At 41.5% G+C, this 63472-nt stretch overlaps 5 protein-coding genes across 10 annotated transcripts; 3 read left to right on the forward strand and 2 right to left on the reverse strand.

Moving 5' to 3' along the window:
- Nucleotides 1-2841: 2841 nt before the first annotated feature.
- cpo (carboxypeptidase O) lies at nucleotides 2842-17027 on the forward strand. The gene is made up of 9 exons (XM_026159499.2): nucleotides 2842-2974; nucleotides 4298-4337; nucleotides 5064-5165; nucleotides 5246-5350; nucleotides 5803-5919; nucleotides 6243-6336; nucleotides 13062-13264; nucleotides 15810-15894; nucleotides 16011-17027. Exons 1-9 carry the CDS (start codon nucleotides 2907-2909, stop codon nucleotides 16274-16276), a joined length of 1080 nt encoding a protein of 359 aa, XP_026015284.2. The 5' UTR covers nucleotides 2842-2906; the 3' UTR covers nucleotides 16277-17027.
- nudt15 (nudix (nucleoside diphosphate linked moiety X)-type motif 15) lies at nucleotides 16741-18587 on the reverse strand. Its single transcript, XM_026159500.2, has 3 exons — nucleotides 18089-18587; nucleotides 17131-17324; nucleotides 16741-17026 (listed from the first exon to the last, which is right to left on the reverse strand). The coding sequence occupies exons 1-3, from the start codon at nucleotides 18235-18237 to the stop codon at nucleotides 16917-16919; spliced, it is 453 nt and encodes a 150-aa protein (XP_026015285.1). The 5' UTR covers nucleotides 18238-18587; the 3' UTR covers nucleotides 16741-16916.
- trim25l (tripartite motif containing 25, like) lies at nucleotides 17961-31099 on the forward strand. 5 transcript variants are annotated; one of them, XM_026159497.2, is made up of 17 exons: nucleotides 17961-18117; nucleotides 21427-22030; nucleotides 22428-22523; nucleotides 22657-22890; nucleotides 23301-23460; nucleotides 23541-23573; nucleotides 23693-23728; nucleotides 23821-23865; nucleotides 23985-24038; nucleotides 24120-24167; nucleotides 24280-24342; nucleotides 25776-26000; nucleotides 26137-26250; nucleotides 27154-27189; nucleotides 27313-27381; nucleotides 27516-27581; nucleotides 28340-31099. In XM_026159497.2, the coding sequence occupies exons 2-17, from the start codon at nucleotides 21431-21433 to the stop codon at nucleotides 28897-28899; spliced, it is 2439 nt and encodes an 812-aa protein (XP_026015282.2). In that variant the 5' UTR covers nucleotides 17961-18117; nucleotides 21427-21430; the 3' UTR covers nucleotides 28900-31099. The 5 variants fall into 5 exon arrangements, with proteins under 5 accessions (XP_026015282.2, XP_026015281.2, XP_026015279.2 ...); XM_026159496.2 differs by lacking the exon at nucleotides 17961-18117 and adding an exon at nucleotides 18141-18275; XM_026159494.2 differs by lacking the exon at nucleotides 17961-18117 and adding an exon at nucleotides 19884-20035.
- trak2 (trafficking protein, kinesin binding 2) lies at nucleotides 30608-51285 on the reverse strand. The gene is made up of 17 exons (XM_026158546.2): nucleotides 51146-51285; nucleotides 46093-46294; nucleotides 44786-44974; nucleotides 41963-42022; nucleotides 39779-39855; nucleotides 39564-39680; nucleotides 38499-38714; nucleotides 38332-38410; nucleotides 38094-38224; nucleotides 37929-38003; nucleotides 37367-37504; nucleotides 36622-36701; nucleotides 36328-36468; nucleotides 35959-36251; nucleotides 35230-35721; nucleotides 35044-35143; nucleotides 30608-34964 (listed from the first exon to the last, which is right to left on the reverse strand). Exons 2-17 carry the CDS (start codon nucleotides 46145-46147, stop codon nucleotides 34184-34186), a joined length of 3024 nt encoding a protein of 1007 aa, XP_026014331.2. The 5' UTR covers nucleotides 46148-46294; nucleotides 51146-51285; the 3' UTR covers nucleotides 30608-34183.
- A 15-nt stretch (nucleotides 51286-51300) lies between these two features.
- Nucleotides 51301-60697, forward strand: stradb (STE20 related adaptor beta). 2 transcript variants are annotated; one of them, XM_026158551.2, is made up of 13 exons: nucleotides 51301-51527; nucleotides 51913-52005; nucleotides 52165-52231; nucleotides 52836-52916; nucleotides 55906-56008; nucleotides 56100-56221; nucleotides 56314-56422; nucleotides 56575-56698; nucleotides 56819-56990; nucleotides 58130-58234; nucleotides 58326-58582; nucleotides 58697-58739; nucleotides 58872-60697. In XM_026158551.2, exons 3-13 carry the CDS (start codon nucleotides 52220-52222, stop codon nucleotides 59031-59033), a joined length of 1290 nt encoding a protein of 429 aa, XP_026014336.1. In that variant the 5' UTR covers nucleotides 51301-51527; nucleotides 51913-52005; nucleotides 52165-52219; the 3' UTR covers nucleotides 59034-60697. The 2 variants fall into 2 exon arrangements, with proteins under 2 accessions (XP_026014336.1, XP_080153422.1); XM_080297296.1 differs by lacking the exon at nucleotides 52836-52916.
- Nucleotides 60698-63472: the final 2775 nt, after the last annotated feature.

The raw sequence follows: 63472 nt of genomic DNA on the forward strand, positions 1-63472 counted from the left end.
AGGCCCCCAAACCTTGGAGGGCCTGAGATGTCCCCAGAGAGGTGGCGTCTGATACCCAACCTGACATATAGACACAGACATACAGGCACACACATATACAAACATCCATTCCCACCCTCATGCTCTCATATGCACTCACTCCACACTCAACCAACGTGGAGACAGACATGAAGAGACTCTGTACACACGATCACACTCCCCAAGCGTACTCTACGAACCGGCTCTAGGTACCCTTGCCCCTGGAGGGGGGGAACTGCACCCAGACCCACGTGGTGTTACCCTTTTCCCTGCGGTGGGGAGAGGCAGACCGCCCGGACTCCGTAGCAGCAGGGAGGCCCCACACTACAGACCGCAGTCGAACGGCCGACTCCTCCTCCTAGACCCCCGCTCCAGCAGGCCGCAGAGAATGGGGGTGAGAGAAGACTCCAAACCTATTATTTTCTTTTCTATTTCTTTTCCATATGGGTCTGTTCAACCTTTCCAGTTTGAACCAGAGCAAACCGAGAGAGAGAATGAAAATAGTCAATCAGTACTTAGTTTAGATGAAGATGAAAACAATCCGTCACACGAGGACGCGAGAGTGAGGGAAAACTATTCAATTCAATTCAATTTTATTTATATAAATCACAACATAAGTCGCCTCAAGGCGCTTCATAGATACAGAGAAAAACCCAACAATCATATGACCCCCTATGAGCAAGCACTTTGGCAACAGTGGGAAGGAAAAACTCCCTTTTAACAGGAAGAAACCTCCGGCAGAACCAGGCTCAGGGAGGGGCGGTTGGGGTGAGAGAAGGAAGACAGGATAAAAGACATGCTGTGGAAGAGAGACAGAGGTTAATAACAGATATGATTCAATGCAGAGAGGTCTGTTAATACATAGTGAGCGAGAAAGGTGACTGGAAAGGAAAAACTCAATGCATCATGGGAATCCCCCGGCAGCCTATGTCTATTGCAGCATAACTAAGGGAGGATTCAGGGTCACCTGGTCCAGCCCTAACTATATGCTTTAGCTACTGGTGTCTATGCGGCTGCTTGCCAATGGCAACGGCGACTGAGAGCGTTTGTTGTAAAGAGCTCAATTTTATGGCAGCAGCTATCCATGGTATCACATAACTGCATGATAAAAACATTACTAGAATTCTAAGTTTTATTATACAGTGAAATTACGATATCGTTATTTTTACAGATTCTCTATGCAACATAGTGCACCAAAACTTTGAAGCCGTCATGCCAAACTAGGTATCCCCGCCAGAATTTGTTTCCCCTGCATCGGGAGCATACACTGGCCTTTCGAAATCATGGACTATCAGTATCCCACGTTCGTGATTTTTAGTTCTTAAACACTTCTTATAATGACTAACTACTCCAGAAATTTGGGAGATGTTAGCTCTTTATACAGTAAAGTTACAGTGGGATACAAATAATATCAGGCTGATCATGCCACAAATTTGTTCCCCTGTTCAAAGACTTAACGCTCCTGAAATTTGGGAGGTTTTGGCTCAGTACAGTGTTGTACAGTTACAGAAAGATATAAATAATGATCAGTCAAAATGTCATTGGTTTATTTAAATAATCCCGTCCGATGTTATGCCAAAGTCCCAACGCAGGGGAAACAAATTCTGTCGGGGATTCAAAATTTGGCACGACACCTGTCGCCATTGACAAGCAGTAGCGGCATAGACACCAGTAGTTTTCCCTCACTCTCGCGTCATCGTGTGACGGATTGTTTTCATCTTCATCTAAACTAAGTACTGATTGACTATTTTCATCCTTTTTCTCAGATTGCTCTGGTTCAAACTGGAAATGTTGAACAGAAGCCATTTCCAGTCCGCTGCTAACTGTGAACTCGATGCGGTGGATTTCCAGCTCTTTTTACAGAACCAGCTCTTTCGGCTCGGCTCACTAAAAAGAGCCGGCTCTTTCGGCTCCGAACCGGCTCTTCAGGTTGTTTTGTTGCTTAATTAATTTATTATTAACAATAATATAAAATTATGCACAAAAGGAATTACTAATGTAAAAAAAAAGTGGTTTTATTTATTTCTGAAGACCTTTGCTCTGTTTTTTTATCAGTTTGTAGCGCCATTACAGTTTCCAGATTGTTATCATCAGTATAGTAAACCTTAACTCTCAAACTTCTTGATTACACAATGACATTCAAGCAGCTCTCTGCCAGACTGACACATTATAACCTGTTCTTAAAGAGACAGACACAAGGTAAATATATAAAACACCAGATACTAGTTTTACTTGTTTTCTGAATTATAACAGACGAGACACCTGCCAGGTGTGTGTAACACTGTGATCCCACTTTATACCTGAAAGAATGCTGACCTGATTCTTCATTCGGCCTCTACAAAGGGACTCGAGGGCAATCTAGCTGATAACTCACTCTGTTTCTTTTTCTGTAGGATTAAAAAGACTCTGCAGGAAGATAAACTTTGGAAGACAGACAGTTGACATCTAGTTATATACATGTATATGTCCTAGATATTTCTTTCTACATCTCATTATTACTTCTGCAGGGGGGTGAATTTCATTCAGTTCCATCGTGTTATATTTTTTCCACATAACTTCCACAAATGTGTCAGTTCTTGCAGAAAATATGCAGACAAAACATGACACTGGCCAAGATAGCAGCAGTCAAGAATGAAAAGTAAGAAGTTTGCATTTACAAAAGAGAGCGACTTTACATGTCAGCACAATCACCGAATTTTATGGCCATGATCATGGGCAGTTAATGATATAAATAGATGACGGATACATTACTTTCCATTGTAAAGTAATTCACTTAGTCATTTCAGATCAAATATTAACAAGTAGTAGAATGTATCTCTTTACTGGGCTTCCCTGGGATCAGTAAAGCAGACCAGTACAGACAAGGACTTTACTTTCACAAAGAGACAATGCTTGACTGTGTGGGAATGAGTTTTGTGTTGCTGCTCTCAGCAGTGGGAGCAGCAACAGTGGAGAGGTGAGTTTTGTTCATTAAATAGATCTGATCAGGGGTTGTTGTTTTTTTAAATAGATAATTACCTTCAAAATATTCTTAGCATACAAATCCTTGTGATGTTGGTATAAGTTGGACAAAGCTTTCACTTTTGTTACTTCCTTCATTTCTGCTACTCTTCACTATTTGCTGACTTTCATTGTTTAAAGTGGTACACTGAAGATTAACGGCTGGGAAGCGTTCAAGACATTAAGATGGTGTTGAGAATTTTAAAGTATTTTTAAAGAGTAAAAATGATCTACACATCGACACATCTGCACATCATCAGCTACAACCTGTTTAACTAAAAATAGCTTAAAGACAAATAAATATTAAAACTGAGATCATTTTGTATATTTATGTGTACACAAACAAGGAAGTTGTCTTGATGTAATTTTTTTATTATTATAAATACACATATATTCTAACTATATACAAAAGGGTTTTGAATTGGGGACAGGGGTCAATATGGGCTATTGTAAGACAGTTGAGCAGAGAGCAGGGCGTGGAGGGTTGTAAAGTATCCAATGGCCTAGTGAAAGAAACTTTATTGTGCTTTTAAATATATAATAATTTTTCATTTGGTGGTAGCAAGATTTTTTTTTAAGTTTAAACATGCTCATCTTCATCCTTCTTCTCTGTAATAATATGGAGGAGGCTGGCTGCTGTAGTCTATAGAGCAGGGGTCCCGGGAGCAACTTGCAGCCCACGTCACCCCTACTTGCGGCCCGTATATTGACATGAAGAAATATAATTCAGTTTGGCCCTTGAAGTTACTTTTTTTGTTAGGGAGGATTTGTTTGTTGTTGAGTGCAATGTTAAAATAAGTTTTTTCTTTTTTGTACTACTTGAACACTTAAGTCGCCCTCACATGAGACGTCAGCGCCGGCAGTGGCCCACAGCTCATTTAAGTTTGAGACCCAGGCTCTAGAGCAAAGCATTTTCCTATTATAGCACTTCAGCTGCTCAGTAGTTCATGGCACCTTTTCTCTAATTTTTTATTTCATAATGTGTCAAACATGGTTGAACAGATTCCTTTACTAAACACCTATGTTGCTGTAATTTGTGCAGAATGTGGTTTTGTGAAAAATTTGACAATGGACCCTTGTACCATCACCGATGCTGGCTTTTTAGCTTGTACTGACCAACAGCTGGATAGACTGCCTTTGAAGCAGTTAAAAATTGATTATTGCAGGCTTGTAATTTTAAAAACTATTAACTACAACCCAGATAAAAGAGCATACTATTATTGAGGTATGATTAACGTCAACTGCTTCTCAAGATTTTCGTGTATTTTTTGTGCAACAGAGCCCAGTATGACTACTATAAATACCACCCCATGTCAGAGGTGAGACACACATAACTCAGATGCCACATCTCTCTCACACACATGCACACACACACACATTTTCTAAAATATGCTGTTTATACAGAACTGTACAAAAGTCTTGAGCTAGCCCTCATTTTGTTAATGTTTTCCAAGAAAAACAGGAAACAGATGCAATAATTTACTGGAACATGCAACATTTATGGAAATGTGATAATTTTGCACCTCGCCCCTGACTCCTCCGTACAGATTGATCCCGATTTGAACCAAATCAACCTCATCACTCCATAAGACCAATTTTGGTTCAATTCAGTTTTATTTCTATAGCACCAAATCACAACAGTTGGCCAAAGGCACTTTCTTTGCTAAGTTGTCTATTATAGCGATGCAACACCGGTTTATCCCTTTAGATATGTGACTTTTTTAACTTCATATTTCCATAAGTTCATGGTGATTTAACAGTTGTTTAATGCACACACACACAAAAAAAACAATACTCTTCTTGAAATGGCCAGATACAAGAACTGGACTGAAAATGGGTGAAAAAGAAGCAAGTTACCGAAGAAAAACTTTGAAGGATATCCAGAAAATCTGCAGAACTATTGCTAAAGACCCTAAGTCTGGAAGCAAATTATCAAGAAATGAGGGGTTTGATACATGTTTGTGAGTGTGTGGATATTAGAGAAAGACAGCTAACCAGTCAAACGTTTGTAAGACTGCAGTATATGTTGGTACTCCATTTTACAGATCACTAGCTGGATGGAACAGATGGTAAAGGATCACCCTGATGTTGTAACCGTGGTGAAATATGGAAAGACCTATGAAAGCAGGGATATTAGCTTGCTCAAGGTAAACAAAGTTTCAGATCACAAGCTGTCATATGCCAAACGGATACTGATGCACACGGATGTTTGATATTTGTTCTCCAGATTGGCCTGAATACTGGAAAGGAAAAGAAAGCTATCTGGATGGACTGTGGAATACATGCCAGAGAATGGATCGCTCCAGCCTTCTGCCAGTACTTTGTTAGAGAGGTAAGAGAGCTGCTGCCAATATACCTCCACCAGGACTCGTGGGACCCTTCTAGGGGTAAAGTTAATGCTAGGGGATTTTGTTAGCCACTTTTATTCTAGAAACAAGAACATTTCATTTTAAATAACGTATTTGGTATTGTAGTATTTCTTTTTAACTATTTTAAGTTTGAATTTTCCAGAACACGCATAAATTCTATTAAAAAGGGTGGAGATTAACCTAACCCTACCCCTAGTTTGATTGCCAGTGACCTGACCTGAGTGTGATTGATGTTAAAAGGCAATAAATATATAAATAAAATTAAGATTTACAGCAAATCTTCTAATTTGTTGTCCTGATTGTTTTCTGTTGTGAGGAGAAAACATCCTGTCTGACAAAATGAATCTAATTTAATAACTAAATGTCCTCCAGTGTGTCAGCCTGCCCCTGATGTGTGTTCGTCTGTTCCAAACAGATTCTGCAGACATACAAAACAGATGCCAAAATGGAAGAGATGATGAAGAACGTGGACTTCTACGTCACTCCAGTGCTCAATATAGACGGCTACATCTACACGTGGGAAAATAAGACAGTCAGTCCTCGTATTTGATAGATATTTATCCAATTACATTTCTAGGGTTATGCACTCAGGATCTCAAACCACAGATGAACAGGATATAATAGGATGATTATCTGAGTAACTGAAGATGTAACTGATTAAATGAGCCATAATTCAATCTTTGAAGAAATTTATTTCTTGTGCTCAAAAACCTTCAAGTACAAAATAATTGAATGTTTTACAGTAAGACACATGGAATAATAATGAACAGCATCAATTGCAGGAAGCATTTAATATCTACAAAAATGTTGTGCTGCCATTTGTTTATGACTGACTGAACATTTTGCTCCACTCAGACTCGACTGTGGAGGAAGAACAGGTCACCAGGTCCTGAGGACTGCAGCTGCTATGGCACCGATCTCAACCGCAACTTTGATGCCAACTGGGGAAGTGAGTGATGTAGCTGTTCTTCAGTGAAAGCTGATCGTTGCAGTCTTTCCTTTTTATTTATTTTTTTATTGCTGTTTTTGAAATTATGGCCAAGCATGAAACTCTCCTCAGGTCTTTGGAGAACTTTTGGCATCTTTTACCTTATTTCTGTGACTCACTGGTTTTATTAATGAAACTCTTTTCCACCAATCTGTGCTTAAACCATATGCATCACAGTTTTATGTACAATTCTAAGATTCATCAGTGTCTTCTCAAAAGAACTGGTTCCTAGCTAAACTCAGACACTACATAAACATCAAAAATGAAAGACAGACTGCCTGAGATAACTTAAATACACATCGTAGTCTAAGGAGCTTAGAAAGAAAAGCGTCTGGACTTCTTTAAGCTGCTTGAAGACATTTCACCTCTCATCCGAGAAGCTTCTTCAGTTCTAAGAGCAACTGGTGGAGAGTCCCAGATTTAAGCCCTATGGGAGTGTCCCCAAGAGGGTCATGGACCCCCTATTGATCCTCTACCTAATCACATGAGTGAAGGTGTGAAAACGGGTGTAGGTCACAATCAGCCAAGGTTTCAGGTGTCCTATCATGTGATTTCCTGAGGTGAAAAGGCCCAGGGTGTGAGTGGGCGTTAAACCATCTGGGAAGGGATCACAAATCTGGATTATAGATGGCAGACAGTTGGTGTCGTAAACCACCTCCTCTGTTCAAAGATGGTCGTTCACAGTGCATATAAATGGCTTCTTTTACTCCTCTTTCAAACCGTCTGTCTTCTCTGTCCAAAATGTGAACATCGGCTTCCTCGAAAGGTCACTCTTGTTTGAGGATGCCAATGTTAATGCCCACTCACATCCTGGGCCTTTTGACCTCAGGAATTTATGATAAGGTGGGGCTAGGTTTCACAGCGGTTCCACCCAAAACCTTGGCTGATTTTGACCTGCCTACTGGTGGTGGTCAGAGGGCCCGGTGGCGCCAGTGTCCGGCAGCCTCGCCTCTGTCAGTGCGCCCCAGGGCAGCTGTGGCTACAATGTAGCTGCCATCACCAGTGTGTGAATGGGTGGATGACTGAATGTAGTGTGAAGCGCTTTGGGGTCCTTAGGGACTAGAAAAGCGCTATATAAATGCAGACCATTTACCAAAGAAGTCCAGATGCTTTTCTTTCCAAGCTCTTTAGACTACGATGACCTGGATGACTGAGAACCTTCACAGACTTAAACACACATCTTTAAGTGTGCATTACTCTTATTCCCTATATACATGACAATGAAGTGCACACATTTCATTAATCAGACAACACTGTCACAACACAGGAGTCATGGTAAAGTTCTAAGTTATTACATGTCAGATGAACAAAGCTGACTCAGTGACTGCCAGGTTCCCAGGTCCTGTGGCTGCCAAAGAAGCCCAAATCATCACCTCCCATTTTGTAATGAATTGGCTGGGATGTCCTGGGAAGATTGGCAACGGTCTTGAATGTTTTAACTTGTGAATAATCTCTCTCAGTGTGGAATGATGAGCTTCAAACTCTCTGGAAATGCTATTATAAGCTCTCCCAAATTAATGGACAGCAACTATTACTTCTCTAAGAAGACTGCTGATGTCTTTTGTTCTTGGCATTGTGGTAACACACACCTGAATTCTCCAAACCAGCAAACTGGCAACTTTTATAGAGGGGCTCAGACTTGCTGATGACCAATTAATGTAGTGAATCTGATTAGCAGGGCCTGGCTGCTACTTACTCTCTTAATTCTTATGTTACCAGGCAGGGTGTTCTAAATTTTTCAAACACTGCATCTGCATTTTGGCTTACGTTTTGTAAAATAAATAATGAAACAATGTAAAATGTCATGCATCGTTGTTCATCTAAGGGAGTATCTACCTAGTTTGAAGACCTGCTAAGTACCAGATTATATGTATTTTATTATACTTTGATATGCAAAAGTTAGAAAACCTTAAAAAAAGACTACTTCTGTCAAGCGAGGGTGTGTCGCAGGCAGCGAGAGGACCCAAAATGTAGGACTTGGCAGTCAGGCTTAATTGAACTCAAACAGCTTTAATGCTGCAGCTCGCAAACAAAATACAAAACAACAAGACACACGACTTAAACTGACAACAGGAATGATGACATGGCAAAGATCAAAGGGAAACTGAGGACTTAAATAGACATGAGGTTTATCAGGGAAAGAGACAAAGCTGGGGAAAACAAGGCACAGGTGAACAGAATCAATTAAAGAGCAAGGGGGAACACAAAACCTGAAGGACAAGAGACTATCAAAATAAAACAGGAAACTAACACTAAGATTAAAACACAAGAATTTAGCAGGCCAAAGTAAACACGAAGACAAAACTGACTAAACACAGACATATCAGAAACACAAGCTAGGCCTGGGGAACATAGGAGGGCTCAATACAAAATCAGAATGAAAACCTAAGGTAATGAAAACCTAAGCCTAAGGTAATATTTGAACTGAACACTACAACAAAGTCAAATGGGAAAAATCAAACAGAAAACGGAGTCCCAAACAGAAAACGCTGGGTATAAAATCAAATCAAATCAAATCACTTTTATTGTCACATCACATGTGCAGGTACATTGGTACAGCACATGTGAGTGAAATTCTTGTGTGCGAGCTTCAGAAGCAACAGAGTTGTGCAAAATACAAGAATGTAAACAAGCAAAATACAAGAATGGCTACATCTGAAACGAATAAATATATGTACAATATATAATAGTATATGCATTCCTGGATGTGTATACTAAATATTTTTCTGTGTGTGTGTGTGTGTGTGTGTGTGTGTGTGTGTGTGTGTACGTACACATATTTTACAAGTTAAATAGAGTAAACAATAAATAAAATATATAAAAATATACAGAGTTGAGACATGTGCAAAACAGTGGCATTACTGTACAGTATGGAGTGCATAATGTTAAAGTTCCAGTAGTGAAGCTGAGGTGTCTATGAAGTGTTCAGCAGTCTGATGGCCTGGTGGAAGAAGCTGTCTGTCAGTCTGCTGGTACGGGACCGGATGCTGCAGAACCTCCTTCCTGATGGAAGTAGTCTGAACAGTTTATGGCTGGGGTGACTGGAGTCCTTGATGATCCTCCCCGCTTTCCTCAGGCACCGCTTCCTGTAGATGTCTTGGAGGGAGGGAAGCTCACCTCCAATTATCCGTTCAGAGCACCGCACTACTCGCTGGAGAGCTTTGCAGTTGTAGGCGGTGCTGTTGCCATACCAGGTGGTGATGCATCCAGTGAGGATGCTCTCAATGTCACAGTGATAGAAGGTCCTGAGGATGCGGGGGCTCATGCCGAATCTTTTCAGTCTCCTGAGAAAGAAGAGGCGCTGCTGCGCCTTCTTCACTGTTTTGTTTGTGTGTACTGACCACGTAAGATCCTCAGCCAGATGTACACCAAGGAACCGGAAGCTGCTCACTCTCTCCACAGCAGCGCCGTTGATGGTGATGGGGGTGTGTACTTCTCTGCACCTCCGGAAGTCCACTATCAACTCCTTTGTCTTTGCGACGTTGAGGGTGAGATGGTTGTCTTGACACCAGTGGGTCAGGGCGCTGACCTCCTCCCTGTAGGCCGTCTCATCACCGTTGGTGATAAGACCCACCACTGTAGTGTCGTCCGCAAACTTCACAATGATGTTGGAGTTGTTAGTGGCTGTGCAGGTGTAGAGTGAGTACAGGAGAGGGCTCAGTACACACCCCTGTGGAGCACCAGTGTTCAGTGTGATGGGGGATGATGCTGCCCAGTCTGACCACTTGGCGTCTGTCAGACAGGAAGCTAAGGATCCAGCTGCAGAGGGAGCTGCTCAGTCCTAGATCCTGCAGTTTCCTGTCCAGCTTCGAGGGAACGATGGTATTGAATGCTGAGCTGTAATCTACAAACAGCATTCTCACATACGTGTCTCTCTTCTCCAGGTGTGACAGGGCAGTGTGTAGTGTCAGGGCTATGGCATCATCAGTGGACCTGTTGTGGCGGTATGCGAACTGTAGAGGGCTTCTCGAAGCATTTGCTCACGATGGGGGTCAGGGCTACAGGTCGCCAGTCGTTCAATGAGGAGATGGTGAAGGATTTGGGTACAGGGACGATGGTGGCCATTTTGAAGCAGGCTGGGACTACAGACAGAGAGAGGGAAAGGTTGAAGATGTGTGTGAACACTCCAGCCAGCTGAGCCGCACATGACTTGAGGACGCGGCCGGGAATCCCGTCCGGACCAGTAGCTTTGCGTGTGTTCACCTTCCTGAAGCACTTCCGCACATCCTCCTCAGACACAGTGTGCGCACTGACGTCATCCGCGGTGCGCACACTGTCCGGTCTCATGGTGTTCGCTGTGTCGAATCTGGCGTAGAATACATTTAGATCCTCACACAGAGAGGCCGTGGTCTGCGGTGTGCTGGTTTTCCCTCTAAAGTCTGCGATCGTGTTTAGTCCCTGCCACATACTCCGAGGGTTGTCAAACTGTTGCTCCACCCTGTCCCTGTACTCACGTTTGGCTGCTTTGATCGTCTTCCGGAGTTGGTAATGTGCGTGTTTGTAGTCCGATGTGTTCGCGGAGGCAAAGGCGGTGCTCCGTGCCGCGCGAACATCTCCGTTAATCCAGGGTTTTTGATTTGGGAAGGACTTAACTGTTCTGGATGGGACGACATCTTCCACGCATTTCCTGATAAATCCGCAGACTGAGTCTGTGTACTCATCAATGTCCCTAGCAGCCACGTGAAACATTTCCCAGTCCGCGTGATCAAAACAGTCCCGCAGCGCAGACTCCGATTGGTCCGTCCAACAGTGCACCGCCCTCCGGGTTGGAGCTTCCTGTTTCAGCTTCTGCCTGTAGGCGGGCAGGAGCAGGATGGAGCGGAGATCTGATTGGCCGAATGGGGCGCGGGGGAGGGCTTTGTACGCATCCCGGAAAGAGGTGTAGCAGTGGTCAAGTAGCCAGTCTCCACGAGTGTTGAAGTGGATGTGTTGGTGGAGTTTGGGTGAGACTTTCTTCAGGTTTCCCTTATTAAAGTCCCCGGTCGTGATAAACACTGCCTCTGGGTGTGCGGTTTCCTCGCTGCTGATCGCGCTATACAGTTCCCTGAGTGCTCGGTCAGTGTCGGCTTGTGGGGGAATGTAAACAGCCGTAATAATCACTGCTGTAAATTCCCTCGGTAGCCAGAATGGCCGGCACTTAACCATCAGGTACTCCAGGTCCGGTGAGCAGAAGGATTTGACCTGGTGCACGTTCGCATAATCACACCAGCTGTTGTTGATCATGAAACATACACCACCGCCTCTGCTTTTCCCAGTAAGATCCTGTGACCTGTCCGCGCGATGCACGTAGTTGTATTGCGGAGTCCGGTACCTTGTCCGATAGCCAGGTTTCTGTGAGGCAGATCACGCAGCAGTCCCGCATCTCTCGCTGGAATGAGATCCGTGCCCGAAGCTCGCACAGCTTGTTCTCCAGAGACTGCACATTAGCCAGTAATAAACTGGGTAACGGTGGTCTGTTAGTGCGCCGTCTCAGTCGAACCAGAACGCCAGATCTTCTCCCTCTGCGTCGGCGTTTGCGGCCTCCAGGGCCAGAGAACAAAGGCGTCTGAGGTGAGATGAATGGGGGGTCTGCAAACGGAGCGTCCATGTTGCAAAACTTGAACTCCGGAAAGTTATAAGAAAGACCGTATTTTATGTCCAGTAAGGTTTGTCGGTCGTACACAAGGAGACATGTGCTACTCGCGAAAAAATGAAGGAAAAGTAAAATTAAACACAGAAAAAAGCTGTTGCTTGGGGGAGCTCGCGACGAGGCTGCCATACTCGGCGCCATCTTGTTGAAGAGGGTACAAAACCCAGGATCATGACAACTTCCTTTTTACAGTGACTGTATCTACATACATGCTAGTATTGAAGTTTAGTGTTGCTTAGTGGAGAAAGACATGCTAAAAGTAAAGATGAAAGCAAAGAAAACACTAAACTTTGCTTCCTCCAATTTGCCAAAATCAAGATGCTAATGCTAATGTAGCTTTAGCTTATCACGCTATACAAAGACCATTAAACCTCATCCGTGAATAGGAAACAATGTTAACAGACTCATATTTTGTTTGATGTTTGAACCAAGTAGCCAAAAAACGTTTATAAGTTATAGATATATGCTCCAAAGGTCAAAGTGTATATCATGACATCACCTAGAGACTTTGGACTCCATTTTGAAGCCTCAGCATTTGGTCACTTCCATTTTGTTTTTTTTAGAGTCACAAGTATTTGAAGATGAGGGTAGAGTACAAAGTTATCTGCTAAAGCTATTGGCTTTATTAGCAAGCTCCATTAAGTATAGACACACATATCTGTCAATTATTACTAAGCAACAAAACTGATAAAATACCAGAACTTTAATCACCGCTCATCCACGTACCAGGCTACATTACCTGTTAGATAATTCCATTGCAAATATCACAACAGCAACAAACAGCAAAAACAATAGCGATATGCAGTTCAGTGACTTGAATTAGCGAGACACTGTTTAACTACTTGTCTATAAAAAAAAACAAAAAAACAATTAAAACAGGAGTCTATGAGGTTTGACTCACTTTGGGAAGCAGCCTAAAGAGGAACTGTAATTTGTATCCTAATTCTTCAGTCCAGGGGTTACTACTACTTCAAAAGGTAAACTTGTGTTAATAGAATGTGAAAATAATCATGTTAATATTATATGCAATTCATATTCTCCTTCTTTGCCTGCACAGCCGTTGGGGTATCATTTGACTGTTGCTCAAACACCTACCCTGGAACCAAACCAGCATCTGAGCCTGAGGCCAAGGCTGTAACTGACTTTGTAGGAAGCCGAAAGGACATCTTCCTGTGTTTCCTCACCATCCACTCCTACGGCCAGCTGATCCTGGTTCCCTATGGACACCCCAACTACACTGCCCCCAATTATAATGAGCTGGTATTTATATCAACAAATATAGTGATGCATTTTTTTACACTTTTCTGAGACACTCTTTATAGCTTGACAATGGTTATATCTGTGTGCATTTACATTAATAAAGAGGATAGCAAGTAAGGAAATGGGTAAATGCACTAGGACATTAAATTCATCCTCATGTGCCAAGAAAGAACAGTGCAGATGAGGTATTGGGTCAAAAATCTGGAGCCAAAATACCAAACTTTGGTTGGTCGTTTAGGGATTCAATTCTTCTAATCTTGTTAGGAATCCAAAACACTCAAAATAAATCACTGATAAAGACTCTCATCTTTCCCAAAGTAGTTCCCAGATTGACAACAAGATGCATGAGATCTTTTAAGTCCTGTAAGTTCCAAAGTGGGGCCTTCAAGAATTGGACTTGTTTGTCAAGCTCATCCCACAGATGCTTGATTGGATTGAGATCTTGGGAATTTGGAGGCAGAGCCCAAACCTCAAACTCATTGTTGTGTTCCTCAAGTAATTCCTGAACCAGTTTTCCATTGTTCTTCCTGAAAGAGGCCAGAGCCACCACGGAATACTGTAACCATAAAATGAAAGGGTGTACACGGCCTGCAACAATACTTAGGTAGGTAGGTAGATAGTACTGTCAGTCCTTCCATCCATGTGGTAGAACCCAAGGTTTCCCAGCAGGAAATTGCATCACACTGCCTCTGTCTGCCTCTGCATCCTGGTGCAACATGACTGGTCTACAGTTATGCCGCCCCATGCAAAAGAAACTGTGATGAACCGGGTATTCTGACACCTTTCTATCAGAATCAGCGTTACATTTGTCTAACAATTTGAGCTACAGTAGCTTGTCTGTGGGAGCAGACCAAACAGGCCAGCCTGAAGCCACATGCTTCAGTGAGACTTGGCCACCGATGACCCTGTTGCTGTTTCACCAATGTTTTCTTCTTGGACAACTTTTGATAGATACTGACCACCGCAGACCAGGAACACCTCACAAGAGCTGTAGTTTTAAGATTACCCAGTTGTGTGGCCAGTTACTCAATTACTCACTTAAGCTTGCCCACTTTTCTGCTTCTAACACTTCAATTCTGAGAACAAATTGTTTACTTGATCCCTAATACATTGTACCCACAAACAGGTGCCATGATGAAGAGATAATCACTGCTATTCACTTCACCCATCAGTGAATCGCAGATATATAGAACAGCTACAAGGGTTTAAGTTTTTGCTGTTAAATAAAAGACATATATATAGCATTCTGACAAGTTTCATTTCATATCAGTCTTGTATAATGGCAGCCTAGTGGGGCAGACATTAGTGTTGTCACACTCATCCCGGTGCCTGGTGACTGGTTCCAGCTTCCTCCCACCCTCCAAAGACATGTAGGTCAAGCTGACTTTAGATATGGGTTAGATAAAGCTTTTAGCGGTCAGTAATATTGTGAATGAGCTAATATAAACACTAATCTGTTTCCAACAGTATGATGTATAATATATATTTTTTAACTGTATCAAAATAAATTAATGCATTGTCATGTAACCAATTTTCTACTTTAAAAAAAAAAAAGAAAAAAGATAGAGTTCATTGTTTTACCTTTACTTTGTGGTACAAAATTGTCAACAGAGCTTTAGGAAAGATCTCTGTAAAATACAAATAAGTACAGCAGTGAAATTCTGCATTACCTCTTAAAAGGTACAAAACTTACTTTGGTTTTGGAGAGTGTATTTTCTGAGATTACATATAATTTTTAAACTCCTGATGCAGATCGTTTGTTGTGATTAAGATGAATCTAGTAGGACCATTTTGATGTGGAACATTTGCAGGTGAAAAATAATCAATCACAATATAAACCATGTGACACCATGTCCCATGCACACTTGTTATTTCAGCCATCCCATACCAGATAATGTAAAGACATTTTTATATGTCTGGCTTTGCTAGATTTTATTTAGCTAGCTGATATTAAAATTACACGACTGAGTCTTAGTTACCAAAAGAAAATATAAAGAAAAATAATGCTCTCTAACTTGCGTTGATGATTCAGTACTTTTAATTGCTTTTAACTGAGTAGAGGCTGGAAAGCAGCCATTATAGATGCATGAAAACTCAAAGTCCACAAAGAACAGTAAATTTTAAGAGGAGTAACAACACAGCTGAACTGATCACAGCCTGTCCAATAAATCTACTGGAGCTTACAGTACAAATTAATTTGGAAGTTTTATTAACACTAGTCTGATTTCAGTATATCTATACTTGGGTATCTTCACTTTCCAAACCCAGCATTAACTTCTGTACAAAAAGGATTAAGATGAACCATAAATCATGCAAAGCTACTCCAGCAGAATCAAAGGATAAACATATAGAATAGGATAAGGGAACAGTAGGTCACAAATACTCATGGAGCACCATAACTTTTAAAACAGTATTGATTGCCTTATACAGTTAGTGGCATTTCATATCTTTCCTCTGAACTTTTATTAATGAAAACATACACCTCCAGATTCTGTGGACTCATGTTTAAGTGACTGTATGCAAAAATTCCTTTCTAATTCCTCAGATGATGGTCGGAAAGGGTGCAGCAGAAGCAATTTGGAAGGTTCACGGGATGAACTACACTGTAGGAGCCTCGCCTGATGTACTATGTGAGTTTACAAATCAGCTGCTAATTATAATAAAATAAACTGCCCATATCTTTAAATATTATGTTTGAAGGATTTTTAGGTGGTTCAGAAATGTAACTGCTAAACTCTTTCTCCAGACGCCAACTCTGGTTCATCCAGAGACTGGGCTCGAATGCAGGGGATCCCCTTAACCTTCACCTTTGAGCTCAGAGATAACGGGACATACAGCTTCGAGCTTCCTGAAGACCAGATCCAGCCTACCTGTGAGGAGGCCTACAGCGGGGCTCTGCACATCATCACCTATGCCCACGACAAGACCTTTAGCGGTGCTGTAGCCAACGCTGCTGTGACCCTTTGGTCCATACTGTTAGCAGTGGGTGTCACTGGAGCCACCCTCATGTGAGGTGGAGAGCTGTTTGATTTCAGCCATCCTGCTGTATAAGGCACTCATATTTAGTTCTTCACCTCAAAGTCAGATTTAGAAACAGGATAAGCTTTAAAGGTTCAGTATTTGCTGGAAAGAAAAAGAACAGTTAATGTAGAATTCTTGTACTCAAATTTTCTTTTATAATAAATAGAATAGTACTTACAGAGCATCTCCTCAGCAAATGTCCTTTTTCACAAGGTTTAAAGAAAGTGATTCTCCCCAATAATATTAGGACATAAACATTGTGTAAAATGCACTTTTTTCTTGCATTGTTTGTTTGTCAAGGCTAACAAACTGAGAAACTTGAATGCCTTAAATAAAAATACTGGCAGTGGCGAATGCAACCCCTCAGCCTCCAGTAGCTGCACCTCTGGTATGAATTTCAAAATCCTGCCTTGCCTTTTTCTCAAGTTATTGCATTCACGAGATTTTCACAAAACTTCACTCTGACCTTGAGGTCAGGGTCACTGAGATTTATTGCATTATTTCAGAAAATACAGTATGCAATGTAAAAAAAAAAAAAAAGACATGTGAGACAACAGCAGTTTTTAAACAGTGTTCCTGTATTATCCTTGTGGATTAACAGTTTTTCATAATATAACTGGAAGTTTCAGGGTCAACTGTCTTTGTTCCTGAATGGTTGAAAGCCTTGTTGCCTCAAGCGGGCCAGTGGCATGAAGAGCTGCTGCTCTGGAGGAAAATCATCCCAGCGTGTCCACGTCCAGCCTGCAAAATGAGAAAGCAACACATTTTGTTTCATCAGCTGCTCACTGGGTGCTTAGTGGAGGTGCTTTCCCCCCACTGAAAAACAGCAGTCCCACTTCACATACCTTCATTTTTGTCTGGTTCCAGGTTTTGTGGCTCTCCTGACTGCCTGTCCAACTCTCCTTGCATGAATATGGTAACATAATGGTACTGTTCCTCCAGCTTGATGGCGTTAACTACTGATGCAAAGTGGGTGTTCACCAAACCCACCCCAGCTTCTTCCAGCACCTCTCTGTGGGCACATTCCTCCCAAGTCTCCCTTTGAATGAAATAAAAAAATAACATCTTATTTAACATTAGCTAAAGTACATTAACGGGCTTCTAAGGCTATTTCAGCTCTTTCTGCCTCCATTGTCTGCATGCATGGGAGTGCAAAAAAAAAATTAGCAGCACTCCTGAGTTGTTTTGTTTTCATTTTTATACTGAGAAAATGTAATCTGTTCACAATTTCCAATTTGCCAAAAAAATGTTTTGGTCCAAAGTTTGGATGTATATGGAAGAGAGAGGAATTGCAGAGCAAGCTGGATGAAGTGGTAGAGATTGTGCTCCCAGGCAGGAGGCAAAGAGGAAAACCACAAATATGACTGGTGGCTGTTGTGAAGGAGGATATGCAGAAGGTTGGTATGACAGTAGACGCATTTATGCTCAAACATTGCGTCAGACGTTAAAGTGCAACAAAACATATTGGAAATGGGTCCAGAAACCATTTTTAATTAAATATAACGTAAAAACTATTTGATAAATGAAGCTAAAAATTTAGCAGCAATCATTACATATATCAAAACTTTTCACCATAAAGTTTTAAGGCAAATCTGAGCTGATCAAGCAGAGAAGAATGCCCCATTAGCATATATCACAGGTAATGGGATAAAGATGGTGTGGGACCTCTCGTCCCCATATTTCAGCCGGTTAGGGGACGGAACTACACCTGGTTGTCGCACGCCAACCACTTTAATTAAAGAGAAAGAAGAAGAAGAAAACTATGTCAGATTTATGAATGGAGTCTACAACGTCAATGTATACCCGAACTCCAGGTGACCTCCTGGGAGCTGGTATGTCCCTTTTCCCACCGCACTCTTCCGTTTGCCCAAGAGTACACAGCCTGGGTGAGCAGAGTCCGTTACCAGCACCCCGACCCCGACTCCAGGACGTTTAACGACATTATTTGGCATCTGAACGAAACTGAAAAATGGCTCCGAAATGAAAACAAGTTAGTTCAAATCACGCAACACCGCTATGCTACACAGTAGAGAAGCTCTTTGGATGACACAAGAAGCGTCTCCACCTTGTACTTCCGTGTTCGCTTAAAGCAAGCCGTGTCTGTTCTTGAGTTAGCGTTAAGTCGTTTTTATTCCGTCAATCTGGGTAGCAACAGCGATAAGCCGATATACTACCTTATATTATTAGTTCTATTTATCCGCTTCTTTTTAATTTAGTTAAATAGAAATGACTCGCACATTGTTCACTTTTGTCAACATTCGGCAAGTGGAACGGGTTATTTACAGGCTATTGCTTTAACATGAGTGCAGCACTGCCATCTAGTGAGTGGTTGTAGTTACACTAATAAAAGACCTGAGTTCAGGTATAAAAGTGTACAATAGTGGAGATTAGGGGCTCAGAAATTACTTTATTCATGATAAAGTTACAGTTCAGCAGTCTTTATTTATTTAAAAGATTTCAACTGACAAATAGTTCAGTTATTTGAAGGCAAACACAATGCAGAGAAAAGGTCAGGAAGATAATAGTTGGATATGTGCAACAGCAGTTTAAATCCTCATGTGGAGAGGAAAACAAATATATTTAATGGGTTTTCCGATTATGGTACAGGCTCACACTGTGTTAGCGTTGTAATTACCACTGTTTTTCCAGCATGTAGACATCAATCATGGTGTGAAAAGTCATCAGACTCTGAGCACAAAACATTTATATTAAAGAAAAAAAAATTTTACTGCCCAAAGATACCCACCACATCCTCTCTCCTGCCTACTGCTGCTTTAGCTGACATGTTCCTCACCCAAAGTTAAGTCTTATTCAAAGATGACCGTGCAAACGTGTCGGGTTTTTTTTTTTTTTTACTTTCCAGTCTGTTCCCGGTGAAAATTTGTTGGTGAGTATTATTTGTAGTGTCACATTTACTGTCTGATCAAAAGGAAGTCTGTCATTATCCAGTAAAAGCTTTTGTGAAACTGCAGATTAAAAGGAGTCAGAGCAACCTCCCAAATAAATGAGGCCAAAATAAACAGTGCATAATGGGCAGAAAGGAAGCTGGTTAAAATACACAAATTAGCTGGATTTGGATTTGCACTATTTGTGCCTATTTTCAAGGAGGCTGATGCTGGTAGTGAGACATTTTGGGAAAGTAACTGTGCCCAGTCTTTTGGACAGACACCTGAAAGTTGACTATTTTTCATTGTTTAATTGCAACACCCTCCATCAGATGTGTTCTATAGCTGCTCATGAAACTTGCAGAAAGATGCTGATATATTTTGGACAGTCCTACAAAACTATTTTAGGTTGTCAGTATTTCTCAGATGTCTTAATTGAACATGCCTTATTAGGTCATGCCACAGTGCTTCAGTGGGTTACCCCCTGTATCATTTTTGATACATAGAGATTTTATGTGTTTTTGAGACTTCTACAAGTATCTTTTTTCTTTTTTACTCCCTTGACCTTTCCTTAAAGCTAAACTGACGTGTTGCCTTTCACAAACAAAATATTTCAACAGCAGGTGGGCGGGGCTTCCTAAGATCAGGGGTGGGGGAACTCCAGGCCTCAAGGGCTGGTGTCCTGTGGGTTTTAGATATAATCCTGGGTCAGCACACCTGAATCAGATGATTAGTTCATTACCAGGGCTCTGGAGAACTTCAAGAGGAGGTCATTTAGCCATTTAAATCAGATGTGTTGGATCAAGGACACACCTAAAACCTGCAGGACACCGGCCCTTGAGACCTGGAGTTCCCCAACACTGATGTAAATATTAGAGCTATCCATCTCACTGACGTACCCCAGAGGTAACTATGGGGGAAAAAATACTGAAACTGAACAGTCAGCATGAATTTTGCAGGGATTAATTGAACATAACTCATTGTAGACACTTTCTGTGTTCAAAGCTACTCATTGGTTAATGAAAACTTTTACCACACTGTTTTACTAACAAACAATATATTCTGTCCCCAGACAACTTTCAGCTATTCTGACATTTCTATATTTATTTTTTTAATAAATATCCTGTAAACATTTAGCAATACAAATAACTTGAATAAGTGATAGCAACGTGAACACTGTAAAAATGTTGAGTCTCAGGTGGACTCGGGGAAGACAGGACTAGCACCGTTGAAATGCAAAGCCCTGGCCTTAATTCAGCATCAGTTGATATCTCAGCAACACACGAATGTCTTGGAAACAAAATTTAAATGTCTTGTTTTTATTTATAGATGTAGTTCATTTTATAAGATGTTTTAATTCATTTTCTTTTAAAACAAACTTCTACATCTAACATTCTAACTGTATGTACACTCACTGGCAACTTTATTGGTTGCACCTTGCTAGTACCAGGTTGGGCCCTCCATTTGTCTTCAGAATTGCCTTAATAGACCATGACATAGATCCATCCAGGGGCTGGAAAGTCTGGTAATACATGGTACGGCTCATCAACTCTGGAAATCCTCCAGATATTTTGGTCCCTGCTGACATGATAGCATCACACAGTTGCTGCATTTCTCTGTATTTCTGTGGCAGAGGTTTTGTTGATTTGTCTGATGATAGGTCAGTTTTTTCTATATTGTAACCACATCTATTCTAATGTTTACCACAAAGCAAGGACTGAATTTTTCAATTCTTCTATACCAATAATAATCTCATTTATCTTGTGGCCGTATAGGGGGACTTAAGCGCAAGGTCATGTACTACTAGACTGAAAAGACTAGAATTAAATAAGAGTAATATGCTGCTTAGAGTTTAATACCTCAGCGTTAGAATCTAATAATGTTAAATTGTCCTCATAATAAAGGAATAATCTACTCAAGTAGATTTTGCTAATACATGTAGTAATATTTACTTTCATAAAGAGCCCGAATATCTGTGCCATACTTTGTGATGTGCGGATTTGTCCACTCACACCTTTGGTTTCCTGGCATTCCACAGTTGTCCACCGACACCCGTTCTCCCCGCTAGACCTGCCTGGTGGCTCTGGTCCCGCCCAGCTCACCTGAGAGTGACAGACACTTTCCTCCTGTGAACCCAGGCTTCACACTACCTTCTGAATCTCTGGAGCTTGTTCTTCGATTCTTTGCGTGTTTAAAAGTCTCTGACTTGCTAACCATTTTGACTCTTTTTTTTTTTTCTTTTTTTTTCATTAACAGCATTATGAGTGCAAAGCTGTGGACAGAGGAGCAGTTTAACTGCCCCGTGTGTCTGGATCTGCCAAATGATCCTGTCACCATCCCTTGCGGTCACAGCTACTGCATGGCCTGCATTAAGGACTACTGGACTAAAGATGACCCCAAAGGGATCTACAGCTGCCCTCAGTGCCGTCAGACCTTCTGCCCCAAGCCCTCCCTGTCCAGGAACACCATGCTGGCAGAGGCTGTGGAGCAGCTCCGCAAAGGAGCCCTCAAATCTGAAGTGCGTCAATCCATGCGACTCGCCAAAGAGAAGCTTTCCTCCTCGGTCGTACCATGTGACATGTGCAAAAATGAAAAACGAGCTGCAGTCAAGAGCTGCCTGGTGTGTATGAGCTCCTACTGCGAGGCCCATCTGAAGCCTCACCAGACAAAGAAATCCCTAAAGCAGCATGAGCTCATCCCACCGACAGGCAACCTGGCCGAAAAGATCTGCACCCAGCACAAATACCTGCAGGAGTTCTTCTGCCGACAGTGCAAGATGTTCATCTGCTGGCTGTGCACCAGCAACCAGCACAAAGGCCACGAGAGCGTGTCCACCAAGGTCGAAAGGCTGGAGAAGCAGGTAAGCAGAGGATGGGTGCTATATAATGACTGGGGCCAGTCAGACAGTTACCAGGGTGATCTAAAGTAAAATTAAAATGACTGGTTTGGGTGTTGGGAAAAATCTCCATAATTTTGTAAATGGAAGTTTACAGTCAATATTCTATAAATAAAGCATATCCGCCCTTCTCTGTGCTGTCCATTATTGTGTATAAAAGGTTTATTTGAAAGAAGTCAGTTATTTCCTTTTGTGTGCGATGCCGGGTGCAGCCAGGCTGAAGACATTCCTAACAACATTCCTAGCCTAGTCATTCATAATGCTCCACCCTCTCACGTTGTCTTCTGTGCCACCTACACACCTGCTTCCTTGTCTGTGGGATTGTTTCTCTGATCTCGTGTCACGGCGTGCGTCTCTGCAGAAATTGCTGTCCGACCTGCAGTCAGCGAACCAACAGAAGCTGAAAGAGAGAGAGCAGGAGCTGAAAGACATGAAGAAGATGATGGAGCAGATGAAGGTTGGTCAGCGGTAGACAATTTTTTTTTTTTTTTTTTTTCTTTTAAATGGAAAACAGGTTTTCTACAGGGTTTAAATAATATGATGGTGGTTGAGGGGCCTTAATTAGTTTTGTGTTTTCCTTGTGTGCGCAGCGTTCTGCTGATGTGGTGCACAATGAAGCGGAGCAGGTGCTGTCGGAGCTGCTGCGCTCCATGGAACGTCTTCAGGAGCTGCTGGAGGAGGTGATGGATCAGGCCAACCAGGAGAAGATGGGCCATGCACAAGAAGTTACAGATAGTCTGGAGGCTGAGATCAAGGAGCTGAAGAAAAGGGACACTGAGATGAAGGACCTGGCAAGCTGCGAAGACAACATCTACTATCTGCAGGTAGGCCGGACTGTGAAGCTCACTGAGTGGAAATATTGATCATGGACACAGCAGTGATTGCTTATTCTTTACACGTCTTATGACAGAAGGATAACAGCAAGAGTGTTAGGGAAAGTTTACTAGATGGTAATGAAACCTTTGGAGACAATGGCACTGTGGAAACGCTAAGGTTTTTGTTGGGAGTGACATCACATTGAGCATTTTGGAGACAAAATTAAAGCGACATGGTTAAGGTTCAAAGGTGACAGTGGATATTTTGAAGGATGTTAAATGGAGAGTTTGAGGCAGGTGGAAAAGAGGAAGACCACAGAGCAGGATATACAGTCATTTTTTTCTGAATCTCAAGACTCCTGATATCCTGATTAAATAATTTTTGTTGTGTTTTTTAACTAACTGCCATGTTTCCTCAGACGTACGAGTCTATGTGCAGTCCTCTAGAGTCTGGGGATCTGCCAGCTGTGAAAGTCAATCACGAGGCTTCCTTTGAGCCTGTACGAGATGCCATCCTGGGTCTCAGGGAGCGAGTGGAAGATCTATGCAACCAGGAGCTGGGCAAGATCACTAAACAAGGTCTGTCCAAAGAGGCCTTTTGTTCTTATTCTGTCTTATTTTGTACCTCATTTAATGTAATTATCTGTGTTCTTTTAAAGTGAATGACACAACACTGTTCGCTCTGGGAGACTGTAAGTTCCAGGCATTGTTTATAGTTCGTTTTTGTTTTTTTCCAGCGTAATTATTAATGCATTCAAGTTTAGTGTGTTTTTTTTGTTTGTTTTTTTAATTGAACTTCTTCTAATCTTAGCCAACCGAAGCGGACAGAAAGGAGGGATTTTAAAATGTAAGGTTTGAATTTTCTTATTAAATCCAAATAAACGTTTTCACATTTTGCATGATGTTGGCAGAAAGATACCGATTTTCCTTTTTCTCTAGTGTTTTCTGGTCTCAGTGCCCGCAACACAAACGCCCGTCCACAGGGTATGTTTGGTGTTTTTTTTCTGACCACATTTTGTCTACCATGACTGCATATTTACATCTTGTCGTCCAATCTTGTTTAAATATTTGAAAGAATTTGTAATTTCATTCTTTTTCTACAGCTTCTACACCCACTATCTCAATTGGAGGGCGAAGTACAGACAAACGAGGACTTGGTACTGTACTCTGATGATTGTTAAGCTTCATTTGACAACGTACAAAGGATTTCCCTGACATTGTCACTTTTTTTTATTCAGGTATAGGACTCAGGACTCAAGATGTGAGGAGCAGAGACACAGCACGGGGTGAGAGTTTGTATTTGTGCCGCTGTTTAAGCATTAATTTAAATTTCGCTCACAGCAGGGATAAAGTAGAGAAAAGTTTGTTTCAAAAGTCAGTTTCTTCCTTGGTTTTTAGACAGAGCTAACACAAGCTCACCCAGACTGCAGGACAAACAGAGGAGAGAAGACAGAGATGCATGTGAGTTGACACTGGCATTAATATCATCACCCTTCATGACAGTAATCTGGTTTTTACTTCCTACTGCAAGGTGTTTTTTCTGCTTAAATGACAGTTCTTCCTTATTTTTAGTCAAGGCACATTGTCTTGAGTTACTCGACATTTGCATTTTCTGTGGCTCAGTTTCTCTTTATTAGAGTCACCGGGCTAACAGTATTCTCACTTAGGCAGAGGGTGGCTGTCTACAGGTCAGTCCTGGGTGGTGGTTCTTCTGCTGCTTAATCTTGCTAGCAGCACACCGTCATCTGCACCTGTTCTATGCTAAAGGCAGATAGCGTGTACGCATTGCGATTGCCACACACAGAGCTATGCAGATGACACTCAATTATACATACTTATTACACAGGGAGCACTTTCTTATTAGACTGGAAAAGCATTATACTAAATGCCAGTCCATTTCCATTAAGCCTCATCCACAGTGACTTGGATGTCAGGTATGACTTTGTAGCTGCTTTGTTGCTAACAGGAAGACATTCATACGCTAATACAGTAAACCTGGTGTAAATCTGGTGAACAGAGTACATCGGCTAAACATCAGTGTGTTGATATTGTCATTGTAACACATGTAAATCTATTTCATGTTGCACCATGAACGCGTTAGTAATTGTGAGGTGGGCCTTCTGCTGTTGAAAGACACAAAACTATTGTTGAAACTCAAACAGAACTTAAACAGTTTGTATTCAATTGCATTTAAGAAATATATATAACAGTAGTTATATTTAAGGATGTCTGATTACTCAGGCCTCACTACGTACCTTTACTTCAGTCTTCTTTTTTCATTTTCAATGTCAGTTTTAATTCTTGAACTATAATCATTTGCGTGATTTTTAGATTCCTAAAAGTCTTTTTTTTGTCCTTTGTGTTGACATTCATCGTATCCACTGCCTAATGACACTATTTTAGCTTTCATTCCTATCCCCTTTTTTAAATTGGGGGCCTTAAATGGCCATGTCAGCGATGTCAGCGATATCAGCTCTCATAGTCTCTTTGCTCATACAAAACTTTGAAACTTTGTCCATGTTTAATATGACCATACCCCATCGTAACAAACAGAAAACAGGGAAAGATATAATGGTCACCTTTAAGTGACATTCTAAGATGAGACGTTTTTTATAACAAAGAAGCACTAGTGACTAATATTAAATCTCAGTGTAAACTCTGGACTCTGTGACCACTGTGAACATATTTGAAGTGACGTTAAATCAGTTGTGCATGAAGTACCATAGATAACCGATAAAAGCAGATGATGTTCTGATACCATACTGATGTTGTCACCAATCACTTATATTTGCCATAGACACTTTAAATTTTGATTTAAAGTTTATGCAAACACTTAATTTTCGTATGGCTTCGATAAATTAAACTCAATTTTATTTCATGTGTCTTCCAAAAAGTGAGGGAGCCTAACCCCAGAGCCAGCACCAGATCCAACATCAGCATCGGGTCCAGCATCAGCCACAGACTGAGCGCCAGAGCTAGCCCCACCCCCAGCCGCAGAGAATCTCAGTCACTCTGGAGTAGGTCTAGCCAGAGCCAGGCCACAACTCCTACTCCAGTCCCAGCCAGCCTCACTCCTGCTCCTACGCCTGCTCCTGCTCCAGCACGGGCATCTACTGGACGTATGTTTGGATTGTTTCCATTTCTGTTTCCATTTCCATTTCTGAAAAATAAGTTTTCAAAAATTAATAATAATATTAATACAGCTTTGACAAACACTATGACGTGGATTTGACATCTGATTCTTGGTATTCTCAGATTTTAGTCGAATGGCGTCGATCAGCAGCATCTTCCGCTCCAATCGCCGTGGCACCAGCCAGGCTACTCCAGCCGCACAGGCCAGCAACACACCGTCCGCAGGAGGAAATCCATGTAGGACCTGACTCCAACAACACTCATACTCTCTTTGCAATCTCAGTAACCAAACCATTAAGTGACTAGTAGATGGGGTGTTTCTGAAGAAAAGATGAAAAAGTGGTTAACATGGTTACATTAAAAAGTTCACTTTTTATAAAAGAGGTTCAAATTAAAGTAAAAGTAGTTCAAGTGTCAGTTTAAATGACGCTTCGTTTCAGTTTAGGCTTTGATAGGTTTTGGTGTTGATCATGAAAATGAAGGAAGACATAAATGTCAGTGCTGAATAAAGCTGAAGTGTCAGTTTGAGTTAGAAAAAAGTGCAAGCAACAAGTGAAGCTGGGAATCAGCTGAAGTAAAAGTGCTGAAAAAGTCGATCATTTAAATAGTTTAGTTGCAGTGACATTGAAGTGTAGAGAATAAAGCAAGCTGGATGAGAGGAAGAAAAGGAGTTACAGATCGCTGTGTACTTTACAGGACAGTGAGTGGAAGTGTCAGCTGATGTGTAAAAACTGAAAGTTGGAGCAAGTGTTGTTCAAAGGAGGAAGCCTGAAATGTTTTGAAGTCGAGGTGTGAGGAGTTGGAATGACGGCATGAATATTGTTTAGCATGTAAGCAGTGAAAGCATTGAAACATCTGTTGATGTTGAAAGATCCGAAACTCAGTACCAGTAATAAGGGGGGAGAATCTTGCTGTTTTATGGTTATTTTTCTGCCTTTGCTTTTGTGGGAAACAAGATGATGATGATGATGATGATGATGAATGAGAAGTTGGCTAAGTGCTAGATATTTATAAGTTATTAGATGGTTTTACATTTAAATAGACAGCTTTGACTTCTAGTTGAAGTGTTTACTGACTGAAGCACTCAAGAGCAATTAGTGACATTAACAGAAGCAATCACTCTGTCTCTGCATTCAACAGGGGGCATGGCTGAGCTGTCTGAAACTCCCACAGAAAGTAAGAAGATTGCCCTTCTATATATAACATGAATGTATTGTCCCATCAACTGTTCAACCGGTTGAATAAGTTAAGCAATATGCGTTTCAGTGACGTCACTAATGCTGTTTTCTCATTGGTCAGTTAACCCCGGTCTCTTTTTGGATACGCCCACTCCGGACTCCATGAATCACGCTCCGGCTTTCCCCGCCTGTGAGTTATTCAAGCTTTAGTCATTTTGGTATTGAGAGAAGAAACATAAATGGAAATCAAACTATTTGATGTACAGTAAAAAAAAAAAAGATGCATTTAATTTTTTTTTTTTTGTTGTTGTTGTTTTTTTACAGTGAGAGAAATCAGCCTTGACAGTATTCAAGCCCCGGAGCCGAGGACTAGAGAGGAGTTCCTGCAGTGTAAGTCTGTACAAAATGACAGATCTAAGCACAAACTGGGACCACAAACTGTCACTTTTTAACCATTCAGTCAGTTTATTCATTCAGTCACAACATACTACACAGACCATACAAATAATATAGGATCAGATGCTCATATATAGGTCTGGCCTGGGTTCATATCATTAAAAGTACCATATGTTCCAAGAAGAGGGGGGGGGAAAAGTAATGACAACAACAAGCAGATAAACAATATTCTTAAATGAAACCTTCAAAAACATATTTCTCGAGCATTCATTGAAGGCCAAAACTCAGTTACACATTTTTGTTCTCATATAAAAATCTTTTGTTTTGTATATAAGTGAACTGTAGTCACATAGATGAAGAACTCCTAATGACTGTGATGTTTTTCCTTTAATATAATGAGCATGTTACCAGGTGAATTTGTGATCAGTCACAACATTGAAGCATTTTTAAAGACAATGAGCTGCTCAGGGTGCTGTTAGTGAGAAATATACTGTAGTATCATATTATATAATAAACTCAAGGTATTCATGTATAGTTATTTAGTATCCATTACCATTATTTTATTAAACATCTGTCATGCTACCTTAAAATTAACACTGCCCAGAGAGTGAGCCAGCTTGGAGGAGGTTTGTGCTCTCGGAGGGCATCTTGTTCCACTGTAGTGTATCAGAACATAGATGTTGACGTACAGAATTGGCCGTGATGTCATGATAAGTTGTCAAAATATTTTGTCCTTGAAATGTCTTTCCTAGACTCGGTGAGCTTGACCCTCGACTCCAACACGGCCCACAGGCAGCTGACGCTCTCTGAGAACAACACTAAAGCCGCCCTGCAGGGGACAGCCCAGCTTTACCCCGACAGCCCCCAGCGTTTTGATGGCTGGACCCAGGTGATGTGTGACAGTCCGCTGTATGCCCAACGCTGCTACTGGGAGGTGGAGTGGAGAGGCCGGGGCTCCTCAACCGGCATAGCTTACGGGGCGATGGCCAGGAAGGGCTCGGACGCCAGGTCAGGCCTCGGATACAATGCCCAGTCCTGGACCCTGGAGCTGTCGGACACCTGCTGCACAGCCATGCATGACAATCAGAAAACGGACATTCCGGTCGTGTACTGCCCCCGTGTGGGCATTTACCTGGACCTGTCCGCGGGAACGCTGTCGTTCTACAGCGTCGCAGAGAGCATGACCCACCTCCACACCTTCCGAGCCAACTTTACGCAGCCGCTTTATGCCACCTTCTGGGTGGGGAGCGGAATCGGGGTTGGGCTAGACTTCAGTTCAAGTTCTGAGAGCATCAAGATCTGCCCCCTGTGAAGACCAGAGAGTTGGTAATTCACTGACTGACTTCAGAGCTGAACACAGGAAAAACACAAGTGTTCCTGCTGATTGTTAGAATGACACACTGACTGAAATTATTTGCAAAGTCATCTATAAATATATGTATGTGTGTATATGTGTACATAGCTTAAATGCACTTAGTTAGCTTCTACTATTCACAAAAAACAAAGAGTGCACTGTTTTTAGCAAACAGGAGATTTCAATGCCACAGATTTTGGGTTGAGGCTGTCACAATATCAGACTGCATAGTTATCATGGCGCTGATGCCATGTCTTCTATAGAAAGAGAAAATAATCTTTAACTTTATTTATTCCACTTTTGTATTTAGTTTTGTTTTGTTTTTTGGGGGGATCAAGATGTTTGGGTAACCAGGTGGGTGCAGGTGGTGGTTATGACTGAGATATCAAATGAGTAAATGTCATTATCAGAATGTAAAAAGCATCAGCAAAGTGTATAAGGGCTAAAATATTTTTTAAAAGATGGTATTTCGATGTTGTGCCTAATAAAGAAAGTAATAATAATGCTTGACTGAAGTGTGATGAACAAATGCCACTGATATGTGCATATGTGGATATCTGGCACAGGACACGGTGCTGCCTGTTAACAAAGTACCAACTGCACTTCAAGCATGCAAAAAGTCGTTTATCTAATGTAGTCAGCCATCTCCTCCTGGTGTATGACCTTTTGTGTTTTGGGTTGTTTGTTTGTTTGTTTGTTTTATAAGGCATGTTGGTTACTACTATTGCAGTTCTTCTAATGGCCACTTAAGACTGGTTTCAAAAGTAAGTCAGTCCACATGTACATTCATGTTAAAATGTCCCAATTTGATTGTTTGTTTTTTAAATATAACTCTTCCATTTGGGAACTACTAAGGCTTGGAGTTAGGGCCGTGGTTGCTTTGAATTACAGGTGAAAGAGAATCAGGTGCCATATTTATCCCATATTGGCTTTTCTTCATTGGCTTCCTGTTTATCCACAATCAAATTTTAAATCCTTCTCCTCACATAGTCTTGTCTTGTATAATCAGGTCCCATCTTATATTAAAAACCTTGTTCTACCATATCAGCACTTTGTTCTCAGACGGCTAGCTAACTTTGCAGAGTATTTAAAACTAGGATGAGCGGCAGAGCCTTCAGCTTTCAGGCCTTTCTTCTGTGTAGCCAGCTCCCAGTTTGGATTTGGGAGACAGATGCTTTCTTTACTTATAAGACTTTTTAAAAACTTTGTTTTAATAAAGCATAAAGTTGGCACTGGATAAGGTCACCATGAATCCTCATTTAGCTCTGCATTTACTCAATATGTATTATTACTCTGGCTCCCTTCCACAGCCCGTCTCCCTCACCTCACCATCTGCCAGTTGTGTCAGATGGTGAGGTGTTAACTAAGCAAGTTAGCATTAGCTTAGCACTTTAGTCTCTCTTCCAAATACGGTCATTAACCCAACTATCTTTTATGTACAGTCTATGGAATCCACTGAAGTTAGATGGCAGTCTTAAAATAAAAAAAAATCAAACATTTTAGTCCCAAACTTTTAATATCCCATAACTAACAGAGAGATTGTCACGAAATTTGCAATAGAATTAGTGTATTGCATACAGTGGACTGAATTTACACCCAACTGCAAACCATTTGTCTGGAATTTAAGTCAACTTCCATCAAATCATAACAAAACAGTGAGACGGGCAATATATATATTTTTTTATTTATTTAAAAAGATAGACATGAATAATAGGCATGAGACATGAAGGAATCGCAGGACATTTTCTCTTATAGCCAGAGAACCTCCTGCTTCAAGGGGATGGAAGTTATCCAACTTTATGAATGTACCTTCCTTCCCCTCTGCAGTCCTGCTCTATTAAACATTCAGCTGAAGCTCTTGTTGCCCTTTAAAGCATTATTGTTAATTAGCTGCTAAATGCATCACAAACACATGTATAAGCCAGAATATTCAAAATTAAAAATAATACTGAGTTTGGATTCCCTTCATGTGAAAAGCACAACAAAATGCTACTTATCCAAATTTTTATGGAAAGATGTTAGCTGATATTGTTACAACATTCACAATTATGCTAAATGTCTCTTATTTATGTAGATCAAACTCTTTCATCAATAAAATAAAGGTTAAACACAAAAAACTAAAAGTGCAGTTACTGGAGATGGGGGGGCGGGGCAAGGTCTGGTTGGGAACAATAGCACTGAAGGGTCACAGGGATAAAGCACAAAGCTCTAAGTTTCCTTATTTTTAATGCTATAGCCTGTCACATGTACAGAATGATGTCAGATGTTTTCCTACAGAACACTACCACCTGCTGGCCGATACACAAACTGTATACATCCATGAGATAAAGGAGAAACATATTTTGATCAAATCTTGATCAAATCTGAATTAGGTTAACAGCTAAAATAATAAGTGAGTGTTTTTATTCCCTCTTTACAGCCCAAACCTGAACAGCTATTGTCAAAGCAAGCAGTGACCCTTAAACCTCTTAATCCCACTAAGTGCAACTCATGTCCAAATACAGCTTAAAAAAGGAACTCAAACTAGAGCAGTGCTAGTTTCCACATACGGCCTCATACCATTAAAAACACACAAACATAAACACGCACGCACACGCAAAACACAAAGACCTGAAGGAAAACTTTCACCCTATTTGTTTTTTTGCCTGATGTCCCATTTGGTTTTGTCTTTGCCTTCATCCTAACTGTCTGCCAACAGGTGCATGCTGGGACCAGCAGACAAGGTGGTGTTCATGCAGGCGTTGGGCATGGTGCATGGACGGTCACTGGACATCCGTGCAACACTGTAAAACTGTTACAATAATACTGGCATGTTCAGCTGCTAAACCAGCGAGTGGTTGAAGTCTCCAAGCTTGTCCTCCTACCTGTATGTATGAAGAAAGCAACTGCTACGCTATGAGCTAGCAGGATGTTGTTCTATAACTGAGAAGCCCTTAAAACAGCAAGACCCCAGAAGCCCCCCTACCCCCTCTCCCTTATTTTCTTCTTCTTTCATGTTTTAGGGTTTCTGCCAGTGTATTACAAGCTCCTTAAACACCAGATATTTTTGTTTTTACACAACAGCTCCATATATTAATTTAGCTAATACGTCATTAGCCTACTGTTACTGTTAACCACTTTACACACATAAGACCAGCCCGAAAAAAGTTGTTCAAATTGAATAGTTTTGCTTTCTAGTTGGTATCCATCCACTTATGTCCACTAATAACAGAACTGCTAGGCTTTTTTACTGTATGCAAATGATGTTTAGCATGATTGGTGCTCTCGCTTTTAAAAGCTGGAAAGCCAAAAATAAACTCTACAGTCTCTCGTTACCTGTTGTGTGCACAGGTGTGTCACAGCTGGTCAATGGGAAACGGTGTGTTTCCTTTTAATCCTACTGTACACAAAGTGCTTGCAATTCAACTACGGCTGCAGCAGGGGGCGCTCATGGCACAGTCCTTAATGAATAGGAATGAATGCAGGTAATGCCAAAATAATTGTTTGTAGTCAAAATTATGCACATGTATAGGGCTGCCACAAACGATTATTTTGATAGTCGACTAGTCACCGATTATTTTTGCGATTAGTCGACTAATCAGATCGTCATCCATTGGACGTAAAACGTACAGCTTATTGCACCAGCATGCATCTGCTCTTATATAACTATCATTAGCTTATAGCTTGGAGTGTTTAAAGTACGTGCTAACTAAAAATAAAGACAAGATGATAGTTTATTAAATTTTAATGAAATTTGCAGATTGTTTCGGTGGAGTTTAATAAACTCCTTGCTTTCTAAAATATAACAGGACACCGGAGAATATTCTCGAGCATCTCACACTTCTGATAATCAGCTGTCTGCCTGATGTTTATTCAGCTGTGTAAAAACTTTAATCTCAGCCAAACCGATTTACTCAGGAACAAATAAAATACTAAAAAAAGCCAAACAATAACATTTTTAAGTTATCTAAGTGACTTGTATATGTTTAACCTGAGTAGCGAAAGACAGCGGTGGGTTTGAAAACGATTTGCCGGGAGTCCGGTGTTCTCACGGGCTCTAGTGAGCCTTGCCCCCGGCTAGCTATCGAGCTGGTGGGTAACAGACGTCTCCAAAAACGTCGGAGCACTTTTGAAAGTATGTGGTGTCTTAATAAACTGAGCAGATATTTGAGGTTTACACAGCTACATTCTCGCCTCAAAATATGTTAAACTTTATTTTGTGACCCAGAAATAATAAGAGTAATATTAAAACTAACTAGCTGTCGCCATTGTTGACAAGTGCGCTGGGCCGCACTATGAATTATGGGACACAGCTTCTTCTTCGGGGTTTAACGGCAGCTGGCATCCTTGTACATGCAGTGCTGCCATCTTCTGTTTCAGTCCGTTATTACACTCTTAAATCCTACTACTCATTCCTGCGTCTTTTGTGATCTTACAAAGCTTCAAACGATGCGTCGACTAATAAATTAGTAGTCGACGATTTTAATAGTCGACGTAATCGTGACTAGTCGACTAATCGTGGCAGCCCTACACATGTATGTTTAAACTTTTGCACACAATATTGTTAATATGTACAAACTGAATCGAACTGAACAAATTTATGACTTTTTGTTTTGTTTTTTTACAGTAAAGCTAATTTTGCCCATAGCATTCTTCTAGTGTATGCTAATGGGTCGTTAACCAAAACTTATCAATTACCAAGTTTGTACAGTTATACATTTATTACAACAATATAGATTTTCTGAACATTTTTTTAATGACAATTGTGAGAGAAAAATGCCTGCTTTCCAGCCTGGGCTACTTGAACCCCCTATGTTAACTGATATGGCGGAAACCCCGTCTTCTGACATAAACATACTGACACCCTTTTCGCCCTTCTTTCACTTCTTCCTTTACTTTTCTCTAATCAACTTCCACAAACCTTCGTACACTTACATTTTCCTTTCTTGCCCTCCTCTACCCATGCCTAACATCTAGAGCCTCACTGGAGAACTACTGAGTCTATTTAATATAAGACTGAGAAGAGGATGACCCACTCAGAGGCAAGCTAAGGCCTTTTTAACTATCAGCATGGCAGACATCCACATACACAGAAAATGCAGGGTGGCTAAAACAGTCAGTATCATTAAATTGTGCTTTAAAATTAAGTTCCAAAAAAGGACGGATTGTTCTGCCCACCGCTGCCCTGACTTCTCTCTCCAAAGGCAGAAAGGAGGAGAGATGTGGTGGAGGAATAAAGGAGGGGACTGATGTTCTGTTAAGTTCAACGGTTGGCCGAACTTGGGTAGGAGATAGAGGCAAGATGCCGCCGTCTTTCTTTTAGGTTCCCCCATGGAGGTGGGGGGATAGCCAGGGTCCTGGGGTGAGGAGGAGGAGCTGAGTGACCGGCTGACTTTCCAGCTCGGGCACCAATCATAGCCGGGAGGCTCTGGTTGCGCCTCAGGCCATCTAAAAGGCTCCCTCCACCTGCTGACACAAATGTGGCAGAATCCTGGCGTGGCATTGAAGCATCAGACTCAGAACCATGCAACACCTTAGTGAATCCCAGCTGCCGGAGCTTCTCCACCAAACCAACACTGGCCGGGTCGGGCCTGGATCTGCCTGATTTGGTGGATGAGATGAGGGCTGGGGTTTCTTGGGATGGGCTTGGTAGGTCAGGATGCGGAGCGCGGCCCAGGTTTAACCCATAAACGTCTTGGAGAAAAAGCTCTGCGGGCCGCGAGGCCAGGAAATTGTCAGCTGGGTGTTGGCGGGGCTCTGTAGGCACTGGGGAAGGGGCAGGAGAGTGGGAGGGGGAGTTGGGGGGCGTGCTTGGCAGAAGCTGGAAAAGGGGCTGCCAGGGGGCGGGTCTCGGGGTTGGAGGAGGGTTGGAGACTTGTGCAGAAATACCCCTCTCTAGGACCAGCTTGGTCAGGCCACTGGGGGGTGCAGGCAGACGTCGAGGGGGGAAAGAGTCACCCAGACTGAGTCTGCAGGGAGTCACAGGGGTGCTGGGACCCGTCCTCATGGAGCTAGGCGTGTTCGCCATGTGGGATGACTGAGAACTGAAAGCAAGAAAAGGAGAGTCTGTGTTAGAACAATAACAGTGTTTATGGGATGCTTATTTTCTTGAAGAGGACTCACCTTGGGGTGACCTGTGTGATGTCACACGGGTGCAGAATGCGGCAGGTAGTGAAGGTGTAGGTGGAAAAGGTGGAGCTCTGACACTTCCCTGGGTTTTGGACTGAACAAACAAGAAAACTTCAGAAAACCAAACACGCGCACCTTGGAAATGATGAGCAATAACAAGCTACAAAAAGTGATTTTTACCAGAGGAAGATACTGCTGTCGATGTCAAGGTTTGGCTTTGTGATTGGAGTCCTGCTCCAGAGGCTCCTGGAATGGGCTGAGGCGATTGGCCGGGTTTCTCTGTGGCATGAAGGGGTGTAGGGCAGATGTCTAACCTGATGGAGGAGGAAGCAGCTGGACTCCCAGTGGAGAGAGGTGGCACTGGGACAGATGATACCGCATGCTTTCTGTCCTTTTTCTCCTCGGGTGTAGATGAGCAGCGCACGTTAAAGGTGATTCCGCCTTCCTCCTCCTCATCTTCCTCCTCCTTACTCCGCTCTGCTGCTCCTTTCTCCAGGATACCATTCCTTCTGTTTTCTTCATCTTCTTCATCCTCCTCCATGTCAGACAGGTGGTACACAGCGTCCTGAGCCAATGGACGAAAACCTTTAGTCACTACTCCAGGGTGTGGGTCCAGGATGGTTCCCAGGTGAGGTTTGGCCAGCTGCTGCCAGTGGTGCAGTGTCAGCGAGCCTGAGAAAGAAATGTCAGCATGTGTTACTGCATACTCTGCATTTAATTATTAGTTATTAATAATCTCTGGCTCTCTTCCACTGCATGTCCTTGTCCTGTCTTCCTCCCCTCACCCCAACCAACCCCAGCAGATGGCCACCTCTCCCTGAGCCTGGTTCTGCTGGAGGTTTCTTTAATTGGATTACATCACCTTGTAGTAAACGATAACCTTCGAGGTGTTAACAAAGCAAACATTACCTTCCATGGGTTTGACAATCTGGAGCTTCTCAGGCAGGAAAGTCTTAAAAACAGTGGAGGCGATGGAGAGATCCGACAGGTTGGAGAAAGACGAGACTGCACTGCCCATTGGTGAGCTGCAGCAACTGCCTTCTCCTTCCACCTCCGCCAGGGCCTGCACCTTCTTTTCCCGCTCCGCCTGGAAGAACTGTCGCTCGGACAGGAAGTTCTGACGGCGCAATGACAGGCGGTGGAGTGCTCTAGTGAGGTCGTTTCCTCCCGGACAACCAGGCTGGCCCACTCGGCCCTCCTCCCTGCAAAACATGCATGTTATGACCTGAAATCGAGCATAAATCTCTTCCAAAACAGAAAATGCTCTTTGAAACTTACCCCTGTGTGGACTGAAACGGCTGCGCTGTCATCACCAGAGAGCTCTGTCCGGAGCCAGGGATTGGTGGGTTTGCTGAAGCTGATCGTAGTACTGAGGCATTAACGGAGCGGACTGTTTGGAAGACTCGCTTCTGGGAAATTCTATAGGAAAATGAGGTGAAAGGTCAGAGACTAGACCTAAAATATAATGCAGACACCTAAACTTTTCAAACCCATGAAAAGTCTGGAAAAAAGTACGAGTTCTCCAACACCAACTGTCATCCTCAGCAGCAAACACATTCTGCAGCTTTTAACCTTTGGTCCTGAAAGGCGGTCTCCTCCTCTATACTCAGCTCCTTCCTCATAGTTCCCTCAATCTCTGCTGCCAAGGATTCCTGTAAAAACAGGACACATACGGAGGATTAAAAGTATGCTGTGGATTCAACAAAAGTAATATTTACAGTCACTGTTCAGTTTAATTCATCCAAGCCTAAAAAATAAATGCACACAGGCCAAAAACTGCAGCTCCTCAAGTGGCCACTTCAGGCTGGCTCCCAAAAGCAAGCCAATATCAGCACGCCCCAGGGCAGCTGTGGCTACAGTGTAGCTTGCCATCACCAGTGTGTGAATGTGTGTGTGAATGTGTGGATGACTGAATGTAGTGTAAAGCGCTTTGGGGTCCATAGGGACTAAGTAAAGCGCTTTACAAACACAGGCCATTTACCATTTACATTTACCAATATCCTACAGACTCCCACATTATACTCAACAAAAACTTTAAAGAATATGTCTAAAGCCAGATACGGTTACCTCCTTAAACCCTTAAAGCCTGAAATATGAAATGTGTTGTGCAGTTTATTTAGGTTTTTCAAGGGTAAAATAAAAATCTTACCGATGTTGTAGAACTCAAAAAGTCACAAAAAACTTTATGTAGCAAATACAACACACTGGGTGTTAAAGGGTTAATAGCAGCTGTATGATTCCTTGTGAACACATGTGCCAGGGACTGTATCTTCCTCTGTGTGCTCCAAATAAAAGTTCAAGGGTGCGTTTCTCTCACCATGGGGTAGAGGCCGTAGGGAAGGTGCCGGCGCATCCCAGCTGAGGGGCTGTTTTTACTGCGCAGCTCTTTGATCTCCTCCTGCGACTCATGGAGCATCTCTACACACTCAGCATTCCTCTCGGCCAGCTCGTTGAGCTGCAGCAGACACGTGCAAATAATCGGGCAAAATTACTCACAAGTTTGTATATTTATATGAATTTATTTTAAAAAGTAAAATAAAACTGGGAATAGGAGGTGGTTAGTTTGTGATATTTCTCAATACTCTGACCTAAATTTACTGTTTATGCTTTTAGGACACAGTTTTTAGGGAAACACATCATTTTCCCTTGTATTAGGAATGATGTTAGGAATGAAAATCAGATCAGACTGACAGATTTGACAACGTTAAAGCTCTAAATTGCTGTAAACCGGCTCCAACACAAACCATAAGTGTGGTTTCTTACAAAGGCTTGACATAAAAGCTACAAACCTACATTATATGATCACATTTGCATCTTTGTAGAATAATTAAACTGGTCTTGCTCTAAAAAGGAACTTGAACACTCGTATGAGACTGTACCTCTGCTGTGAGCTGTCTCTGAGCATCTTTGGAGGCCTGCAGGTGGATCCTGAGCTCCTCTTTCTCCAGAGCCAGCTGGAGATAAACAGCATCACACCAAGAGCGTTCACACACTGTGCCAGCATCTACAGTAGGTAATCAGTGCTAGCAGTTAAGCTTGCCCACCTCCTTCACTCTGTGTTGCAGCTCGACTATTTGGGAAAGCAGCTGAGCGATTTCCTCCTGGTGTCTGAGCAGCTCCTCGTTCTTCTGAGATAGATCTTCAGTCAACGAAACCATCTGGCTGTTGGACTCGCCTGACCCCACGTGTGATATACACAAACACACCAAAGATTAAATTCAGATGCCTGATCTGTAAAAGTTCCTTTTGAACATAAGTTTGCAAACTTCAAGAAAAACTCACGGAGCTCTTTGACACAGTCGCTCACTAGCTGCTGCTCCTTCTCCTCATAGGTGATGGTGTCTCTTTTGAGTTGACAAGCCTGGATAAGTCAAAAAAGCTCAGTTTGCAGCAGAGATTATACTTCAACATCTGCTTCTGATCAATTTGCTTCCCAAAGAACGACATACCTCGGTTCTCAGTGCCAGATTTTCTTCCTCTAGGTCCTGCAGCTTGCTCTGCAGGGACTCCAGCTGACTAAGTGCAGCAGCGGCGGTTCCCCCCGGCAGGTGAGGTTGCCGCAGTGGGGTCGACACGCTGGAATCGGTCTCGCTCTCCTCAGAGGCGCTGGCCACCATCCGCAGCAATTCATCCTTCTTACTGAGCTCATGTTGCAGCTGATGAACCTGACCAATGTGGACAGTTTAGGAAAAGTGATTGGTGTTTACAGGATTTTAACATTTTAAAGCTCTCTTTTTCTAGAGATACAAAAATCTAACTTTCAATTTTTTTGGTTGAAGTTTAGTTTAAAGCTGGAAAGTGAATGGAATATTTGTATGTATACAGCAAACATGCATGACTTGTGGCAGAAATACCATTTTATTGAAATAAAATGGTATGTTATTTTGGCTGCAGATGCATTTAAAAAATAGTACATTATTAATGTATATCAAGCATTTTTTGGTCCATGAGATATTCAATTCAATTCAATTTTATTTATATAGTTCTAAATCACAGCAACAGTCACCTCGAGCCGCTTTATATAGTTCGGTAAACACCCTACAGCAATACAGAGAAACCGCAACAATCAGAAGACCCCTATAAGAAAGCACTTGGCAAAAGTGGAAAGGAAAAACTCCGTTTTAAGAGGAAGAAACCTCTGTCAGAACCACGCTCAGGGAGGGGCAGGCATCTAGCGCAACTATTAACTAGCTAACTAACTATTAGGAAAAGGTGTACCACAGGGATCTATTTTAGAGCCCCTTTTTATTATTCAAATGTCTAAATGCTTTATTCTATTTCTCTTTTAAAAACCTATTACAACAATATCACTAGATCATGCAGACATGTTGAGGAGGTAATTTAGCCTTTAAATCAGCTGTGCTGGATCAAGGACACATCTGAAACCTGCAGGACACCATGCTCTTGAGGCCTGGAGTTCCCTCACCCCTAATTTAAATTGATCATACTATCACCCTCTCTTTATGTAGCACAAAACATTATTTACACATTTTAAAGTGAATAAAAACAGTTACCTGATCTACAGACTGTGCTATCTGCTCCTCTAAGGCCTCATTTCGCTCCTGTAGCAGGTGGTTCCTCTGTAGAAGTGACTGACCAATCCGAGCTGCCAACTCCAAATCTCTGTCCCGCTGTTCAAATAGAACACAAGGCACCCAGGGTTAATCAGTTAACTGGCTGTTGTTTTCTTAGCTGAAAAAAATTATCACAAATGAGGTCAACGCCCTACCTCAGCCAAAAGGTGTGTGACCACTTCAATGTCATTGTACGTCTTGGTCATCTGTTCCACTCGATCAGCACTGAGGACTGGCCAGAGGGAAAACGTTAACTTTTAGGCAGCAAACAAGCAAAAACACACACACACACACATCTAGGGATGGGTACCGGTGTCCGGTGCCATGATGGCACCGGTTCTGACATAAACGGTAGTAACCAGACCAAAAAGCAGCGCACATTTCGGTGCTTTATTTCGGTGCTTTTTTTTCCTGAGCTGTGATACACTTCTAGCCAATCATTTTACGTTTCCGAGGATAGTAGGCGGGGCCAGGTACGTACGTTCTTTTATGCAGAGCTACAGATTAAAAATGTCCAAGGCGAAGCGGTCAAAAGTCTGGCTGTACTTCACAGCAAAAGATGCAAACTCAGCAGCCTGCAACAAGTGCTTTAAGCTGATACTGTGATACTGACAAAGGAGGTAACTCCTCAAATCCAATGAAACACCTGGCGACGCATAGCGGTTTTTTTTCTCCAAAAACCAAGAAATGCGCTGTATTTGATAGCTTGCTGCGAGACCTCACACCGAGCGCATCTACTGCGGTGTGGTGCCTGTTATCGGACCCGGAGTTAGCAACATACCCAAAAAACACGAAGAGGAGAGTCCTGGCCCCTAGCCCTGCCAGTGTAGCAGAAATGATGACGGATGATGATGGCAGCAGCAGCCGTTCTTCTCTGCGTGAGTAATTTACGTTGAGTAGGCTAACCACGTTATTAAATTAATGCATGTAAGGTGAACTAGCAAACATCATCATATCTACATGCGGCTGTCTTCTTGTTTGATGGCAGATACTCGCTTCACCCTGGCCAAAAAGGCTAAAATGACCAAAGAAAAAGAGGGAAACAGCTAAACATGAGCGGTTTTTGGACAAAGTTTGTGTTTTTTCCATTGATTAAGCACTGCTTCCAGCCAAGAGTGATACCATATATGCCCTATAGCTGCAGAAAAGGCTAACATTGTTATCTTTTTACAAAAACCAAATCAAATCAAATCACTTTTATTGTCACATCACATGTGCAGGTACATTGGTACAGCACATGTGAGTGAAATTCTTGTGTGCGAGCTTCACAAGCAACAGAGTTGTGCAAAATACAATAATGTAAACAAGCAAAATACAAGAATGGCTACATCTGAAACTAATAAATATATGTACAATATATAATAGTATATGCATTTCTGGATGTGTATAGTAAATATTTTCCTATGTGTGTGTGTGTGTGTGTGTGTACACATATTTTACAAATTAAATAGAGTAAACAATAAATAAAATATATAAAATATACAGAGTTGAGACATGTGCAAAACAGTGGCATTACTGTACAGTATGGAGTGCATAATGTTAAAGTTCCAGTAGTGAAGCTGAGGTGTCTATGACGTGTTCAGCAGTCTGATGGCCTGGTGAACCAGCTGAACATGAGAGGTTTTTGGACCAATTTTGTGTTCTCCATTCTTTAAGCACCGGTTCGAGCACCGTTTAAGCACCGGCACCGTTTCAAAAGTACCGATTTGGCACCGGTATCGGATAAAACCTAAACGATACCCATCCCTACACACATCTAAAAAAAATCTAGAATCCACACTCTGGCATGCACACTGTGCATCCAAGCAACTCCACACAAACATGAAAATAAAATCAATTACTGGACACGTCTTTAACATGCATGGTCTACTACATAATAAAGAATTCTGACCACAAGCAACGTTAGGAGCTACTTGGCTATTATAGCCACATAACATCACCATTCTTTACACTTTTTAGCATCTGATTATGGACGCGTGGTCCAAATTATGTCCACTAAATTGCTAAATGATTATTGCTGGAGCAATAATTATGCAACACGTGCTAGTGGTCTGAATTTAAAAAGAACACTAGCTTTACAAATTAATAACTGTACTACAAGCTGACTACAGTACACAGTACAGTACTACAGTTGGAAGCAGAAGACCTTTACTATGCAAGTCTCTTGTCTTATTGTTTACATGCAAAAAGTGGAGAGGGGCTCCCAATCAGTGGCCTAGGAACGGATCCTAGATCACATCCTAGAAGTGTGTGGCCACACTTTTGACAGAAGCCCCTCTCTCACACTTGAGTTAAATGAAGTTCCAGAGAAGAACAGGCAAGTAGGAAAAGTAGGATACCTTTGGAGAGGCTCTGAGAGCCTGGGTGGGAATAAGAAGGAGGTTCCAAAGCAAGATATGCTAGTGAGAGAGATGCAGAGAGAGAAAAAGAGGGGAAAGTTCAGATGGTGTAGAAGTAAACCAGCCAGTTTTAAGACAGATGGAAAAAGAAAGGAAAAGGAAAGAGACAAACACTGGCAGAAAAATGAAAGTTTCAATAAACCAACATCATGTAGAGACATTAGTTTGTTGAGAGTCAGAGAATCTACACATCGATTAGTCTGGTCTGCTTTTAGCACCTGAGTGGGTGTCACCAGCGCTGCACAGTTCAGCGTTCCACCTGTTCAAAGAAAAGTGGCAACCCTAATCAATGAGCCATCTGGTTTCAGCTAGAAGCCCTTTAACAGAGTGATGCGTGTCCCCAACACTCATTTAGAATATTTACTTCTGTTGGTTTGATCAAAAACTTACAACCTTATTACAACTTCTTTGTGCAATCCCAGTTTACTGCTTACTGTACAAACACCTACAACTACAATAACAAAGTGTAATCCAAGTACTGTTAACGATAATCTAACCTAAAGAGCGATCGCTTACTATGACACAGCGTTGCACAGATTCACATCGGACTCACTATCTTTTTTTCTGAATAAATGTAGTGTAATAAAACAGTTTCAGCAGGGATTAAAAGTAACAAGCTGAGCTAGGCAGCTGCTCAAATGGATGAGAGCATTCATCCAGTAATCTGAAGCCTACAATGACCTCTGAATCTGGACACTGCACTCCAACAACCAGCGGGTAAAAATAACCTCTGCCCAGCACGGCTATCCTTGTTACAGTTACAGTGCATACATAATGCATATAATGTCTCAAGTTACTGTTCCACACACACAAAATCACAGACAAAAACATACACTAATACCTTTACCTGCTGCTGAAAGCATGCCATCATTGTATGGGTTATGTATGTCCATAGTCTGGCTTGATCATGATCAGATGCTGCATAAATAAATGAAACTGTTTACACCACATGCTGATCGCAGGGTGGGAAAGCAGTGCGGGTTGTATTGACTTATACAAGGCAGTAACTGAACTCTGGCCGCAATAAATTTCATAACAGCAAAGTCCAACCTCTGTTTCATTTTGACATAAATTCATGAACTACAGACACACAACAGGCCAATGGGTGGTCAATGTGTTACTTGTTAAGTAACATGAATCTCCAGAGTCATGGCTGCTTGAACCTTTGGCATCAATAAACTCAACATGTGATTATACAACAAACTCAACTTCAAAATGCAGTGTGAGGAATAAATGGTAGAATCATATGGACGCACCAATATGACACCTGGATCAAACTCAAAAAGCTTATCTCTTTCAAATCAACTCTAGGTCGCTCTATGTTTGCTCCGTCATGAGCCAGCAGAAATGCACAGGTTAATAACTCGAGTTAATAACTCATGCAAAGCTACTGGAATTGAGCATAAGTACCCTTTATTCACAACTTTGTCTTTTCCCAGACAAGAAAGTTTTACGACTCAAATCCTGGAGCGTAAAAACACTCCCAGCTCTTGTTGTCAGGCTTTGAAAAAGAGATGGGACATCATCTCGTCGAGCCAAATGACAAGATCCTCAACAGCCATTAAATTACAGTATAAACTCTTCAAATTTCACAACATGACACTAAAACCAGGATACTTGATACTCGTATAACCATAGTGGAGTACTGAAATATTTCAGCGTCAACTGCAAAGTCTAAGTATGAATGTCAAAATCAGACCTCTCTAAGTGTTTTCACACATCTTAACATGCCATGCCCCAGCACATGTTATTAATAGGCTGTGTTTAACTTTGCAGAAGTGGAGCAAACAGCACCATGAAACTGAGACTCCTCCAATGTCCAATTTCCTCACATGTGCAACTAAAACACTTCATTCATTACTTGTTTTTTTTTAAGTTACTATTTATTTGAGAAATGCTCAAATTGTTGGTTTGATCAAACATTAATAAAAGGAAATGACGAAACATTCAGTGAACTGAAACAATCAAGATCTGCTCACGTTAAATCAAATAATCTTCAAACGCAGGAAACAAAGCGTTGGCAATTATGAGAAAAACAGGAAGTTTATCCTGTCTCGTTCCAGCATACTGCAACCTGTTTAAATGTAAACACACCATCAGATTTGCCCACTTCCTTTCTAGTAACACACACAGACACTTTGCCCTCTACGCTGTCACGTTTTGCCTGACCTTGCTGACATGCTTACTGAAGCTGGATGCCTGTCTCTCTCTCTCTTTCTGTCTTTCAGACATGTACTGAGGACTGAGCCCATGCTCACCTTCCACAGGAAACTTATCGTACGCCTCCTCATTGTGGATGTTTAACACTGGCATGTTGTGTCTCCTCTCTGTGCTCTCTTGTCTTCATTCTCTATCTATCCACACCGCCTCTCTTGTTACTGTCCCGTGACTCACTCTGGCTTTGGTTTTGAACTCCGCTGCACTTAACTGTGCTGGATCTTTCTCTCTCTCTCTCTCTCTCTCTCTCTCTCTCTCTCTCTCACACACACACACACACACACCCACACACACAGTGCCACAGTCACACAAGCAAAGACAAACAGACACAATGACGAACGCTGTGCGAAATAATGTCCACACTAAATCCCTGCGACTTTAATTGAACGGCGCCACATAAAAAGAATCCCTCACATGCCTAATGCACTCACACATACACACACACACACCATCTGCTCGGTTCTGTTGTACAAGGCTTAACCAATCAAAAGGACGTCTGCAAAAGGAAGCAGCTTTGCAAAAATATACCAAAATGTACACACTTACTCATGTAGCGGAAAGTCTCCTCAGCCAGCATGGGGGAGATGGCGCTGTTCCCGGGACCTTCGTCTGGGGAGCAGCTCGGGGAAACCACCCAGTCCTGACTGTCTGACAGGTACACGGAGCCAGAGCCGACCGAACCGGAGCCCAGTGAGCCGGAGCCATAATTCCTCCCGCTGCTGCCCAGCCCCTCGTCTGGAGGAAGACAGACAAAAAAACTCATCACCAACAGCTGGTGGAGCAACCATTACTGTCATTATTGTTGGGGTTTTTTTTAATGTTGTTGTTTGTTTGTTTTTTGTTTTTTTATTAATCTTCTAGTCAATAATAGTTGACTAAGTCTCTGTGTCTCCTATGACAACTGGGACAGGCTGCAGCACAGGCCCTTGAATTGGATAAATGGAAGGTGGATGGATGGAAAATCTTCTAGTCTAAAATTGTCCATAATGGCAGGCATATGATGAATTCCTTACTTTTTGAGAATTAAACAATAAAAAAGTCAAACAAAAGAGCTGCTCTATCACAACAAGGTGCTTAGGCTGATTTAGAAATAGTATGAGTCCATTGGTGGGCCAGCAGAAGTTCACAGCACTCCTGGCAGTGCGTGCAGAACAAATAGCAGATGGCAGTGTGGAGTCAAGCAGCCCTTCCCATCTTGTGTTTTCCCTAACACCTGGCTCACTGGCCAGCCTGCCCTTGTAGCAGTTCTCGATACCAACTAACTGCTTCTCCAGTGGATTTCCAGTGAGTTGGATGTACTCCAACTGTACCAACTGGGACTGCAGCTCCCCTTTAACCCTAGATAGATCTCCGATTTGAACTAGAGAGATGTTCAATGTCACTAACCGCTCTCTAAGATGGTGCAGATATACTGATTATGCTGTTTAGTTATTTATTCCCCACAAAGCACTTGAAAAATCAATTATTTGCCACAAAAACAGACAAAAAGTGTGTGGGCTGAGGTATTATCATGGCACAATGGCATTCCATTAAGTTGATAAATGAAGAGGGAAGCTTTTATTTTGGCAAAGCTGTGCAGCTCCAGTGAGATTTGCGTGTGGGCTGATGAACAGTGTGTGTGTGTATATTGTCTTGGCTCAGGCACTGTACAAGCCGATGTCCTTCCACTCGAACAAATATGTGGTTTACTAGGACAAACAGAGCTAACTATAGCATCAGGCTTAAAGGCACCACATACTGTACCTCAGGGAGACCTGATACTCACAAAGCAGCATTTAAAAATGTGCACAAAGCAAATCGGTGGCTGTACTGCAGCTTTTGATATATGATATTTATACAGAAGACCATCTCACCTGTCTCCGTGCTCGACTCTTTCTTCTCCACCGCCCGGGGTTTGACTTCAAACATATCCCGTCTTTGGAAAGGGGGAGTGAGGAGGGGAGGCTCTCCCACTCGTGAAAAGAAGAAGCTGGACAGAACACAGGAGCTGCTACTGGCATGACATCACATCCTGTTCCTGTGCTGACAGGGCGGTGTGCCCATACACACCGCTACCTGAAACAGGAGAGAGAAGTGTTAGTGGTCTCACAGATAAAGACGTGACCTCCACAGAGGCTGAATGAGGGGCAATATTCATGTCCAGGTAACGTGTGCAGCTGGTAATAAAGCAGACTGACTCATTTCCTTCTTATGCTCTCCATCACACCTGTTTTATAACATTTAGAGCCACCCACAGTGTTTGATTTTTGAACCACAGATATCGTTTTCAGGCAAGGACAAATCTAAAATAAATGCTAAAATGCTAACGCTAAAAGATTTCTTCTACTTCTACTAAACAAACTAAAGGTGAGGCTCTGAGATTTTGATTGAAGAAATGTTGTGACAATAACTCCACATACAGTTTTTAGGGAGGGGTGACATTGAGCCAGCCCACATCCTGTTGCCTGTCTCTGTATGAACTCTTCCAATGCTTAAAGGGATGACCGAAGGTAGGGCTGTTCCATATAACGATATATATCGGACGACGATATAAAAACGTCTATCGTTTCATTTTACGCTATCGTTTGTTTCGTGATGTCGCAAAATAAACTGTTTACGGCAATATTTTTTCACCGTTTTGATGGTCACTGTAGTGGCTATATAAATTTCTTAAAGTTCTCTCTTTCTCTTATATTTAATATAACCACACTACCGACGACAAGAGCCTGTTTTTATGCGTTGTCGTTAGCAACAACGAGGGTAAAACCATCGCGTGTCCGCTTGTTTATTTTCTACATAAACCTTTCACAATAAAGCTCAAGATCCTGTTAAGACCTTTCAAAATAAACTGAATCACGTGAAAGAGTATGCAGAGTATTTACGGATGAGAATTAAAAAAGAGCCGCCAGGTGCTAAAAAATAAACCTCAGACTCAAACGTTAGAAAAGGCTTTTCCCCGCAGCACGCCGTGTAATAAATACCCACAAAGAAAACGGCAGCCGTTACAACTTATGTCTAAAGATGTGTCGTTTCATGCATCGGTTAAAACACTCAACTCCAGGTACATGACGCGCAACTGGAAACACTTCCCGCAAGTCGAGCTGCCCGAGATTCACAGAATTTACAGAAAATGTTAAATTTTTGTGATTTATATCATTATCGGGACTAGAGCTGGGCGATATGAGATTTTTTCATATCACGATATGTTTTTTTCATTTCAGGCAATAACGATATCTATCACGATATAAGCCAAATATATTTGTAAGATTTAAATGTGCCGTTGCTCACAAGTAAAATGTGAAATAATCAGCAGCTTGTTTTGATTTAAATATTTATTTCCCATAATAAGTCAACAGGGTAGATGTACTTAAGGAACATGAGACTTTTTCAGATAAATAAAGGCAAATATTGCAAACTACACAAAAGGCAGCCGCTAAAGCGTTTAAGTTTCAAAATAGAACAAACGAAACAGGCTACTAAATTGTCAATTCCACTTAGAAACAAAATTTTAATTCTAAAAATAAATCTTAGTTTGTTTTACAGAAGAACAGACAAAATTGACTAACTTTTGTCAATATCAAATAAACTGAGAACTAAAAGGAAATTCTCAATCTCTCCTTGTTGTATAGCTTAGCTTTTCAAACAGTTTTAACAGTTACTTTAGTCTGACAAAAGCCGAATGACGAATTAGCGCTTCCAGTCAGAGATTGAGCATGCACCACTTTATTGGATTTCCTTGTGCTGTACGTAACAAGTCACGTGACGTGACGCTGCGGCTGTGATTGGTTTGGCTCTGCGCTACTTAATTTGGATTGGCTGTTCTGTTTTTTTTTAAGAGGACAAGAGCGGCGAGGCCTATCGCAATAGTTTAATTTTTCTATCGAGAAAAAGTTGTTTCGCAATACATATCATTATCGTTCTATCGCCCAGCTCTAATTGGGACGATGATGTCTTATATCGGGATATGAGATTTTGGTCATATCGCACAGCCCTAACCAAAGGAATGAGACAGGATGTGATGTCTTAAAGGGATGGGACATGTGCCTCTAGATATATTCTTATTTCCTTACACACATCTTTAATCTCAATTAACTGGCTGCTGTTGGAGTCATGAAAAACATAAAAAAGTCAAAAGTTTTTCAGTTTGCCAGACTACATTTCCCATGATCCAGTTTGCTTGATTTATATAGACGTTATATAAAAGGTGAACACAAATTCAAGCTCTAAAATGTGAACACAGGATCTCTGTTAACAATATGACTATGACGTCATCAGGGTTATTTCTGTGGACTCTAGCCCTCTACAGTGGACAAAGGAGATGTTATACAACTCTTTCCACGAACTGAGCAGCACTTCTGTCCAGTCAAGTGATCATCATGTGTAAAAGTACATCGGTGTTAGTACATCTTAGTAGTTTTCAACATGACAAGCAATTAGAAAGAATCTAGGTTTAAAGAAATTGCACATTGCCTAACTTTTCAGATCCAGGGGTTTCTTCTATCTTTCATATACAGTCTGTGAAAGAGACATGCTAGGAATAGGCTGAGTACCTTTTGCATCAGCAGCCTGTGCATGCAGATGCACACAAACTCTATGTGGGTGTTTATCAGAGAGCATGCCTGTGGAAGGACAGAATCCTTGGGCAACATTCATACACTCCTTACATAACAGTGACACTTAAACAATCATCTCCATAATAGAGGAGATTAAAGGAGATGAGATGCATGCAAGCCTAAACTTGCTGCTTACCACTAAACACCTGGTAGATATACTGGACCTACCCATTAATGACCAGTTGACTCATCCTAGGGTTCAAATGATCACATTAGGCCGTGAAGCAATTTTAAGCACAGAATATTGCATGTGTCAATGATTAATATGAATCTCTATCAAACAAATGCTTCTTATTTTCTCTCCCATTTAAAATGCCAGGACTGATGGTGTCCAAGTGCCTCTGAGTCACTTCATGACTGTCACAGGCAGACAGCTTCCTGACTAAGCACTCAGAAATTAAATGGAAATTTGTGGTTCATTGGCTAGGCTCATACACACAAACGCAACACTCTCTGGCTTCACTGTGACCACTGCTACTTAAGAGAGGCGACGGTATAAAGATGTAAAATCCACAGCAGTAAGGAAGCAGCCCTGAAAGTAACACTTAAACAGACTCATCACCGCATCACTACACATAGCACGAGTCTGTCCGAGCTCTTCCACAGGGACTGTCTGCTTACATCAGCCTTTCGCAGGCGTCACCTCCCTTCATGTCTGATCTACACCTTCAGCTCAATGCTCAACCTGACTTTGTTGAAGTTAGCTTAGAATGATATCTCTTTTGACATTTTCCCTTACCGGTTATTGGCCTTGCTTTTTAATCACAGCATCTGCACTGAGCCCGTGATAGAGCGGACAAACTAGGGAGGGCATGTGCACAGGGGAGGCAGCGCATTTGATTGACTGCACCAGGGGCTTTAGATGCATAACCAGAAATCCCTCACAGGAACATCAGCATTCCTTGTCATGACTGGCCAAAAGGAATTAAACCAAGTCACATACAGCATCATAAAATACTAATCTGATCTGATCTGACTGTCAACTATAATCTAGATCTGGACAGATATACTCATTGGCTGATACTGGCAAAACGTATGTCATCCAATACGCAGTTAAAAGATAATATTATCTTAACCACAACAACATGCATTAAAAGATGCTTGGGATTATCTAGAGAGTATTATAAAAAAAAATCTCACTGAGTGGCTCCACATCCGTTGTTTACGATGCGATGTTATCAGCACTGTCTGCACCACACGGAGCAGAGCAAGATCATAAAAACCTCACCACAATCACAGCAAGCAGTCAAGCAGTGTAAAATAATGCAGAAAAATTTTAACAACGACCCCACAAATAGCCTTGTCAGTGCATTCTCGAACAAAGGTTATGGATATATATGTAAACTTTTTTTTTGCTTATATCAGGTTCAGATTCTTTTAATACCATAAAACATCGATAAACTCATATAAATCCAGTTCACTATGACCCCAAACAAACTCAGTATCTAATGATTCACCATGAACACGTTAACTAAGCAGAACTTAGTTTGAAAATAACCTTTAATTTGAAATGTTTTGCTGTTTAGTAACAGCACAGACTGCCTCCCCTACAACCCCACGGATTATGTGTTACACAAGGTGCTACATGAATTTGAATTATTATTATTATTATTAATAATAATAATTCAAATTATTATTATTAATAATAATAATAATAATAATAATAATAATAATAATAACAATATTAGTAGTATTAAAATGTTTAACCACATAAATAAATATGAAAAAGCTACGGTATTCTTCAATTTGGCATCATTCATTCAGCTGATAGCATTTAACAGGGAGTTGCTGGGATAGTTAGTTCAGCCACTGCAGACATGAAACTCTCTTGCTAGCCCAAGCTTTCCTGATATCAAGTACTTTTTCTTGGAACCTTTATCGGCTGAACTCTCCAGAGGATCCAGACACATGAAAAAAAAAAGTTAAGCTAGCGAATGAACCGTAAGATATTGCACACCTGTCTGTTTGTTGAGCTGACCATTAGCTAAAATTTACTCACTCCGTTCTTTAGTTATACTTTTGTAATAAAGGCTAGTAAGAAGGTTATAAGAGATTTATATAAATAAATGCGAACTAAAGTTAACCCACATGTTAACCCATATGTTTTGCATATCGGCTAACAAGAAAACTAACAACCAAAAAAACTGTAAATACGTTAGCTAGCTTAACCATCCTGTGGCTGGCTGACAGCTTCACTGTTGCTCATATCGCGTTAGCCAACAACCGCGAGCTTAAACAATCAGCATCCCTTCCGCGTTGACCGTTATACATTATACAGCTTAAAACACATTTTATTAGTTACAATGAGGCTTACCCTATATCAGTATTATTCCAAATCATGGGCAGTTCCAGCAATACATGCGGTGTCTGTCAATCCCTTCACCAAAGCCTCAAACAATGGAGGGGAAGCGAGGGGAGGGAGGGCAACAAGCGGTCATCAAGTGGCGACAGAAAGCCTAATGACGTCTTTATTCAGCGTCAGCAGTCTGTGTCAAATTAAAAGTCCTCTCAAAACATTTTCGCTGGGGCTTATTTTGCAGTTTGTCATTGACAGTAAAACTCGTTACTTTTCCCATAAAGTTATACAAAATGAAGGAGCGGTGTGAGCTGTAAACGCTAAGTCTTTCAGCATAGCGGGGTGTCCTTGGTGTTTTTGCTTTGTTTATGTGAAAGCGCGGAGCTGCTGTGGGGTGAAGGTAAGCTGCTCCGTTTCTTTTCTCATATAACTGCCAGGTTTTACTTTAATGCTCAACCAGCCAAATATATATATTGTATGAATGTTCTTCGCTACCAAAACAAAAGCTCCCATAAATGTCCTGATATTTAATAATTTAATATTTAATCCGTGCAACAACTAATTATCTAGCTAAAATGTGACAGTTAGCTTAACATGCATATTAATTAATGGACGACAATAGAATAATAATCATCCACTGCTTTTACTGAAATGGCTGCAGTGAATGTAACCTTGAAGTGGGGATGAGTTTGATTGCGAAATATGACATGAGGACGACCTTTAAAAAAGAAAGAAAGAAAGAACTATAAACAAAGACGTTAATAACAGAGCACTCTGTTTTCCAGGATCACCCCCAGCCCTCAGTTTTCCCCAAAGCTAAAACAGCGACTCTCCTGAACGTGGACACTCTTTCCATTTCCATCAGCTGATGCAGCCAGGTAAGCTGCAGCCTGGATGGATGAATGGCCGAGGCTGGATGTAATGCTGCTGCTGGCTGCTTTCTAGTCTAGTGGAGGTGTGGGGTGGTGGGGGGGAGATTCTCGGTGTGTCTCACATTACATTGCTGCTCTCTCTCCATCGCGATCGGTCTCCTGCAGCCTGCGAGCGGATGAATGCCCGAGTCTGTGGTTTTGCCATCGCCAAAAGGACTCCATGTCTTTCTTGGTAAGAATATCGCTCCGCATGTGGTTTTGCTTGGTTGATGCCCTCTGGTGTAGCTGAATGGGTACCTTGTTACTTGTATAGTCACGAATCAGTTGTCTCAAGCCGGTGCTGGGACATTCTGAGTTCAATCAGTCTAATGTATAGACATTCAGAAATGCATTTGGCATCAGCCGATTTCAAATCAGTTTTTTGTTAGTTTGTGAGTAACACGAGCAGTCAGCCTGTTATTATACATGTAAATCTGAGAAGGTTAGATATTAATACTGGCTACCTGTGCACATCCCTCACATCTAAATGGTGCATCTGATTATGTATGCAGCTCTTCTCTCACTCTTTTGGGACACATAAGCTGCCTCTTTGCTGCCTGTTACCATCACTCTAACTCTCTTTCTCCATTCACCATTTACGATAAAAGCCCCGGTGAGAGTGCCTCCATGGCCTCTACTTCCCCTGTGCTTGCCTCTCTGCCTCATTTCACTCTGACCCTATCCAATCCCCCGTGCTGCCTGGCAGCACATCACCCTACACTTTCCACCCCCCTCCTCCTCCTCCTCTTCCTTTAGAGCATGTCTCACATGTGCTCCTCCTCCCCCTCCTTCACTAGGACTGTTCCTGCATCTCCCACGCTCAGGTCCAGCCCATGGACATAGAGGAGCGCTATGAGGACATCAGCCACCAGTTCCTGGTCAGTAGCCAAGACTCTGTCAGCATGGAGACAGGCGTCACACTGATGCTCTTTCATCGTATTATCATTTGTCACCTGTCTGGAGCTGCTTATTACTTACTCAGTCTTGTTAAAGACAGTTTTAAAAGAGAATGAAATCATTTTAAAGATGACCTATTAATAATAATAATAATGGATACTTTATTGATCCCCATGGGGAAATTACTTGTTTTTCTCTGCATTTGACCCATTCACTCAGTGAAGCAGTGGGCAGCCCACTAAGCAGGCACCCGGGGAGCAGTGTGTAGGGACGGTACCTTGCTCAGGGGTACCTCAGGGTAGCCGTTAAGTGGATTCGAACCGCCGACCTTCCGATCATGGGGCGACCACTTTACCTACTGAGCTAGCCCTGCCCCACTTATTATGACCTATCATTTTTTTCTCTTTGAAGTTTGAAATTAAAATGAAAGATTAGATTAGAAAAATTAGGTCTCAATGTAATTATCATTGTAGAACATATATATATATATATATATATATATACATATATATATATATGTGTATATATATATATATATATATATACATATATATATATATATATATATATATATATATATATATATATATATATATATATATATATATATATACATATATATATATATATATATATATATATATATATATATACATATATATATATACATATATATATATATATATATATATATATATATATATATATATATATATATATATATATATATATATATATATATAACAGGTTGCTTTAGGACTACATTAATATGTTTAGACTGACTAGACCTGCAGAACGGTACAAGTGTGCAGTACAAGTCCCTACACCACATTATACAACACTTCAAATATTTGTATACCAAGCTAGTAATTATGCCAATTATAACAGCCTAAATTTACATATGATTGACTTAAATTTTTATTCAGCATTTACAGCAGTCTGAAGATTTGTGCCTCCTAGACGGCCAAAAATACACTGATAAGTGTGCATGCACTCACCACATTATTAGAAACTTCATTAGACCGTATTTAATGTGGTCATTCATTGGTGAATCAATATGTAGCTTAATAGGTTCCCTTTAATTCTAATAATAATACCTGAGGCTCCAATAAATTAGCATCCTACGATTCCCATGATGCAACTTTTTTTTCTTACATTTTGAATGCTCTGCTATATTATACCCTCAGGTTTTGGGGCGTTACTATGACATCATCAGACTTTACTCCAAAGCTCCTTCCCCACCCCTTCACCAAAAACATTAAAATTTTCCAGTCTAGATGCTTTCTTCTATATTGAGTACTTTATATTTAATATATACATTATTAGCAACTTAATAATAATTATGAATGTACAGCTAATGTGTGATATCACTTCCTCTTGCTGATGCAGAGTAAATCCTGGGGTGGAGTGTGTATCCCTGAAATCCATCCAAGACATACACAAGTGTCTCTGTGAAACAGACATCCCCAGAAAGCCTCTGCATCACTAATACTCCCAAGCATCCTCCCCTCACTCCCTCCCCTTTGTTCCTCTCTGTGTTACAGCGCCACCTGCTGGCAGCCACCTCACACAGTGTGGAGCAAAATAGAAACCCAATGTCACTGTGACACTTCATCTCCTTTGAGGTTGTAGCTGGAGAAGATTGTAGGGTTAAGTGGCAGCTGGTGGCTCAACAAATGGAGGAGGATAGGAGGAAATCCTGCCCATTGGTATTATTTTACATTAGCTGCTTGCTTCCAGTTTGTGAACACAACTGGAACAATTTCAGTGCAGTCAGTACAGAAATTAGTGGGAAAATGTTCAGTGAACACATCGGTGCTGTGTTCACGGTAAACATATTTGAGACTCGTCAAATATGTAAATGAATGTTTCCTTCTGCTCTGGGCTCGACTGCATTCCTTTTAAAACCTTACAGATATTTAGTTGTATGCAAAGATGGGATTGCTTGAATCAGGCAATCGTTGCATTTAATTTACATTTAAATGAAATAATTAGGAAAAAGTGAAAATAACAGAATAATGATGATTCTTTTTTGCAGAAGAGATGCTTTCAAATATTACAAAGTAATGAATGTTGTAAATTGTGAAGACTGACTTTGATTTGCTCTATTTTTTCAAAGCAATTGTTGCATTTTTTACTACACAACATGTACTTGATGTCTTTAGCTGTGGTGTTCCAGGATAAACCATTGTTCCGTCCCTGCTGACCTCATACACTTCTGTTGTTATTCAGAGACTTTACACCCTCGGGCCTTATTTATCTTCTCTCGCATAGCTGTTTAGGCATGCTAGTATCAACAAAGGTAGATTTTATTCAGTGCTTAAACTCTGATGTCATCTGAAACAGAACAGACATACTTCCAGGGATTCCTCTCTTTAGTATTTTAGTCTGCTGTTTTTTGTATATTGATGGACTATCACAGTGATTTAAATACCTTAGATATGAAGAGACACTCAAAGTCAGACTCTTCAGGATAAAATGGTTCGGTCAAAAAGCTTTTTAGTCTTTCCATCAGGCTTGTTCCACATTTCAGCACCAACACTGCTTCATAAGCACCAGAGAACAGGATACAGTCTGTGTCGATTACATGTCCGTAAGGTTAATAAGACTCGCAAGTTTATAAAATCTTCTACAAACTAATTTTGTTAGCAACATATACACATTTGTGCTTATAAACACTAATGATTTATTTGGGGAATTTGTGTATTGCATGACTTTTCTTAACCTCTTAAATACATAGTGGCACCTCTGCACTATTTGAAAAGCCATTTGCCAAAAAAAACCTTAGACTTTGCACGAGTTATGACAGAAACAGCATATAGTGTTGAGAGTGAGGAGCCAAATATGAAGACAGTCAGGACTGATGAAGGTCGCAGATGATTTCCTGTACATTTTAATCTGTGTATGCTCTCTCCTGAATCATGTTTGTTTTCTGTTCTGCTGGCCTTGTTTGTGTGTACGTCTCTGCAGAGCTGTGACGGTTCTGAGTACACTCTGCAGGGCCCAGCGGGTGGCGATGACATCACAGGGTTGTCGGCCGAGCCGGCCCACTACCAGCTACTGTCAGAGCTGGGTAAGGACACACATCCAAGCATAAAAATGAGTTAAAGATCTTTAAAAAAATTGCAGTGCAATTCACTTCATGCCAACTCACCGTGTCACAGGACGGGGCTTCAATAATCTGAGCCAGGTGAACATGGCTCGCCACATCCCTACTGGCCAGCTGGTGGCCGTCAAACAGACCAACCTGGACGAGTGCACCGAGGAGGAGCTTCTGCAGCTCATGGTGATTGCAGCCCTACATGCTGTCATGTATTTGAGATATACGCGGTTGTACACGTGTCTTTATCCACTGGATATTTCTATATTAAATCCCAGAATGAGGTACTGCTGTCCCGTCTCTTCCGTCACCCCAACCTGCTGACTTCTCGCCTGGTTTTCAGCTCCTGCTGCCAGCTGTGGGTCCTGACACCGCTCATGGCCTACGGTCAGCCACAACCACACATCCACCGCTTTTTATCCTAATGTAGAAGCTTTCATGGCTTTTTTTATTTTTCCTGTGCTGTGATTTTTATAATTCTAGCACTAGCTCCATAATTAGCTGTTCGACTGGTCTCTTCCCTCTGCTTTGCTGTGCAGGTTCTGCAGATACTTTACTGAGGACATATTTCCCAGATGGAATGAGTGAATCCTTGATAGCGTACCTGCTGTACGGTGTGCTCAAAGCATTGGAATACCTGCACCGGATGGGCTACATTCACCGGTCAGTGGAATGTACAAGACACTATAAAGCTAAACTATAAGACAACATATGTGTTAGAAGGGGAAGAGTATTTGTATCTTTTGTAATGTGTATTTTTTACACCTGTATCTGTCCTCTCAGAGGGGTGAAGGCCAGTCATATCTTGCTGTCAGGGGAGGGGCGTGTTTACCTCTCAGGGCTCCACAGTGTTTACAGTATGATGCGTGAGGGCAAGAGGATGAGGACCGTGTTTGACATGCCCCACCACAGCCCGGCACTGCTGCCCTGGCTCAGCCCTGAACTACTGCGACAGGTCGGTGTCATGCTTCCCCTTCAAAGTGAATTCTGCACATCCCCAGCTCCCCAGATTTTTGCTCTGCCATACCTTGCATGATTCATACTTTAAAATAATTCAATAGTCAGTGAGACTATCTCATGTCTCTATGTTGGTGTTGTTAAACGTTGCATCTGACCAATACGATTGTATGGAGCCTTTGTTTATAGAAAATTCTCTTCTGGAACAAATGATTTCTGGTGTTTTCTTTATTAGTTTATACAATATGATACAAATATTATCAAGTTAGGTTCCTGTTAGCCAAATTTAGGTTATTCATGTAGGTTTGCTAATGATGGCTTTTCAATTCAGTTCAATTTTATTTATACAGTGCCAACTTACAACAACAGTCACCTCAGGGCGTTTTATATTGTAAGGTAGACCCTACAATAATACATAGAGAGAAAAACCGATCATATGACCCCCTATGAGCAAGCACTTTGGCGACAGTGGGAAGGAAAAACTTTTAACAGGAAGAAACCTCCAGCAGAACCAGGCTCAGGGAGGGGCGGGGCCATCTGCCACGAGCGGTTGGGTTTTTAATAGCATTAGCTAACTTCTTGGCTAATCCTAACTGAATAGTCAGACAACATGATTGGTCAGTTAAAATGACCAATGATGATGCAGAAACAACACCAACACAAGGATATCAGATCTTACTAGTGCAGCACTTTGGGAAGACTGTAAACATATGTTTTATTAGCTAAAATTTGCAGATGTTCCCTAGGACAGGTGAGCATGCCACTTCATCAGTGAGTTCCTCGCTTGTTTTCTAAACACCAAGATAGTCCAGTGGTCAAAGTCAAAGTGGCTACATATAAAGTCCCCACAACAATAGCCAAACAAACGTGTATGTGTGTGTAAGAGGGCTCCTCACCCTACACACATGCTCTTTTTTTAATTCCATCTCCATTTAAGCCGAGTTTTGTTCTATTGGCTGATCAGTAGGATGGTTGAAGGTTCTGTGCTAGATGACAGTATTTAGAGGACCAAATACTGGATCAAAAACATCATCAAAAATTATGTTTGTTTGTTTTTTCTTTCGCTTTTGTTTTGTTTGTTTTTTTAACTAAAATTTAGCCTGTTATACGTCTCCTCTTTGGTGTTGTCCTCAGTAGGACCTGCACGGTTATGGAGTCAAGTCAGACATCTACAGTTTGGGCATTGTGGCCTGTGAGCTAGTCAGCGGCAGGGTGCCTTTCCAGGACATGCCACCCACTCAGGTAATCAGCTATACCCAAACTGCTCTAGAAGAATGTGTAGCTACACATCGTTGTCTATAGTTTGTGTCAGTGTGTGAATCTTGCCACTCAGATGCTGCTTCAGAAGCTGCGCGGTTCCCACTGCTGCCTGCTGGACGTGGCTCCCTTCCCGCTTGGAGAGCTGGGGGGTTTGAAGGTGTCGCGCTCTGGGGTGGACTCCGGCATTGGGGAGAGTGTGGCCACGGGGAGCCTGACGCACAGCACCACTGCTCCTCCAACGGACCGACCTCAAAGCCCCGGACCCAAAAACCACTCTGCCACCCTCCACAACCTGGTCCAGCTGTGTCTGCAGCAGCAGCCTGAGCGCAGGTGATTTCAGTGAAGCAGCAGTCAGATGGAATTAAAAAGAAATACAACCACATTCACCTACAGCACAGACACACAGACTTTAATGCTGGTGTTGGTTCTGTTTGTCTTCCAAAGGCCATCAGCATCTGAGCTGCTGACCCACGCCTTCTTCAAGCAGGTGGGTTCCTTCAGTTGGACGTCTTCTTTGAAGGCAAAACTCCAAAAACAGAACAAAGGCAATAAATTTAAAAGAGTAGGCTTTTATTTTGAAAACTTTATGTTTGAGCAGGGACTTTCTGTTCTGTTACAGGTGAAGAGGCACACCAGTGACTCCTTCCTCAGCCTCATGTACCCAGCAGTGCCCCTCGCCAGTCCTGAGGACCCTCCAGTATCCAGCCCCCCCACCCCTTCCTGTCACACTCCAGCGTCAGCCACCGCCGACTCCACTGAGGCCGTTTGGGATTTCTCCTAACTGCAGCATCTACACTTCCATTGACTAGCAAGCCAAACACAAGACAATCAAAGAAAAGCAATGAGGCCAAATTCTACTGTGCTTTTAATTTTTATTATTAACCCAACTCTCTGAGCCTTTTTAAATTGTTTTTGTAGCTTTTTTTTATGCTTTTTGAAGGCGACTTTTTGGGTCACAGAGTGGTGAGGCAATTGTGAAAGTGCTGGAACAAAGAAGCTGCTCTGATTTTATAGTAACGATAATAATGGGCCGTCAGCGAGCGAAAGGAATAAGAAAAAAACAAGTTGCTTGCTAATAATCACACACTTCCTCTGAGATAAAAGCCCCCCCTGTTAACAGTTGTGCATATGTTTGTGAGCATTTTGTTGTTTTTAAAATGTTATATCCATGTTTGCATTTTTTCTTTCAGGTGGGTGACTCTGGTACAACCAAGAAGTTATTTCTTAATAGTAACCACTTTTTGTAAGATATCATGTTTGTGTTGAATTTTCTTTAAAGTGGACCTATTATGCTCTTTTACAGCTCCATAGAGTTCCACTGCATGATTCACAGTTCAAAGTCTCCCTTATTTGTCTCATCCTGGGCTTTTGTGCTACTCCTCTGTTCATGTTGTGTCTACAATTGACCATTTCCATTCTACTTAAGCCTATTTTGTTCTGACTGGCTGCCCTTCGTTAACTCCTCTGTGTTCACAACCTGGGATGACGGTATTACTTTAACATGATACAAATCCAAGAATAGAAAAAAACAAAATAGGTCCACTTTAAGGCACTGTGTTTTTAGACTGTGAATAGTGAAAGGTACACTACGTGAGATTTAAACATATGTGCATATATATTCATCTGTGTTAGAAATGTTCAAGTTTTCTTCAGTGACAAAGTAAGGCAGTAGAAGTTGCCTTTATACTCATGCAAACAGAAACTGCTGATATCTAATCCGGCAAGCTTTTAACGGTTGTTTTGCCAAAGCGTAAAAAATACTGTACAGCCAAAAAAAGATTAGTCTGCATACCAGTTAGCTTGCCTGCAGCGAGCTAGTTTGTTTCATAGCAACTCTTTATTAAATGTTTTGTTGACACCAAATTTTAAGAAAAGTTCTTAAATTGAGGCCTTGGTTATTCCCTATATATATATATATATATTTTTTTTTTTTATATATTCAAAAATTAAACTCTTTGGTTTTACCACAGGTTACATTGTTTAAAGAGCAGAACAACAAAACAACACATCCACAATCAGCTGTGTAAATACATTCCTGCTGTAGGCTTGAACATATATGCACATAGAGTTCCTGTATAGTATCCTTAAAACCTGTCATAAATCGGGAGGGGAAGGGGGGGGGACTGTGCTATGAACAATAGAATACATGAGCAATAGAATATATCTAGTGTTCCATGTAGTAGTTAGAAGCCACAGGTAGAAATAGAAAAACAAAGTTTCCTGTCCCAATCATGGAAAGAAGATTTCTACTGTGCTCTATGACCACTTCTCCAATAATGCCTTTCTGTTTTACTGAACCGTGCATTTAGAATACAGTGATCTCTCTGTAACTGTGATTAAGTGTACTGTGTATGAAAACTGTGACTTACAGTACATATCAAATATGGTAGCTGTATGAGCCTTATATATACATGTGTTATAAAATGATACCGAATGTTTTGCCAACTTGTGGTCATAAATCTTTTTGCAGTTTTTGTCTTTTGGTGGTGTGATGGTTGGCACTGTTGCCTCACAGCAACAAGGTCCCAGGTGGGTCAAACCTACCAGCTGCGGCCTTTCTGTGTGGAGTCTGCATGGTCTCCCTGTGCCTGCATGGCTTTCTTTTAGTACTCCAGCTTCTTTCCACAGTCCAAAGACATGCATCTTAGGTTAAGTGGTGATTATAAAATATGTTATGTGTATGTTAGGTAGATAAAGTGCTTTAAGTCATAGAATAAAGCACTGTATGAATGTATGGTGAATGCGACACTCTGAATGTGAGTACGCTGCATTACGTTGTGAGAGACATATTTAATACTAACAAATAAATTTAGATGGTTATTTTTCAAACTTCAAGAAAATTGAGTAGCAAAGTGGTCTGTTATTATATGCAATGCTCTCTCAAAGTTAGGTAGGTACTAGAGGGAACTCCAACAGGTCTCATAGATGTTCTGCTGATCATCTTGGAGGGACGCTTGGCAAGTGTGAGGAGAAAGGACTCCCTTTTAACAGGAAGAGACTCCCAGCAATGCACAAGCTACAGAAGTCTGTGAAGGTTCTCAGTCATCCAGGTCATCGTAGTCAAAGGAGCTTGCAAAGAAAAGCGTCTGGACTTCTTTAAGTTACTTGAAGACGTTTCACCTCTCATCCGAGAAGCTTCTTCAGTTCTAAGGTCAAATGGTGGAGAGTCCCAGATATAAACCTAGTGGGAGTATCCCCCCTGCTACAGAAGTAAGAAGCAAACGCAAAGCAGGAGATGAAGCATGGCTGAATATGTTTCCAAACCAACTTCATTCTAAGCCAAAGACTAGAAAATATGGTGAAGCATATCTTCCCTTTGGCTTCACCTGCACACAAGTGCCAAGGTAGGTCTCCCCTGCAGAATTGGTTTTCCCTTCATCGGGAGAAGCACTGGGCTGTTCAAATCACGGACAAACAGTATCCCACATTCTTGATTTTTAGTTCACAAACACTTGTTGTAATGACTAACTACTCCTGACATATCAGGCTGATCCTGCCACGATTTGTTCCCTCGCTTCAAATCAGGGACAAACATTATCCCACAGTTGTTTGTTTTTAAACCCATCTTGCACAGAGAGGCATTTTTTGAAAAATGTATTATAGCAATGTTGAATATTATTACACAGGAAAAAAACAACTACGCTTAAAATAATTACACCGTGACGCCTCTGCCTTTCTAAATGGAGGGACAGTAACTGCGTGTGTATATGTAAGTGTGTAAAACCTGCAGATAGTCAGATTAACAGTAACAGTATTTCGTCTCTATCTGCCATTCTGCAATTCATCTCATGTAAACAATAACGTGGCGCACAGCGTGACGTGAAAAAAGAAGGCACATACCTTTGGTGACCAACTCTGTATTCCTCGTCCACGTGAAGTTTTTAAAAAAATCTCCGTTTTCGGTGATTGGAAACGCCGTTTACGTGTGGACGAAACAGCTGCGTTTTCAAAAATACCCGTGTAGGTGTGGACGTAGCGTAAAAGAGTTAGTAGTTTACTTTCTTACTGCCTGTAATTTATTGCAGATTACTACTGCGGTCAAGTACTGCGGTCAAGTGAGCCCTCACTTACGAAGTCGCAGTCAAGCTAGCCGCCCCGCCAGCCGCACCGAAAATGTGGTTGCACTACTCTTACGTATATTACGGTATGGGTGAAAACCGGCTTAGAAACGCAGTGTTTTGTGTCCTGACACTATTTTACTTCACAATCCACTCCCATTTTTAGTGTATCTCCACTTTCCCCCCTGTGATCCACAGCCCAAATTACTGTATGATTCAGAGAAAATTAACAATAAAATTTACCCAATTTACTCAACTATACTTTTAATGTCCTCATCTTTGACCTCAGATTACAGGAAAACTGTAAGAGGTGACGCAGATATTTCACTGGATTATGACTCTAGGCTGTCGCCACTCTTCACCCTGTGATCCACAGCCAAAATTACTGTATGGATTTTGAGAAAATTCATAGCAAAATCTTCCCATTATGCTTTACTGTACTCCACATATTGACATCTTTGAGCTCTGATTACAGGAAAACTGTAAGAGGTGACACAGATATTTCACTGGATTCTGACTCTGGGTGACCCCCACTCTGCACCGTGTGATCCACAGCCAAAATTACTGTACGGATTTTGAGAAAATTGATAGTAAACTTTGCACAATTTACTCTACTGTACTCTATATATTCTCATCTTTGAGCTCAGATTACAGGAAAACTGTAAGAGGTGACGCAGATATTTCACTGGATTCTGACTCTAGGCTGTCGCCACTCTGCACCCTGTGATCCACAGCCAAAATTACTGTACGGATTTTGAGAAAATTGATAGTAAACTTTGCACAATTTACTCTACTGTACTTTTAATATCCTCGTCTTTAACCTCAGATTACAGGAAAACTGTAAGAGGTGACGCAGATATTTCACTGGATTCTGACTCTGGGTGACCCCCACTCTGCACCCTGTGATCCACAGCAAAAATTACTGTACGGATTTTGAGAAAATTGATAGTAAACTTTGCACAATTTACTGTACTATACTCTATATATTCTCATTTTTGAGCTCAGATTACAGGAAAACCATAAGAGGTGACGCAGATATTTCACTGGATTCTGACTCTAGGCTGTCGCCACTCTTCACCCTGTGATCCACAGCAAAAATTACTGTACGGATTTTTAGAAAATTGATATTAAACTTTGCACAATTTACAGTACTATACTCAAT

This window comes from Astatotilapia calliptera, chromosome 23, assembly GCF_964374335.1.
Source record: "Astatotilapia calliptera chromosome 23, fAstCal68.1, whole genome shotgun sequence".
Classification (NCBI taxonomy): domain Eukaryota; kingdom Metazoa; phylum Chordata; class Actinopteri; order Cichliformes; family Cichlidae; genus Astatotilapia; species Astatotilapia calliptera.

Coding starts and splice junctions, on each gene's coding strand:
- cpo (XM_026159499.2), top strand. CDS start 2,907: ATGCTTGACTGTGTGGGAATGAGTTTTGTGTTGCTGCTCTCAGCAGTG. Junction 4,338..5,063: donor AATACCACCCCATGTCAGAG/GTGAGACACACA, acceptor TCCATTTTACAG/ATCACTAGCTGGATGGAACA. Junction 5,166..5,245: donor GGGATATTAGCTTGCTCAAG/GTAAACAAAGTT, acceptor TTTGTTCTCCAG/ATTGGCCTGAATACTGGAAA.
- nudt15 (XM_026159500.2), bottom strand. CDS start 18,237: ATGCCAAATAATGTCGTTAAACGTCCTGGAGTCGGGGTCGGGGTGCTG. Junction 17,325..18,088: donor GGAGGTCACCTGGAGTTCGG/GTATACATTGAC, acceptor TTTCATTCAAAG/GGAGACTTGGGAGGAATGTG. Junction 17,027..17,130: donor GGAACCAGACAAAAATGAAG/GTATGTGAAGTG, acceptor CTCATTTTGCAG/GCTGGACGTGGACACGCTGG.
- trim25l (XM_026159494.2), top strand. CDS start 19,962: ATGTGTTGGATCAAGGACACACCTAAAACCTGCAGGACACCGGCCCTT. Junction 22,891..23,300: donor ACAACATCTACTATCTGCAG/GTAGGCCGGACT, acceptor ATGTTTCCTCAG/ACGTACGAGTCTATGTGCAG. Junction 24,039..24,119: donor TACAGACAAACGAGGACTTG/GTACTGTACTCT, acceptor TTTTTTATTCAG/GTATAGGACTCAGGACTCAA.
- trak2 (XM_026158546.2), bottom strand. CDS start 46,147: ATGTTTGAAGTCAAACCCCGGGCGGTGGAGAAGAAAGAGTCGAGCACG. Junction 39,681..39,778: donor TCACACACCTTTTGGCTGAG/GTAGGGCGTTGA, acceptor CTATTTGAACAG/CGGGACAGAGATTTGGAGTT. Junction 38,411..38,498: donor ATCTGGCACTGAGAACCGAG/GTATGTCGTTCT, acceptor TGACTTATCCAG/GCTTGTCAACTCAAAAGAGA.
- stradb (XM_026158551.2), top strand. Junction 56,009..56,099: donor CCAGCTACTGTCAGAGCTGG/GTAAGGACACAC, acceptor ACCGTGTCACAG/GACGGGGCTTCAATAATCTG. Junction 58,740..58,871: donor CCCACGCCTTCTTCAAGCAG/GTGGGTTCCTTC, acceptor GTTCTGTTACAG/GTGAAGAGGCACACCAGTGA.